This window comes from Hibiscus syriacus, unplaced genomic scaffold (genome assembly GCF_006381635.1).
Source record: "Hibiscus syriacus cultivar Baekdansim isolate YM2019G1 unplaced genomic scaffold, ASM638163v2 tig00110183_pilon, whole genome shotgun sequence".
NCBI classification, from domain to species: domain Eukaryota; kingdom Viridiplantae; phylum Streptophyta; class Magnoliopsida; order Malvales; family Malvaceae; genus Hibiscus; species Hibiscus syriacus.
The window spans coordinates 759,101-810,000 of NW_024062614.1; the positions used below are offsets into that span (position 1 = coordinate 759,101).

The 50,900-nt window shown below is 35.6% G+C and overlaps 1 protein-coding gene and 1 long non-coding RNA gene across 2 annotated transcripts in view; both read left to right on the plus strand.

The window, feature by feature from the left end:
• The first annotated feature begins 1,014 nt into the window (after positions 1-1,014).
• LOC120217102 (protein virilizer homolog) lies at positions 1,015-26,220 on the plus strand. Its single transcript, XM_039214308.1, has 28 exons — positions 1,015-1,334; positions 1,549-1,637; positions 2,799-2,922; positions 3,409-4,068; positions 4,201-4,569; positions 4,666-4,770; positions 4,874-5,056; positions 5,789-5,930; positions 6,018-6,199; positions 6,316-6,401; positions 6,496-6,544; positions 6,693-6,759; positions 6,857-7,338; positions 7,415-7,514; positions 19,319-19,452; positions 19,985-20,052; positions 20,143-20,359; positions 20,729-20,944; positions 21,102-21,257; positions 21,348-21,401; positions 21,488-21,705; positions 21,824-21,893; positions 22,012-22,340; positions 22,949-23,135; positions 23,210-24,523; positions 24,641-25,438; positions 25,532-25,603; positions 25,981-26,220. The coding sequence occupies exons 1-28, from the start codon at positions 1,260-1,262 to the stop codon at positions 25,999-26,001; spliced, it is 6,567 nt and encodes a 2,188-aa protein (XP_039070239.1). The 5' UTR covers positions 1,015-1,259; the 3' UTR covers positions 26,002-26,220.
• Positions 26,221-40,626: 14,406 nt separating this feature from the next.
• Positions 40,627-50,900, plus strand: part of LOC120217077 — a 35,130-nt gene continuing 24,856 nt past the window's right edge. Inside the window, exon 1 of the long non-coding RNA XR_005525121.1 lies at positions 40,627-40,731. This is a non-coding gene — a long non-coding RNA (uncharacterized LOC120217077). The remainder of the gene's footprint in view (positions 40,732-50,900) is intronic.

A 50,900-nucleotide genomic window follows, 5' to 3' on the forward strand; every position in this document is an offset into this window, starting at 1 on the left:
AGTAGTTTATTCTTGAAACTTAAATTCGCAACACTGTGAAGTTAGTATTTGTCTTTGTTTTTTGGTTGAAGTAATGCAATTCATTCAAGTTTCAATTTCCAGAAGAAGAGTAGTTTTTGAAACTTAAATTCGCAATGCGAAAATGAAAATCGCAACGCGAAAATGAAAATCGCAACGCGAAACTAAATTTGCGTTGCAATTTTCATTTTCGTGTTGCGAATTTAAGTTTCAAAAACTATTCTTCTGCAAATTGAAACTTGAATGAATTGCATTTCTTCAACAAAAAGACAAAACAAAGACAAATACTAACTTCACAAGGTTAAAGACTAAACAGTTTAGCAGTATTGGCAGCAACCGAATGAATTTACTAAGCAATCTAAGTGAAATGGTTAATCTATATATTGAAATTACCAGTAAATTTATCATCAATATAAGAAAAATCTAATAATAATACAAAAATTTCAAAATAAAAATAAGAGATTAAAAAAACTAACCCTCGGTGATAGATTTTCCATTTCTGATCATGAATGGTTGTGAGGGTTACTATGAGAGATGGAGATAGACGGATTTCGTTGGAGATGGGGACGGATTATGTCGGTGATGGGGACGGATGTTGCCGTAGAGAGTGAGAGATGGAGATGAGACTGAGTTGTGATTTAGGGTTTTAGGTTATGATTTGCGATAATACTCTTTACATTTGTGTTGAGAAATTAATATTGCGAAATTAATATTGCGAAAATAAACGCGCTTTGACTTCTGTGTTGCGAATTTGACTTCTGTGTTACGATTTACAAATTCGCGTTGCGAATTTGGAAATTGAGTTGCGAAATTGGAGTTCGCGTTGCGAATTTGTTGGTCATTTTCGCAAATCCAAAAAAATTGATTAAAATCGTATATTATAAGGTATTTTCGGTCACTGAAGTTATTTTCTCTTTATATTATCATCTAACCGTGTCTACAAATAATTCAATAAATTTAAAGTTAAAAGGACCAAATTAGAAACAAAGTTAAAATTTTGAAGTTTCGAGTAAAACCTTTTCTTACTCCTCCTTCCCTCTCATATTCAAGGTCTGGTTCGGCCACGAAACAAAAACTGAACCCCCTTTCAACTAGAACCCAACACTCTTTAACCGGCGGCGGGGTTTTAGAAATCAAATCCCAAACCCTAATCAATCCCAAATCCAGAAATTTTTCTTCAAGTTTTCATGTCCCCTCATTAATCGACCCGAAGATCGATAAACTAAGACCCCCAAGCCAAAATGGGTCGACCCGAGCCTTGCGTTCTGTTTTCTCAGACTTTCGTCCACACTCACTTGGACGAATACGTCGACGAGGTAAGTCTTTTTCTCAGTGTGGGTTCTTTCTCTACTTTTGGGCTTTGTATGGATCGGGTTAGCGAGGAATAATTAAATAGTAAATTATTTGTGGTGATTCAGGATTTTATCGGAAGTGTTTTGGTTTATTGATTGAGGGGTATTGTATTTTCTTGGAAAAATGATTTATGGGTTTCGGTTTGTGTTTTGATTTTATTGTCTCGTTTTTTCTCAGGTGTTGTTTGCTGAACCAGTTGTTATAACTGCGTGTGAGTTCCTAGAACAGAATGCGTCCTCGGCTTCTCAAGCTGTATCGCTTGTTGGGTATGTTGAGCTAGTGAGCTTTCTACAGTTTCTGGGGTTATTTTTCTCTTGAGAATTTATTTGCATGATAATAGTGGTGCTATCATTTTGTTCTACGCACATAACTTATGGGCCATTAGAAGCTGGGAAGTATGGATAAAATTGGCTTACCCGTCCATGAAATATAATATGTTGTTTTGTTGGTATGATGTAGTTAAGTCGTTGAGATTTGAATTTGGCACCAGTGTTACGTTTAGTTGTAGGGAAATCACAGGAAGATAATAGGACTAGTAAGGAGAGTTTAATTAGGAGGGGCTTGTTCCTCCTTAGTCCTTAGGTGTGAACCAAAATAAATTTAAGGAAAAGAACTGTTGAATGATAAATTGATTGATTTGTTGTAATATGTTTAGATGACGCTTCACTTTCTTCTATTCATTTATTGATTACCGGTTCTTCATTTTTCTGCTTTTGTCCAATTTTTCTCTAGAGTGACAATGTTTTTCTCTCTCCCTTTCTTCATTTCCTGGCAATCTCTTCTTTAACCTTACCATCCTATCAAAAGCGCCTTAAAAATCAAATCCCAATTCTGCCAAAATCCCCGCTAAGGAAAGGCAAGAATAAAGCTGGCATACCTTTCATCCACCTTTCGTGCTTCTCTTATGAAATTGAAAGTTATGATCATCTACCTTTATCATACCTAAAAGCAACCTCTCTCTTATACACTTGGGAGTTAGGATCAAACTCGACTAATTCACCTCAAGCAATCATGGGTTCTTCAATAAGTGAGGAAGTTGAGTTCTCTTTTTCCTGCTTTATCATGTTCTAGATTGAGTGCTTTCAAACCCATGCATCATACCAGAGACAATTTCATCGAGTCAAGCTAGGAGTGTGGAGGTTGAATCTGTTAAATGATAATTCAAAATCTGCAACGTTGTTGATTATAAACAATAATGGGTGCATCACAGCTATGTTATTTTGTATATAGTTTCATTAGTATGAGGTGTTGTTGTATTAATGCAAATTTCATCATGTGTTCCAATGTTCGGGTTAGTGGCAAGGTATTAGAAAAGATATACATTATTTTAAGCTATGCAATTTCATAATTTTGTCTATGAGGCTTCTAAATTATTGGAATATTGAGGTTTGGGGTTTTGGAAATCTTTATCTATGCAATTTGTACAGGGCCACTTCACCCCCTTCATTTGCTTTGGAGGTGTTTGTTCAGAGTGAGGGAGAGACAAGATTTAGGCGCCTCTGTCAGCCTTTTTTATATTCCCATTCTTCATCAAATGTGCTCGAAGTTGAGGTGATTCTACAATTTCGTGCCTTTGGGATTTGAATTCTAAATTTCACTTTTTTTGGTTTATGTTGTGTCACTTTTGTTGTGGTTTATATAAGCCTACTTTTGTATCTATATGTATGCTTTTATGCACGTCTATAGGTTTATTGGTGCATGATAAAATGTTTAATAAAGAACGAATTATTAATTTTTTCTGGCATTTTCTAGCATCAACAATTTGATTTATACAAAATGCATTTAAACAGTTTGTTGAGTGCAAAGAACATTCTAGCAACTTTAGTATAAAATAGCGATCCTTGTAATATTCCTTGCATATGGTTAATCCTGGATATTTTCAGTTCCATTAATTGTCTCATCTCCTATTTGTAATAATATCTCATTTATTTAAAAATATTTCATGCTTCCTAGCTGTCCATTGCGGTGTGCCTCTATATTGTGGAAGCTATATGCAAACATCCAATTTGTTTAAAATTGTACTGTGATTTTCTGCAGGCAGTTGTAACCAATCATCTGGTTGTAAGAGGTAGCTACCGGAGTTTAAGCTTGGTCATATATGGAAATACAGCAGAGGATTTGGGGCAGTTCAACATTGAATTTGATGATAACTCTCTAACCAATCTTGTTAGCTCTGCTGACGGAAAGCTTGAAGACCTACCTCTTCCATTACGCTCATTTAATCGGACATTTGAGGAATCTTTATCCTCATTAAATGTTCTATCTTTACCAGCAGTCACACCGGACTTATCAGTAGAGGTTAAGCAATTACTACAGCTAATGTTGAAAATTTTGGACTTGCCAAACCTTGGTTATGCGGTGCATAAAATTCTTCGTGCTGTTGCATCAGCCGCTGCCTTACTTATAACCTTTGACTTAGATTCTAATGCAATTGATCAAAAGCATCTTACATCAGGAAGAAAAAAAGATTTTAAGGAATTGGACCATGGTACAAGTGAGGCCAGAAAGGAGCTACTTGATCTCTTTGGGGCTCTTCAATGTAAATCCATGAATGAATCCTCTGAATCATCGACAGAATGTATCTTTATAGAGCCTGATGCTGATTTTGCTTCTTCCAAACAGTTGGTGGAAATGTTATCACCATTCTTCCATTTCAATAAAAGCTCCTCTAGTTTTGGGCATCCCCAACTCTCAGAGGTAATTGGATAGACGCTGTTTTACTTGTTATTTATATTATTTATACGCATTCCTTTTTGAACCAAAGATATAAACTTACTCGGTACAAAATGAAAGCTCATCCATTTTTTATATGCTTATCTTGATTGACAGAGTGAAAATGTCATCTTGGGGTTGAACGTGGCTCTTTTCTTGTGCTCTAGTAAGGAGAGCTGCTTTCACTTTGTCAACTGTGGGGGAATGGATCAGCTTGCATATCTTTTTGATCACCAGACGCAGAAATCTACTGCCATTACATTGTTGCTACTTGGAGTTATTGAGCAAGCTACTCGACATTCCGTCGGATGTGAAGGATTTCTTGGGTGGTGGCCTCGTGAGGATGATAATATCCCTTCTGGCATTAGTGATGGTTACAGTCACTTGTTAAAGTTGTTACTACAAGAACCACGACATGATGTTGCGTCTCTAGCAACTTGTATCCTTCATCGACTTAGGTTCTATGAAGTTATTTCAAGATATGAGGTATGCCATCTGAAGTTGGTTGTGCATTTTTTCTTGTGCAGTTTTATATCTGAGACAATATTAATATTCCTTGCTTGTAATTTTATTCTTTACCAGTGTGAAATCTTATCGATACTTGGTGGCCTTTCTGCTACTGCTAAAGGGACAAGTGTTCCATCAAATAAGCTCAGAGGTGTTGGATCACTACTTAAAAAACTTCTGGTCAGTTGTCAATTCAACTGGATTAATTTACCTGTTGTTTTTTAAATATGCTGTGGTTACTCTAAATGTACTCCTGTCATGTTTGTTCACAACGTTAATGCAGCATTTGGTAATTTCACATGGCCCAGTTGAAGATCCATCTCCAGTGGCCCATGCAACCAGACATTTTATTCTTGGTCAAGCTGACGGATTAGTATCATATAAAGTAACCAGTGGGTTGATTGCTTCATCAAATTGTTGCTTTTTCGATTGGGAAATTGACTTGCATTTGCTTGCTCTTCTTAAGGCACGCTACTCTTTTAGCTCTTATTAATTTTTTTAATGTTCCATACTTTAACTTGTTGCTTTTGCAATTTGATTTCATCTTATCGCAGATATCTGTTTTGATAATTTTTTGTCTATCTTTTAAAAGTTTTTTGATTAAAGGGTTAAATACAACTTTCACACAATCTGTGTAGTTGCATAATTATTTTATTTCTTTAGGATAGACTTGGTACAAAAGATGAAGTGGGTACTAAAGGTTAGATAGTGGACGATTGTATCTCATCTTATGCTGGTTTTTGCAAGATGAAAAGTAGAATTTGATAATCTATTATTGTATACCATGTATTGTGCTGATATGATTACAGTTAAATAATGGAGAGAGAACACTAAAACTCAAGTAAATTGATAAATCACTATATTGGTAACCTCTAACTACAAGGACACTGTCCCTTGGAGCAACAAAAACATCTTTGTTGATGAAGGACCAGTGACATTACCTATTAGTCAAGGAAGAGGGTAAATTTTGTCTATTATTTGGTATTGGATCCCTCTTGGTATTCTAAATCTCTTTTCTTCTTCTCATTTCTAGTTATTGCGATGATGTATGAAGTGCCTATAATTGTTAGTTTTAGAGGGTTAATGCAACCCTTCAAGTAATTTATTATTTTCTGTATTCGTTTTGGATGAGGTGGGGGCATGTGAGGAAATAATTGTGGTTCTATTATTAATCTTGAAATTGTCTCATTTGAAGCAGGATAGAGGATTTCTTCCTTTATCAGCTGCACTGCTGTCAACAACTATTTTGCATTCTGAAGATGAAGATGTTCTCGACATTTCTTTAGAGATTGTGTCATCCATGGGATCCTTAATTCTCTCTCTTTTGTTTTGTCACTCAGGTTGAGTTAGTTACTCTGCATGCAAAATGGCTTTGTGTTATTAAGGAAATGATGGTTGTGAATGATGCTATGTTACTTCTGTTTCAGGGTTGGTTTTCCTCCTACATCAGCCTGATCTTACTGCTACACTAATTCATGCTCTGAAGGGTGTTGATACTATGAATAAGGAAGATTGTGTTCCTCTTCGGTATGCATCTGTTTTAATATCTAAAGGATTTACATGCAGTCCGCAAGAAGTTGGAATTATTGTTGAGACACATTTGAGGGTGGTTAGTTCCTTTTCTTGGTTGATAAGAATTGTTGATAATCTTTTACCCTTTTTCATTTATATTTTCACTACCAACTTGTGACTATGCATGTCTTATTTTTTAATATTTTATTGTAGGTTAATGCCATAGATCGTTTGCTTTCTGCAAGTCCGCAGTCTGAGGAATTTTTATGGGTATTGTGGGAGCTGTGTGGTCTCGCTAGGTGAATTACTTGATCCATTTCTTTAACCTTGGGCTTGAACTACACCATGGGTGGTTCTGATTGAAATTTTTTCTTTTTAATATATATTTGGCAGGTCCAATTGTGGACGTGAAGCTTTATTGGCCCTGAGTTTCTTTCCTGAGGTACTGAAAAGTAATCTCTATGCTAATATTCTACGTTGTACAGAGACTTGGTTTCTGCTTGATACCTATGTTTTACTATTAACAGATCAAGGTAGACTAACCTTCATTTATTCATTTTAATGCGATTATGTTTCCCCTTCTTTGTCAGCTGTTTTCAGTTCTGATTGAAGCTTTGCATTCAGTCAAGGAATCAGAACCTGCCATCAAGAATAGTGGTACTATTTATTTTGTGGTTAGGTTAAACTAGTTGAAAGTTTTCTTGTTGACTTGAATAATGCATCGCCTTATATTTGCAACATACTGGATATGCAGGCGCTTCACCTCTTAATCTTGCGATTTTACACTCAGCTGCTGAGATTGTTGAGGTCATTGTTACTGATTCAACTGCAACATCTATGTCCTTTTGGATTGGACATGCCATGGAACTTCATAAAGCTTTACATTCTTCTTCCCCTGGGTCCAATAGGAAAGATGCTCCTACTCGGCTGTTGGAGTGGATTGATGCTGGTTTAGTTTACCACAAAAATGGAGCTATTGGTCTTCTAAGATATGCTGCCGTGTTGGCTTCTGGAGGAGACGCTCACCTTACCTCAACCAACATTCTAGTCTCTGATTTAACAGATGTTGTTGATAATATTGTTGGAGAATCATCTAATGCTTCCGACATTAATGTCATGGAGAATCTTGGAAGCATTATCTCTGTGAAGTCCTTTGATGGTGTTAACCTCCGCGACTCTTCTATAGCCCAGCTGACAACTGCATTTCGAATTTTGGCATTCATTTCAGAGAATCCAGTATGCAAGGTTTAACTTTGATTTCTATTTTAAAACTCAATTGATTCGACTCATTATTTGTAGATCTTCATTGTAGACTGTTGCTGCTGCCTTGTATGATGAAGGTGTCATTACGATTATTTATGTGGTTCTTGTCAATTGTAGCTACATGCTTGAGAGGTCGTCAAACAGTTATGGTAAGTTGTTGCTAGTCTGATTTAATTATATTGCACCTATGGGTGAGCAATTTTTGGTTACAACAGAGTTACTCAAATTAACTGAAGCAGTCTGGTTAAAACAGTTCTATTGTTTAGTTAAGTTCTGAATTAGGCTCAGTTAATTTTGGTAACTGGGTCAGTTTTGGTGTTTTAGTTTTTATTCGGTTAATTTTTTTTTGATAAGAAACAAGGCCTTGTTAAAACCCCCTTCATAACTGCCGCTGTACAAAAGTACCTTGGCGGACATTGAAAGGAGTAAAATAGTGTCTAAAATATTATTCCAAAAAGAAATTACAGCTCATACAACAGCAGGCTATTACAAACATCACCCACCAACTTAACCTCAACCCTCCCAACAAACACATCATCCAAACAAAAATTACTAAACAATTACCCTAACCCAGCTTAGCCAGACCGTCAGCCTCCCAATTCACAACCCTTTTTACAAACCTTATCATAACACTATGCTCCAATCCAATACTGACAATTTCCTTAACTAGCTGTGAAAACACGGTAGGACACACTTTCAGAGTATTAATCCATTTCACTGCAATTGCAGAATCAGTCTCTATAATTAACCGACCCTTATCACACCACTTTGATTCCACAAACAAAGCTAAACCAGCTTGAATAGCCTTCAACTCAGCTAACATAGGCGGACTTGGACCAGTAGATGCCGAAAATGAACCCAATAGCTTGCTCTCTTCATTTCTAAGGATTTTACCAATTCCACTGCTTTTCCAATCACTTCTCACTGCCCCATCCACATTAATTTTGAAGAAACACGGGGTTAGGGGACTCCACGAGACCGATGAGAGATTTATCTTCATGGACAGATTACTTGAATCAACCAACTTCGGGTCACCAACATGGCAATCCAAGAGAATTGGAAAATTAGGAAATTTCGTCCAAAACCACGCAGCCACTCTATATCTAGAAATAAAAAACAAATGTTTAAGATCAAGACTTCCATTCTCGAAAACCACTTGATTTCGACACTTCCATACTGACCACAAGACAACTCGCAGAATAAAATTCCAAATAATAGACTTTGGAGTTAGGCTTCCCCAAGAAGATAAAGAAGACATTAGGATACTCTGGAAGGACCGTGGATAAGTTCCACAACCTTAAGGAACTCACCCATTAGCCCCACGCAATAGAACAAGAAAAAAATAGGCGAGAAACCGTCTCTTGATGCAAACCACAAAGAGGGCATAAAATGTTCTCTATCCCACTAACACCATGCTTGATTAGTTCATATTTAATAGCCATTTTTTTATGCAAAACCTGTCACAAACGCCTCCACTCTTGGGGTAGCATAACCGATCCAAACCAACTTCGACCAAATCGGATCCCCAACAGGCCCTCTTGATAGTAATTTAACGCATGATTTTACCGAATAAACGCCCTCCCCATTTCCTGTCCATAAACATTGATCATTCGCATCATTCCGAATACTAGCATTACTTAATAACGACAAAAGCTCTACCCACTGCTCTAATTCCCAGTCCAATAAATTCCTTCGTAACTGAATATCCCAGCACCAACCCCCTTTATTAAAAAAACCAAACTCGAAGGTTTTTCCTTCTTTATTAACAGAAAGTGAAAACAACCTCGGAAACTTCAATCTAAGTGGGACATTGCAAATCCACTTTTCAAACCAAAACAAAAAAATATTCCCCTTTCTGACTCATAATTGAAAATGATTCCGAAAACAGTGACCAAAAGCATCATTCGCCCATCAATTATTAACAACTCCCCTCCAAATCCAAGATGACTTATAGGGTACCACATTATCCATCAACATTGATCTATTATCCAAATTATAGTTGCAGCACACCAAATTCTTCCACCAAGACTCCTTTTCCGTAACAAACTTCCATGCCCACTTCCCCAGGAGAGCCAACCCAGACCCCCTTGAACTTTAGGTTTACACACAGTCTGCTAATTCACCCAATGGATATGATTTTTCTGAGATGACCCCCCATAAGAAGTTTGCCAGAATAGAATTCAGTTTCCTCATAACCTTATTCGGAATTCTAAACAATGGCATAAAATAAATTGGCAAAGCGATTAAAATCGACTTCACCAACACAACCCTCCCTTCAAGAGAAAGAGTATTTTATTAATATACTGAGGTGCTCTTTTCCTCCCTCAATTAGTTGCCATCCTGAGTCAACTATGAGGGAGGTTCCTAACGAGACCTCCTATTCTTATCAAAAAAAAAAAAGAGGAAGAGTATTTGCTTTCCAACCTGTCAATTTCTGGCAACATCTCTGGATTATTGGTTCCCACAAAATAACCAAATTCTTCGTCGAACCAAGGAGAAGTCCAAGATACTCCGTTGGAAAGATTCCATCCGAACATCTAATCGAATCTACCCACTTTGATACATGATTCATCAACATTAATACCGAAAATTCTGCTCTTAGACAAATTTAGTTGAATCCCCGAACACAATTAAAAAATAGTCAATACTCTTTTCACATTCTTCAGCTGCCTTTCCGAAGCACCACAAAAAATTAATAGATCATCGACAAATTGCAAATGAGACAACGGGAATGCCCTTTTCGGACTGCCGATCTGAAACCCACTGAAAAGGCCCATCTTAACCACCTTAGATAACATCAAACTTAACATCTCACCCACTAAATTAAACAACAGAGGTGATAACGAACACCCTTGGCTTTTTTAGTCGGAGAGCTGTTAACCAAGATCGAAATTGAAGCTGAAGATAAACATTGTAAAATCCAAGAAAGCCACCGCTGCCCAAACCTCATATATTCCATAACCTTCAACAAGATTAACCAATCTATTGAATCGTAAGCTCTTCTGAAATTCACTTTAAAAGCAACACCTTCCAACCCTTTTTTCCTCCAAAAAACAATCCTCTCATTTGCTATAAAGGAGCAGTCAAGAATCTTTCTACCTGGTACAAATGCAAATTGAGCAGGACCTATAAGAGCATTGATACAAGTTCTCAATCTTCTTGAACGAACCTTCGACAAAATTTTGTAAAGACCACCAACGAGACTAATAGGCCGATAATCTTCCAAACACTCCGGATTCAATTTCTTGGGGATCAATGATATAAATGAATGATTCATTCCTTTCTCCCACCTCTTCTTTGAATAAAAACCGGAGAAAAATATTAGGATCTCATCTTTCAAAATTAGCCAAAATCTCTTAAAAAACCATATTTAGTCCATCTGGTCCAGGCGTCTTGTTGCTATTCGAGGATGCAATCCCAAATTTCCTCTTTAGCAAAATTCCTTTCCACCATAGAACTTTGCGCTTTCGATAATCTGGCAAACTCAATTTCCACTTTATCACTCCCACAGTTGGCTTCCTATTATAGGCCTCCTTGAAAAAATTGAAAACACTAGACTTAATCTTATCTGGGTCAGAGACCCATTCGCCATTAACTTTAAGGACCTTCAGGGCGTTTACCCTCCCCTATTCGATGCACACTGATGAAAATATCTGGAATTTCGATCCCCATCTTAAATCCACTTCTCACGTGACTTTTGGAACCAAATTAATTCCTCTTTTTTTATAGAAATCCCACAATTCCTTCTTTGCCTTCACAATAGCATCCCACGATATTGAATTTAACCCATGTTGTATATCTGCCTCCATGTTAAAAATAGACTTCTCTAGCTCTAAAATCCTTCCCGGCATCAAGAGATGTCTATTATTAGTCCAACTTCTAATTACTCTCTTCGATTCATTCAACATGTTTGCAATTCCTCTTCTCCTCTTATCTTTTTTCATCTCTTCCAATGCTGATTTCGTCATTTCCTAAAAACCCTATTCTTCCATCAGATAGTTAAAAAGCCTGAACGGTTTCAGACCCCAATTAACCGCAGTCCTTTCTAGTAGTATCTCATTATGACCTGATAACGATTTTGGGAGAAGAATCTAAACAACATCTGGTTAAATGCTCAAGAATCTGGAATTCACTAAAAACCGGTTGAGGGGGAATCCTTATTGTTGATCCACGTAAAATTCCCTCCAGATAAGGGAAGATCTGTTAACTTAGCCTGAAAAACAAAATCTCCTAACAATCTCATTGAATGTATGTTTTATGATTTCCCTTGCTTCTCCCTCGAGGACAAATATGAGTTAAAGTCTCCCCTACACATAAAGAACATTCCATCTGTTCTAAGAAAATTAGAAGTTCCTCAAAAAAGCTCTCCTTTTCTGATTCAACTGCAAGACCGTACACATTAACAAAACATCATTCCTCTTCATTATCCTTAATTTTGCCCTTCACTGTTATGAATCTTCTGAACAAAAAAAAAACTGTTGCTCCATCTCGAACCAATTTCCATCCCAAAGACTAACAACCTTCTGTTGCTCCTTCTGAAGGGGATGAGACCAAGCCATTTTAATTTTCTTCCACCCAACTTCCTTAATAATGCCTGATTCATAGATCCCAATTTTGTCTCCTGCAAAAACAAAACAACTGGCTTCCTCCTTAAAATCAAACTCCTCATTGCTCTTATCTTCTCTTTTCTCCCCAGGCCCCTGATATTCCAGGATACACATGAAAAACTTGACATTAAAATGGTTCATACACCTCCTGAGAAGATGGGAACTCAATTCTCAACTTCCACAACCTTGTTTTTTCCCAAATCTTCAAATTTCCTTGCAAACGCTTTTTTCCCACCCCAAAATGATATACCCATCAATTTACCTCCCAGGTGGCATTTAATTCCTCATCAACTTCTTGAATCTGCACCGAGTTGTCACCTGCCTCCGATCTGCATCTATCTTTTTTTCCCCTGACCTGCGGTAGACTCTTTTGAACAACCTCTTCTTGACCCTTCCATCCACTTCACTTCTTACCGAAGTATTAACCAATTTAACATATTATATTTTTATAAGTTATAACTCTTCCAAGATAATGCTTAACATGCAAATAGTCATCTATAGCCTATAAATAAGCTCTCCATGTTGTAAGCTTATGATGTCATGCCCACCAGATAAATTCCAACGAAAATTGTCTAGGAAAAGTAAAATAATGTAGGAATTTAAGCTCAAAACTTTGGATTAATTTTAGTTAATTTTGTTAACCAACCAAATTAATTGATGCAATTCTTGTTGTGTTAGCGATTAATTCATAAAACTCAGTCAATAAAATGTATAACTTCAGTTAATATGGCTTTTGAAATTTTCGCATGAATTAATTGATTGCTCACCTTAATTGCAGCTTATAAACGGAAACTGATGTTTATGATTTTTATAGTTAAAAGTTAATATGAACACACTAGGATTGTATTATAGGTTCAATCAACATTATCTAATAATAAGGGCCGAGTTGGGTAAAAACTCTTTGATAATGCTTTACTATTTCGGAAGATTTTTGGGCTTACTACATGTGTCAAACCTCTCTCTCTTTCTCGCTTTCAAGTACACCTGAAGCTTTAAAAGATCTTGATAGGATCAAAGTTGATTGGGCTATGTCACAGCATGCTTTTGTCCGTATGTTATCATTATCTATGTCATGTATTATGAATTGCTTGTTTTTTTTTTTTTTTTTGATAGAAAGGCCCCATTAAAATCCTCCTTCAATCCCTCCATGTTATGAGAGTAACATGAAGGAACAACGAAGGAGGAAAAGAGAGCCAAGAAAACTTTTATTCATAATAACCAGATTACAAGCTTGAACAAACTCCTACACTTCAACGGAAGAACATAAACTTAACACAGACATTCAACAAACAGGGAGGAACAATCCTGTTAAACAACCACACTATAACCAAAATCACCCTCCCATCTTTAGCAAGTTTATCAGCTTCCCAGTTTGCCGCCCTTGAAGTATGCCTAAACATAATATCCTTTCCAATCAAAGTGAAATTATATCCTTCACAAGGATAGATGCAAAATGAGGGGTTAAACCCGATTCTGAATCCACTTCCGAGGTTAGACGATCTGATTCCAAGATAACTCTTTGATTTGCGACAAAATCCAACTCCTCCATAAGCCAATCCCTCTTTTAATAGCCAACAGTTCAGCCAAAATAGGAGGACCACCCCCTACGCTTCAGAAAACCACTGAAGCAATTGACCCTACTATCTCGAAACAGACCACCAATACCTCCTTTTCCCACCCCGAAACCATCGCTCCATCAACATTTAACTTTAGGAACCCCTCCGGTGGAGGAACCCAGCAAGCAGGTTGAGAGCAAACGTTCTTGATCTACCATCGAGTCAGCAATTTTCAAGTCACTACTAGAGAATCTAGAGAATACCCGCATCCTTGAAATGAGCACTGAACCAGGAAGCCACTCTGAATCTAACAATGAAAGATAATCTGACCAAATCCAGCTTGCCTTCTGAAAGATAATCTCATTTCTACACTTCCATACTGACCATCACTGCCCTAAATGAATCTCCAAATCAAAGAGTTAGTCATTAAATCGTCCCACAAAATTAGAAATTCCATTGTACACACTTGGAGTCACCAATGACACATCCCACATTTCAAGAAGGAGGACCACAGACCCCACACAACCCTACAATGCAGAAACAATTGAGAAACTGATACACCTCCCTACACACAGAACACAACGTTGGTCAACAATCTCTGCAACACCTCTTAACTAACTCCTCTTTAACCGGTACTCTATGTTGTACTAGCTGCCATAGAAATCAATTGCATCCACTGTTCTACTTCCCAATCAGCCAAATTCCTTCTCATTTGGATGTCCCACACCCAACCCGAAGCATTCTGTTCCCTAAACTCTTTCACTTACCCGATTTATTAATTGAGAGAACATAAAGTCTAGGAAACAATGATTTGAGGGGAACATCACCCAACCATACATCATTCCAAAACTGCACATCTTCCCCTTTCCCCCCTTCCGCAATCGCATATTCCTTTTAAGACATTCTCCAAAATCATCACTATTGAAAAAGTTTTTCACCACACTTTCAAATCCAAATCCAGATGCACGAGCTGGCACCGAATTCTCCAAAATAATAGATTTGGGATCCAAATTGTAGGCGGCACAAACTTTCTTCCACCAAGAATTCTTTCAGAAGTAAACTCCAAACCCATTTTCCTAATAAAGCTCGGTTCAAAAGTGCTAGATTAGGGACCCTAGCCCCCCATAAATCTTGGTTTAGAGATCGACTTCCAATTGACCCAATGGATTTTCTTCTTATCAATCGTATCCCCCCAGAAATGAAGCCATAATAGAGTTAAGTTTGAGTATCACCGTAGCTGGGATTCTGAACATAGACATAAAATAGACCGGAAGAGAGCATAGTACCGATTTGACCAAAACCACTCTTCCCGCTACCGATAGAGAATTAGCTATCCAACCAGTCAATTTAGCGTTAAATCTCGCCACTATCGGATCCCACATAGCAGTCGAATTCCTCTTGTACCCCAGAGGCAGACCTAAATATTCAGATGGAAGATATCCAACCGAGCAGCCAATAACTTCAGCCCAATTAGTTAGCTCCCCTTCTTCAACATGATTCCAAAAATCCTGCTTTTACCTAGATTTAACTTCAGCCCCACCAGAAGTTCATAAATCAGTAACACTCTTCTAATATTCCTCAACTCACGAATGGAACCTTTGCTGAAAATTATAAGATCATCCGCAAATTGAAGGTGTGACAACTTGAATGCTCGGTCCTGCAGTCCTAACTCGAACCCCGAAAACAATCCCATATCTACTGCTTTAGATAACAGTAAATGCAACAATTCCGTAGCCAAATTGAAAAGCATAGGTGAAAGTGAACAGCCCTGTCTTAAACCTCTGGCTATATGAAATTTCTCCGTTGGCGATCCATTTAACAAGACCGAAATCTCAGCAGTTGAAATGCACTGGAACATCCACGACCTCCACTTTTCTCCAAACCCCATTTTACTCATAATCTGAATCAAAATTTTCCAATCTACCGAATCATAAGCTCTCATAAATCCACCTTGAAAACTACTCCCTTCAGCCCTCTTCCTCCAAAAATCAATACTCTCATTTGCAATGAAAGAGCAATCCAAGATATTCCTCCCCGGAATAAAAGCGAATTGGGACTGACTTATAATATCGTTGAGATACAAACTCAATCTTCTAGCTAAGACCTTAGAGATGACTTTATAAAGCCCTCCCACTAGGCTAATTGGCCTAACTCTTCCAATCCCTCCGGATTTGCCTTCTTTGGAATAAGAGAAATGAAGGAGAAGTTAACCTCCGGCTCCCAAACCTTTCCCACGTAGAAATCCCTAAAAAACCTCATCATATCATCCTTCAAATTAGGCCAGAACTTCTTAAAAAATCCTAGGTTTAGACCATCCGGACCCGGAGCTTTGTTGATATCTGAATGAGAAATAGCTTCCCAAACTTCCTCTTCAGAAAAAGGCTTCTCCAAGGCTAAACGCTGACCTTCGGACAACTTGAGAAAATCCAGATTTAATTCCTCTGCCTCCAGGGTGTTTGTTTGATTACAACCCCTTGAAAAACTCCACCACTGAAGCTTTTACTGACCTTGGGTCTTCAACAATTTCACCATCAACTTTGATAGCTTTTATGTAGTTTATCCTCCCTCTAATTGCTGCACTCTGATGGAAAAACCTTGTGTTCTTATCTCCCTCCAATCTCCATTTCAATCTAGACTTTTGCATCCAAATTGATTCTTCCTTTTTTTGTAACTCCCATAATTCTCTCTTTGCTTCAACAATAGAATTCATTGACACCAAAGAAGACCCTTGTTGCAATTTTAATTCCATATCCTGTATCTCAGTCTCCAAGGTTCTGATTCTGCTTGGTAATTGGAGAAAACCCTTACCAGCCCAATTTATTGCAACATCCTTCACCCGGCTAAGAGTTTTGGAAATGGGTCTCGAGTTTTCCTGTGTACCCCGATTGAACAGTTCTTTTGTCAACAGTTCACTAAACCCTTCCTCCTCCAACATATAATTAAACAATCTAAACGGCTTGGCCCCAATTGCACTCCCTATTCTCCAGCAGAATGATATTGTGATCAGAAATGGACCTAGGCTGCAGATTTGATTGATCATTGGGAATTGCGAGAAAAAACTATGATCAACTAAAAACCGATCCAATCTCTCAAAGGTGGGAACTTCCCTGTTATTACACCACGTGAACTGACCTCCCACTAAGGGTAAATCGATTAGATTGCCTTAGATACAAAATCTCGAAAAATATTCATCAACGTCAAATTCACATCACCACCCCTTTTCTCTTCCTTCGTCAAAAAGGCATTAAAATCCCCACCTAAACAAACTGGGCAGTCCACCTGTTCCAGAAAGGAGAGTAATTCCCTGAAAAATGGCTCTTTATCAGCCTCCACACTTGGACCATAAACATTTATGAAAAACAATGGTTTGTCATACCATCCAACCAACCCTTTAACGCCACAAATCTAGTTCGGATGACCGTATCCTTCACCACAAATACCTTCTGATTCCACATTGTTATTAGGCCACCAGCAGAACCTACAGCAGGCACAACTGCCCACCCATTAAGGATTTTGCCTCCCATTTTCCTACCTAACATAGTGCTAACAATTCCAATTTGGATTCTTGCAAAAATAAGATAGTTGGTTTTTTCTCCTCTACAAATCTCCTAATGGCACGTGCTTTAACCTTCCTACCCAGACCCCTAACATTCCAACACTAATGGACCATTCTACCATCAAAAGCATTTTATGACCATACCCCTAAACCAACTACCACCCTCAATTATCTCTATCCTTCACCAAAGGGACAACTTTGGTCAGGAATTCCTTTTCTCCGCCTTTAAACTTTACCCCCAATAAATTGGCTACTGTCCAGCACTCCATTGCTTCTGTCCTCCTCTGATTCTTTTCTCCTGCTCCAATACCATCATCCATACCATCACAACTTTTGGCAGCCCTCCTCCTAGCATAAACTTTATTCTGATATCCTCTCTCGACATTATTACCCGATACACTCCCCCCCAAAGGTCTTCGCATTGATAGCGGCACAACCCCATTCTGCATACCATATCCAACTGTGTATCTGAAATTGAAGGCTCAGACTTCTTACCATTCTTCTTTGGTGATGAACTAAACTGTCAGGCCCAAATACTTCCCTCCTTCCCATGTTGTAAATAAGCCCATCCTCTTGAACAACTTTATCTTTCCCCGAGGAGTCTCCTTGCAAGCTGGCCACCTTTTTACCCCATCAGAAAAAGTCCCTGACACAGTCTGCTTGCTGCAACCTTCTCCTAGTACTGTCCCCTCGATACAAAGGTCAACCTTTGAACTTTCCTCGGCTTCAGCGCAATTTTTCAAACTCCCCTCGTTCATTGGTCCACCTCCCTTTGAAGAATCTCGGACCCACTCTTCAACCCTGCTTCTAGAGTCTGACATCTGCTGAGAATTAACCTGCCCTTGCAGACCACCTCGATTCTCCCCTTTGCTCCCCTCGGACGAATCCCTCTCCCAAGGAATCACTGTTCCTCCTTGAGAACCATCTTCATCGACCTTTCATCATCTTCCCCTTCCTCAAGCTCAGGGAAGAAATCATCACTGCTTTCTACCTTAATCTTGATAGTAAAGGACCTTCCAAGTGTATTAAAATGACATATGGAGGGATGTCAAACGGACTTTCAACTCTTAATAACATCTGAGCCACCCTGCAGTCGACTCTTTGAGCTGTCTGTTCTTGAATCTTCACTAATTTGCCCCATCTCGATGCCAAACTAGTAAAAAAGAAACTGACCAGCAGTTTAATGGAACGCCCGTCATGGATACTGAGCAGTAAGGTAATGGAACACCCTTCTCTTCGATCACCGGCTCCAACCTTTCAAACCAAAAGGACAAAACTTCCCATTTATCTTCTATAGCTGCTTCCTTCTCCTCCACCGACCGGAAAACTACCAAACATGCATTTCTCGCATAACCCCATCTAACTACCTTAACATTGATTCCCTCTGTTCTCAATGCCCTTTGCACAAACTCAACCTCAAATATCCTTTAACGATGCCTGTTAATGAAGTCCTCAGCCATGCTCTTTCCTCCAAAGGAATGAAGAAATCCATGTCGTTCTTCTCCTCTCTCCTGTCCCCAAGGTTTCTGGATTGCTGACCCTCATCTTTTTTCACACCTACTACCGTATCCTTATATGTTCTGCCATCCTGGAACCTGTTCATCATCTCCTTCTTCCTGGCCTCAACCACTCGGCTAGCTGCATGTGGCCTTTTCGTAACCTCGACACCTGCACCTCCAGCCTCCACTACTCTATTGCGATTCACGTTCCTCGGACCACTACTCCTCCTATATTTCGCAAAAGATACTAATATCCTCCTCCCATCAACAAGGGCGTTGTTCATCTTCTCCTTCGCAGCAATCAAATCCTCCTTACTCGCAAAATGCACAAAAGCAAACGTCTTGTTCTTGTAGTTGGGTCTGCTATTAACAAACGGTATAAAAACTTTAATCACCTTACCAAAACGGCTAAAACGATCCCACAATACCCTCCTATGCACTCGCCTACTAAGATTATCAACGAAAGCAACCCACGATCCTCCTACAGCTCCTAAAGCAGACATTTTGGATAATATCTCTAACTTAATTGTTCAGATCATCCAAAGTAGGCTGAAACTGTTTAGCTCATCAAAGGGAAACTGAAACCTTTGGACTCCTTAGACTATGAATTGCTTGTTGACCTTGTTAAAATTATGTTGTTTATATTTCTGCCATGTCTCTGTACTGTGTGGTTCGAGACTAAAAGATTTTTTTATCATCCTTGATTTATGACATCATTTTATATTTCTTTAACAGTTTATCTTGTTGATGAGGGCACCGAATGCAATTCTACATCTGATTTATTACTGGAACGCAACCGTGAACAGAGTTTAGTTGATCTTTTGATTCCTTCGCTTGTATTGCTGATCACACTTTTGCAGAGATTACAGGTTTGTTGCTTATTAGTTATACTGTGTCCTTATGAATCAACTTTTTGATTTGATAAGGAAGCTAAATTTCTTCCTACAAAAATCATCATGAGGCATTTTGTGGGTTTATGGGGAGATTGAAGATGTTTTGTACCGACATTGTTTAGTTTGAATAGTTTCTAGTGAAGGAGGATAGAGTTGATGCTTTCAGCCAGTTTTGCAAAAGATTGCTATATTTATGTTGTTTTAGCGTTAACTCTTCCTTCTAATTGAGAAAAGACTTGGGGCATTAGTTGTGAAGTTCATGAAATACCAATGCTCCTAAGATCTGACTCTTTGCACCCAGTTAATGGTTTACTTATATTTGCGCATTGTAAACTTGTCAATTTGTATCACCTTCCAAATTTGAGAATTAAGTTGTCTTATCCTCTACATATAGGAAACAAAGGAACATTTAATGGTTTACTGCATTTTTCGTGCTCCGTTAACCTTTTTATCAGTTTACACCATCTTCCAAATTTGAGAATTGAGTTGTCTTATCCTCTACATATAGGAAGCTAAAGAACAACACAAGAATACAAAACTGATGAATGCATTGTTACGATTGCATCGAGAAGTAAGGTAATTAATATTTCACTGTCCCCAATATGAACATTTTTCATACCATGCTCATTTCTGGAGATAGGCACTAAGCATATTGCTGTCTTGCAGTCCAAAGCTTGCAGCTTGTGCAGCTGATTTGTCCTCTCCCTATCCTGCTTCTGCACTTGGTTTTGAAGCGGTCTGCCATCTTGCTGTGTCAGCTCTTGCTTATTGGCCTGTATATGGTTGGAGTCCTGGCCTCTTCAATACAATTCTTGCCAGTGTTCAAACTACTTCGTCACTGGCCTTGGGTCCGAAAGAGATCTGCAGTTTACTTTGTCTTTTGGTATTTCAGTTTTCCTTTTCTTTAATGCTAGTAGCAACCTGGTATCCTTATTCATATCAAGAAATATTTACGTAGTTAATGTTTTCTTGTTGCATATATCTTACCTACAATGGTAATTATTAAGGAACTTGTTTTGTTTCATCAGGATTGCTTGTTTTCCTTTACCTTTTGTTTTTCTATATGACAATCTGGAAAACAATGAATCCCAAATTCACATCCTGTACTTACACTGTTTGCTTCTTTTTCCAATAGCATTTATTTTATTTGAAATGGAAGACCCTTCTCTCAACTTAGGACATGTTATTGCTCAAATGGGGATTTCCTTTAATTGCAGCATTAACCAGTTTCTTTTGCCTTTTATATTGCAAGAATGATTTATTTCCTGAAGAAAGTGTCTGGTGTTGGAAGAATGGGATGCCGTTGTTGAGTGCCCTTAGGTCATTGGCTATAGGGACTCTATTGGGACCTCATAAGGAGAGACAGGTTGATTGGTATCTAGAGTGTGGTCACCTTGAGAAGTTGTTCAACCAATTGACACCACAGCTTGACAAAATTGCCCAGATTATCCAACATTACGCCATAACTGTGTGTGCTCTTTCATCTACATGCTACTTTAGTTTTCTTATCATCTGAAATCTCTGGGTTTGCAGGAATGTAGAAAGGGTGGCGGCAGGCTAGCTATATTATTTTGATAAACTTGCTTTGTATCATCTCCTTCTATTAATATATTACTTTTAAGCAGGCATTGGTAGTCATACAAGACATGCTTCGAGTTTTTATAATTCGCATTGCTTGCCAAAAGGCTGAACAGGCTTCTAAACTTCTGCGGCCTATATTATCATGGATACATGATCACACTTCTGACTTATCTTCTTTATCAGACATGGATGCTTTTAAGGTGATAACTGTTAATATTTTTGCCCAAATTTTCAATTTTGTGGTTGTTTAGACTGGTATGCTAAATGGTTTCCATTTTTCCCCTCTCCAGGTTTATAGATTCCTTGATTTTCTCTCCGGCTTACTGGAACATCCGTATGCCAAGGTTTTACAGTCTATGGATTCCTTACCCCCTGCCCCTCTTCCCCTACATTTTGCAGTTTATTTTACTCATGCTGCTTTCTGCATCAGGTGCTGTTGCTTGGTGAGGGTTTTCCTCAAATACTAACAAGAGTTCTGGAGAGTTGTTTTGATGTTACTGATTCAGATCAGAGGCAGGTTTCAGATTGTAGAGATTCTACTAAATATGGGTTTGCTTTGATTAGTTTGTGCATCCCTGTTTTTCAGTCTATCTCACTACTATTAGTTCTCAAACATTTCCACAGTATGATGAGAGACATGATATGTGAGTTGGTTACTTGCTTTGACATTCTCTCCCTCTCTCCTTGATGATTGATTTGGAATGCAATTGCACATGATGTTTACTGCTTAATGATGTTTTCACTTACGTTCATTGTTGTGTACTAGGCACAAATTTGGAAGTTTGAGCTCCAAAGATTGTTCGGTATTTATTAATCTACTATTGAAGTTTTGCAAGGTAACTGGAAGACATAAAAATATTTAGATAGACTTATCATTTTCTTATGGAGAACAAGAAACGGGATAGGTTCACAATATAGCTAATCTTGTAATTGAAATGCCATTTTGTTTCTCAGGTCCTACCAGTCGGAAGAGAATTAGTGTCTTGCCTTACAGCTTTTAAAGACATGGGTTCTTGCTCTGAAGGGCGCAGTGCATTGCTGTCTGCTTTGCTATATAGCAGCAGTTCTACTCACGAGGAACTTGAATCAGAGAGAGGAAATGAAAAGAATGTAAATTTTCATTTTCTTAATGAATCTGAATGGAGAAAGTCTCCCCCCTTGCTATGTTGCTGGATAAAGTTATTAAGATCGATTGATTCAAAAGATTATTTATCACCTTATACACTTGAAGCTGCTGATGCGTTGTCTTTAGGTACTTTGGGCTTTAGCATGAGTGGGAATAGGTGAGATGCGCACATCTATCACCAATCTCTTTCATAATATTGCTGCACTTCTATTCTTCCAGTAGATTAGAAGATACTGCTTAATATTTTTTGTTGGCAGGACTTATCTTCTCATTGTTATAGACCATAATAACATAATCTTATGCTCAAGTATGTTTTTGAGGAAGATGGTATGTATTTGTTTTCAAGAATAGTGGTTTCCTTTTATTTTCATAGAAAATAGAGAACTCTTGCAAAAAATCTTTTTGCGATTAAAAGAGACGAGTTTTAGAAAGTTCAGCTCCAGTTATGACAGAAAATTGAGAATGATTCAAACATGTTTCACTATTTTCTATAGAGAAAGCAAAACACTGTATTCTTTCTCATCAAATGCTTGTAGTGGGATTGGAAAAAAGGAACAAGGCATTTTTGGAACCAAAACAAGGAAAGCTGAAATCATTTCGAAGCCCAAATGCAACCTAGCTTTCTCTTGTTATATGCACAAAGGCTTTGTAATATGTTAATCTTGATTCATGCTTGGTTCCTGTAATGTCTCCACATTAGTTTCTTTGCTCATCTGTGCATTGGAAGACTATTTGTGGCTAACTTATGGTGTGCTCTTGTAATAGTTTGAACATGAATGCTGTTGTAGCATTGAAATTCCTTTTTGGGCTTCCTGATGATATGGCCGAGGTAGGTGGCTTTCCTGAAGACAACATAAAATATATCCAGGAATTTTCTTCTCTGTTAAGCTCAAGAATTGCTAATGATGATGAATATCAAACTTCATCCGATATGCATATCACCATGTGTCAGGTATAACTAAGTGTAATTGCATCCTTGTTTCCCTGATTTGTTTATCCAACTTTTAACTTATCATTGATGTACAGGTTTTGGAATCTGTGAAATCATTGTTGTTATTGTTCCAAAATTCAACTGCTACTGTTAAAGTGGATGGTACCAGCCTCTATGAAAGTATTTCTTTTCCTCAAAACAATGTTCAAGTCCTTTTAGGAATTCATCACTTTGGACTAGGACTCAACGAAAAGGCTGATGACAGCCTTTACTTGGGAGGATTTGAAGATAAGTTTTCATGGGAATTGCCTGAAACATTACCTGGAAGATTGTTGCAGACAGCTCTTCCTACAAGAAGGAAACTGCAACCAGCTGACAGCTCAAATAGGAGTGGGAGAGGAGACAACTCAGTGGCTGAGATAACAAATCCAGCTGCTTTTCAACGGGGACTGGGTCCAACTACAGCCTCTTCTGGTCCTACTCGAAGGGATAGCTTTCGACAGAGGAAACCTAATACTAGCAGGCCTCCATCTATGCATGTGGATGATTATGTTGCGAGAGAAAGGAGCGTTGATGGTGTTGCTAATTCTAATGTAATAGCTGTTCAGCGAGTAGGATCTTCTGGAGGGAGACCACCTTCTATTCATGTGGATGAATTTATGGCTAGACAGAGGGAGCGTCAAAATCCTGTTGCATCAGGGGCAGAGACCGCAGCACAATCTAAGAATTCAGCTCCTATAAATGGCCCAGATAATGAAAAAGTAAACAAGTCTAAGCAGCTGAAATCTGATCTGGATGACGATCTTCAAGGAATTGATATAGTGTTTGATGGTGAGGAATCTGAAACTGATGATAAATTACCCTTTCCCCAGCCAGATGATAATCTGCAGCAGCCTGCTCCTGTAATCTTTAAGCAAAGTTCACCACAGTCTGTTGTTGAAGAGACTGAAAGTGATGTTAATGGAAATAGTCAATTTTCTCACTTGGGTGCACCTTTAGCATCTAATGCCGATGAGAATGCCCAGAGTGAGTTTTCTTCAAGGATGTCAGTTTCACGCGCTGAAATGTTTTTAACTCGAGAACCTAGTGTTTCTTCAGATAAGAAATATTTTGAGCAATCTGATGAGTCGAAGAATGCTGGTTCATTTAAGAACTCTAGCGGGTTTGATTCTGCAGCTGGGGCAAATAGTTCAGGCTTCTCTGCCCCAGTTTATAGTAATGCACCTGCAATATCAGTGCAGTTGCCTGCAGATTCAAGGATATCTCCACAAAATTTCTATCCGAAGAGCAATGCACAGTATGGTAGTAATATTTCTGTGGCTTCTGGATCTCGAGGATTATATGAGCAGAAAGTTCTGCCAAATCTACCACCTTTACCTCAAATTCCGCCTCCACCAACAATTTTGCCAGTAAGTTCTCTAACTAGTAGTGATCCTTTATAAGTTTCCAGCCTGACATTTTCTGTTCACCTCTTTCAGTTGATTGTAGCCCGCACATTTTAAATTTTCAAACTTTCTTTCTTGCAGGTTCAATCCGATTATTTGTCTTCAGTTAGTGTCACTCCTCTGATGCAATCTTCTCTTCCCATGTCAGATTCTAAGTTTATGAGAACCTCTATGCCTTCACCCAGTGGAACTACTAGGCCTCCACCACTTCCTTCAACACCTCCTCCATTTGCATCTAGCCCATATAATTTAGCTTCCTTAAATACTTCCCAACCAGCACTCTACAACCAGTCTGGAATGGGGAAAACTGAACTTCCTCAGGGCTCTGTTGGACCTAGCATTGATGCTCGACTTCCTACTTCAGCTGCTGGCTTGGCTTCTTATCCATCTCCACCATTGATGCAATCATTAGGTTTTAATAGGCCTCCTTCAATCCCTGTTACACCTTATGTAAACTCTCCTGGAATGCAGCAGGGTGAGAACCACCCTCCTAGCATCTTGCAGAACCCCTCAATACCCCAGTCATCTATTCAGTCAATGCATTCTCTTGCTCAATTGCAGAAGCTTCAACGTCCGTTGCAGCCAACTCAACATCTCCGGCCATCCATGCATTCACCACAGCAGTTGGAGCAAGGAGTGTCTTCACAAACCCCTGTTCAGATGCAAATGCAGTCATTACAGATGCTGCAACAAGCTCATGTTACTCCTGTTAATCCTTATTATCAACCTCCACAGCCTGAGTTTTCAGCAGCACAACACCAGCTGCAAGTTGAGCTTGCGCAACAACAAGCTCCACCGCAAGCTGGTGGTATTTCAAATCAGCAGCAAGATTCTGGATTGTCCTTACATGAGTACTTCCAGTCTCCTGAAGCCATTGAGGTACATATCGTGCAAGTATAACCCCATGAAGAGGGAATGCATCTTCTTGATATTTCTCTATAATAATTTTATCTTTGCTCTTCCCGAATGCAGTCTTTGTTAAGGGATCGAGAAAAACTTTGCCAGCTATTGGAGCAGCACCCAAAGTTAATGCAGATGCTTCAGGTTTGTCTCTAATCAGATTTCATAGTTGAGTAACACTGATGGACACGCAGGAAGCCAAGTTTCTATTTCTTAACTTGCTCTATCCAGGGCCTTTCCTCTTGTTAATATCATGTAGCCTGCAGACATGTCAAAGCTACATTGATGCTCATATACATTACTTCAGATGCGAGTGTTGGATACATCCGACATGAGTTCTCTCAAACTTTTCCATGTATTTCGAGGGTTCTTGGATGTTCATATTGCTATTCTCATATCTGCATATCTTAGGGACGAGTACCTCTAGAAGAAACGAAGTCGGAATAACATAGCTATGACATGCCTAAATATTACTTGGCCATAATATTCTAAACGATGCTGCTTCTCATGTTCTGTTACAGGAAAAATTAGGTCAGCTGTAACATGACATGTGGCTGTAAGGATGCTTCTTTCTGATGCAACATGATTTGGATTTGTAATCATTGATCCGAGTTTACCAATTACAAATCTCAAGCATCAGCTCCTGGTCGCTGTTCTTCAAATGCATTTGTCTGTTTAAGCCTGTTATTTTGTCAGTTGGACCATATGTACATTCTTTTCCGTTTATGATCACAATTTGCATATTTTTTTAATTGTTTTACAACTTTTATTGATGAGTTAGGGAAAAATTTCCATGCCTAGTTAGGTCCTTGTATGACTAGCCGACATGACGGTTTAACTGTGTATATATGCTTTATTGTCTGTTGTACTACATAAATAGACTTGTGTTCTGCTTTCACTTGAAAAACTGGATATTTGTTCAATATGAAAATAAAAAAATGTTATATTTTTAAAATTTATTTAAAAGTCTCGATTGAAAGAACATAAAATTTAGCTTAATGATAAAATTTGTTTAGTATCATGGGAAAATATTTAAACCCCTTGAGGTTTGACAAATTCTACCATGATTTGGAACCTTTGAAGTTTGATAAGTGTGCTGGTACCTACGGTTATTTACTAAATGAATTATAAAAAACAAGATGAATTTATCGAATATTGAGAATTATGTAATATTATAGGTTGTAATTGGAATTTTCACTAAATATGTGAGAATATGGTATCATTTTCGGTTGGAACCGAAAGTTTTATGTTGTCTATATTAAAGTATATAAATCAGATAAATTTTTAGGTTTGAACATAAAAATATATCATTGGTGTATTTTATACAGTTGAGAAATTAATGTAATATTATAGGCTGTAATCAGGATTCTTATTATATATCTAATTTTTTAGAATCAACATGGTAACATTTTGAGTTGGAAATTGATAACTTATCTGTTCCAAGTTCTCATTTTTTTTCATCCAATTGTATATTTTTTTTACCGAAAATCTCATCCAATGACTCAAATTCAGCAGTGTTTTGTAGTCTTATTTTCATTTTTATTTTATACTTGCTCATGTTAAATCAGACAATATTAAAAGATGTGTCAATGTTTCTATCAAATTTATTTTCCAAAAGTATATTTTTAAAAATTGGAAAATGGCTTTAATATTGTTTTTAATTTCCCCCCAAGTAGTCTATTCCATTGATTATTTCCTATATTAGGTTGTTTACTACAGTAATTTTAGAAGACACATAGTATTTAATGTGATTTGGAGAAGACTTCAAGATTGTTGCATGTCTTCACCATTATTTTTTTGCTCTACAAAGCTAAAGACACATAACAATCCATGCGTCTTCCACCGTAAAAACTGAAGCCGCATGGTAATCATAACATCTTTTCATTAACACCGTAACAATTACCCTAATTCAAGAAATAATATGGTGGATGTCTTAATGGGAAAATCATTTTTCCCACTATCCTATATGGACGAAGAATCCTTTTAAATCTTGAAATAAATGAAAATAAGTAAGACAATATAATTGCATTGTTGATATAATGCAATAGTAATTATCTAAAAGTAGAAACTAATTATATGTCTTAAATCAACGTTTACTTGCCTGCTTACGTTCAAGTGCCTATTAGTATACATTGGGTATGAATTGGGTGAGTCGACATCTAAAATATGGCTAAAAAAGAACATGATTGGTTCTATCATATAACAATTATTAATCTAAAATGTTATATATATTAGTAACATTTTCTGTTACAATATAAAATGTTATTTAAATTTTTAAGTTGGTTCTAACTTAATATTTTACAAGTATCAGACTTTTTATATGAGTTTCGATACCTATAATTTCCAACTAAAAATATTACCTTTTTACCTATTTTGTTATGATATATGGTTAAAATATTATCCTTTTTACATATTTTGTTATGATATATGTAACGTTTTCAACCTAAAATGTAATCACTATATATAACATTTTAGGTTTGCTTCATAAGTATAGAAACTTATTCTCTGAGGTTTAATACTTATCATTTTCAACCTAAAGTGTTATCAATATATATAATATTTGAGGTTTACTTGATAAGCATCGAAACATTTTTTAAAAAATACTATTAAGACGCTACACTTTAGACTCACCCGTATGAATTTGATAGTATAATATGGAATCAAAATGCAATAAGTATCCAACCCCAACATTAGAATATTGTTTTAAAAATATACAACTGTTCTAGAAAAGATCTTCTAAAGAAAATAATATTTCCTTTTACTATTAAGGTCACTCAATAGCATTGTTTTGAAAATCGGACCGGACCGGTCGGTTCAACCGAGAACCGTTGTCTAGTCGGGTTCAATCTACACCGGTTGAACCGCTACTGGTGAACCGGTCAGAACCGCTGAACCGTTCGAACCGGACCGGCTGAAAACCGGAAAAAACCGAAAATTTTGTTTTTGTTTTAAAAAAAATTAAACCAAATGACGTCGTTTGTTAAACGAGCCAAGTCGAACTCGAGTATTGCTGAGCTCGACTCGAACTTGAAAACTTTAAAAGTAAGCTCAACTCGACTCAAACTCACGAACTAAAAATTATCAAGTTCAACTCAAACTCGAAATATAATATTGAAACTTGAACTCAAAAAGGCTTGAACTCAAAAAAAATTTAGAAGCTCGATTGAAGCCTAAAATTCGAGCTTGATTGAAGTGAAAGAATAGTTCACTCAATGCTCACCAAAATGCTCCATGATTTTGAATGTCAAATTACCTCTATTATTTATAGAAGTTAGTTGTGATGCTCTTCTATGTTTCTTAGCCATGTAGGATTATTTTGTTCTCATATTTTTACTCCTTGGACTTTTGGATGCTCTTCTATGTTTCTTAGCAATGTGAGATTGTTTTTTAAAAAAATTAAACCAAACAAATATCATTTTGTTATGATTTTTTAGCCCCAAATTTATTTTTTAATTATAGTTATATAATTATATTTATTATTTAATATGTTTTACCTTAAATATTATGTTGTAGTTAATTTGAATCATTTTATTTCACTTTATTTTATGGTTTTTAATTTATATATGTTATGACTTGCTTTAAATATGACTTGTGATATAAAAATTTATTTTTTATTAAATATTTTTGGTATTTTTATTTAATTTTTTAAATAATTATGACGTCGTCCGGTTCTTCCGACCGATCGAACCGGTTCGACCGATTAAACCAGTAAACCGGTAGCATGGCCGGTTCGCTAACCGGTCCGATTCTGAAAATCATGCTCAATAGTTTCATCCCTTGAATCTTTAAGGATGTGATTGTGAGGTTTTTTTTTTTTGCATAAACTTTTAAGTATCTTGAACTGTCAGCAATGATATCATAAATCCTCAGAAATATGTTAACTGCAGTAGCATGGAAAAGCAGGCTCTTGGTGCAATGGACGATCAAAGCAGGAAGCTTGTGTTCATTCCAAAGTAGTATATATACTGCAGAATGGAAAAGGTGAGAACCTGTTGACGAAAGGCACGGAGAATGAGTATGTAACACCCCAACCCGTATCCGATCAGGATACGAGTCCGAAGTGTCACATTGACTTTTCAAAAATTTATTCGTATAAAATAGTGAGTAATTTAAAAACTTTTATAACATTTAAATTATTCAAAACATTTACAAAATTATTCAGAGCTTATACAATATATTCTTTTGATTACATGCCAACTAGAACTTTATATACAAAAATACATATTATTCACCTCTCTTCTGATCTGACATTCGGTAAGAAGAACTGACCTGTCTTGTTCCTCTTTACTTTTCTTTTCGCTTTCCAAACCTACGTGTGAAACAATCACACGCTAAGTCGATGACTTAGTGAGGCATATAAAACATATAATATTTCATATAACATAAAGCATACATAAACATATACCATCATTATCATAATCTCTATCATTATCATTAAGAAACACACATAACATCATATGGTTCATGTAACACATTTCAAACCACTTACCTTTGATAACCATTTATAAACCCATCGTATACATATCAAATTCAGTATGCTTGTTTAATCACTTTATTAGCCCATGTACACTAGTGAGAACTTAAGGTATGTGAGTACATTGAGGTTGTGCACACATATGCTATCACCACAGCTCGATCAATATCCCGAAGGACCAGTCCATAGATTCCGAAGAACCTAGGTAATCAGTCCATATGTCCGAAGAACATAGGTAAACAGTCCATATGTCCCGAAGAACATAGGTAAATAGTCCATAGTCCCGAAGAAGATAGGTAAACAGTCCATATGTCCCGAAGAACATAGGTAAACAGTCCATATGTCCCGAAGAACATAGGTAAACCCTCGACCCTTGGCATGCCAACTATACCCTAGTTCTCATATCACATAACATGGGCATTATCATTTAACAGTTCACATTACTTGTCATTTCTCTTCTGTCACATACCACATGTATGTGTAACAATGTATTCCATATCATATCACATGTATCACGTATTGCCTATTCATATGTCATTTCATATAACATATATCATATGTGCATGTAATCACATAGATCGTATCATATAGCTTCATTCATATCACATATTCATATAAGCTCATAGCTTCTTTCACATATACGTGTAATCACTTAGTCTATTTTCATGTAATTCTTTTCACTTCTCATATGATTTTATATTCATATCTCACATAGCTCATATCACCTTGCATTGTTTCATATAAACATAGATGTCATATCTTGTTCGCATATATTTTCCATATAACTCATATATCTCATATTTCTTTCACATAGCTCACTATCATATTTTCATATCATATATCTTATAATAGATTCTTATATCATCATTTGTTTCCTTTCTACCTATTCATAATCACATTAACATGTAATGCAAGCAATATGTATTAATACATACATGTAATCACATAACTTATACCACATGATTCATGTAGTCATTTAGATCATTGTCTTTTAACACATATCTCATAATCACACAAATCATCACATAGATTACCAATCAAATCACATTTTAGGAGTTACTTCTTACCATAGTAACTCCATCACTAGCTCATCGCAAGCCAATGTTTATTCAATAATATAAGTACAAATTAAATTACACTCACCTTAGCCTTGCTTTGATTCGATTATAATCCTTTGATTATTCCAGAACTTGTTTAGGCTCAATATCTACATAAATATATCATTTCAAAACAACTATCAGAAGCCTAAACTTTAAACTTGATGTTAATAACTTAAACTGGTTTAATGAATCAAATTCCATTTTATTATTTAGGGGGGAATCGATACCCCCAGGGAAATCTGTTCCCGGGGAATCGATACCCCCAGGGGAATCTGTACCCCCTGGACATTCTGGAAATTTTCGTCCAAGAGGGGGAATCGATTCCTTTCATAGGGTATCGGTTCCCTCTACCCAGAAATTGTATTTTAACCCCGAAAATCATCAATTCTTCACTTAATTCTTCTATTTTAAACCCCTATCATGTCATTAAACTCAACTACCATTACTTAAACCAACTTATATCCATGAAAATCATCTATAACTTCAAAATCCTATCCTTCATATGTAATTCAAGAATCATACTCAAATTTCAATATGTTCTAAATAAAATTCTAACACTTCTATCTTCTTATTCTCATAGATGACAAGTCAAATTCAACTTAAAATTCAACTTATCAACTTTATTCCATGATTTCATATAAAAACTCATTTTCTTAAGTCTCTTATAACTTCTTCATCTTTTGATTTTAAGATAACTTAAGCTTTCCTTAAGCTTAGTTATCATCTAAGGATCAAAACTCATGCTTAAAATCAACAAACAATCAAGAAATTAGAGAACTCACCTTTGCTTTGAGTTGTCACGTGGAGAAGAGAAGAAGATGAAGAAGAGAATTGCTTTGAAGCTTATCTCTTCAATCATTCTCCACATGGGTATTATAATACCCATTAATTATTATTTAATTATTTTTCTTGTTCAATTACTCATTTGCCCTTTGACTCCTTAAATATTTACTAATAACTTTCAGGAAATATTTCCACATAAATCATTAAACTATTCAACTATTCTACTTTAATCACCATATTCTGAAATTTTTACAATTTAGTCATTAATCCGTAGTTTGGGATGTTACAGAGTAGGCAGCTTTAAACATATATAAATCAATGAGAATATACAAACTAAAGACACTCAAATAACTGAGTCAACAACCGGTCAAGCAAATTAAACTTCCCACACTACTGCTGCTCTACTGGTGGATAAAAAATCTTCGCAAACAATAAAACAGTGTTAGTGAAATTACCAAGAATACTTTCAAAAAATTTCACAAGGGAGGCACATGATCCAGCAAAGGTAGTGTCTAGGAGATCTAGATGGTTGCAATTCTTTCAAAGCTGAATCATTAAATGATGAAGCTTCCCTTTCATACCATGCCCTGCAGTATTTCAGAGGTAAACTATCATACAAATCACGAACGAATATAATGCAGAATGCTTATAATTAAGATTTCGAATATAATGCATAGTAAAATAATAATCAAATAAGCGATTATTATTATTGAATCAAACAAAACAAAATAAATGTATAATTAAAAGCAGCGAACAAAATAGTTTACTTGTATATAGACATGGAATCACATGAGTAGAGTCGAATAAATAGAAGTAATTTTTTTTTAGACCTATATAAACAATTTCCTTAAGATAGATTAGTCATCTCCTCGGTATTTTGAGTAACGTTGGACGTCGGTATCTCAAGATACAACAACAATTAATAACAATAGTATGCACAACAACAATGATTAGTCGAACATAATCTTTCTTTTCTCTATCCCCAGAAAGAATGATTTTGGAAGGAATTTGTTAAGTATTTTTTTCTATACCAAAGTTGTGTCTAAATTGTGTCTCAACTAGCTTTATATAGTGGGGAAAAATGAATTGAATTGAAAGGTTAAGACCATATAATAAAGAGACCTTAGTTTTAAAAAGCGCTAGGCATATTGAGGCGCAAAAGATCTCTAGAGCCCAGAATCAAGGCGAAGGCGCTTGCCTTTCATAGGAGAGAGACACTTTTTATGCTATTATATATATATATATATAAAAATTAATTTTAGAGTTTATTCACACCCATTATCCACTAGTTCATTCCTAAAACACTTAATCTTCACTCCAATTATTATAAAAAAAAATTAATTTTTATATTCAATAAAATTTATTAAAAACATTATTTAATTTAATGTTTTACTATTTTTTGAAACTATCATTATAATTAATAAAAGAAAATAAAAAATGCTAGCTCGGCACTACACCTAACAATGGCTATGTCTAGGATAAATGCAGTGTATTTGTTTTGAAAGTTAAAACTGCCATAATAATTAATAAAAGAAAATAAAGAGTGCTAAGTTGCTAGCAGGGCACCACTCCTAACAACAGTTATGTCTAGAACATATAGTGTATTTTATTTTTGAAAATTGAAATAGTTATTATGACTAATTAAAGAAAATAAAGAGTGTTAACTCGACACTACTCCTAACAACCGTTCAGATGCCTAGGACTTAAAATAAATGCAGTGTATGATATAAAAACATAAAAAAGAAGAAGAAGATAAAGCATCAGAAATTGAAAAGTTAAAAAAGTGAGAACAAAACATGGTGGCTGTTCTTTTCCTTGCACCAAAACAGAGAGAAAACTATGATCAGAATATTTTGATCAAAAGTAATGTAAGTAGTGTGCTTTTGGTGGAAGAGGCAAGAGAGCAACCGAGCAATCTTATCCTTAAGGCAGTAGAAGCGCGCGCCTTGTGCCTGGGCAAAAAAGCCCTTAAATTGCTTGTCTGGGAGGGCTTCCCGTATTATGCTGTGCCTATCTCTCCAAAGCATGGTTTTCAATCGGACCGGTTAACGAACCGGTCATGCTACCGGTTCACTGGTTCAACCGGTCGAACCGGTCCAACCTGTCGGAAGAACCGGACGACGTCATAATTATTTAAAAAATTAAATAAAAATACTAAAAATATTTAATAAAAAATAATTTTTTATATCACAAGTTATATTCAAAGCAAGTCATAACATATATAAGTTAAAAACCATAAAATCAAGTGAAACAAAATGATTCAAATTAACTACAACATAATATTTAAGGTAAAACATATTAAATAATAAATATAATTATATAACTATAATTAAAAAATAAATTTAGGGTTAAAAAAATCATAACAAAATTATATAACTATAATTATATAGCTATTATTTCACTTCAATCAAGCTCGAATTTTAGGCTTCAATTGAGCTTCTAATTTTTTTTTTGAGTTCAAGTATTTTTGAGTTCAAGTTTCAATACTATATTTCGAGTTTGAGTTGAACTTGATAATTTTTAGCTTGTGAGTTTGAGTTGAGTTGAGCTCACTTTTAAAGTTTTCAAGTTCAAGTCGAGTTCAGCAATACTCGAGTTCGATTTGGCTCGTTTAACAAACGACGTTATTTGGTTTAATTTTTTTAAAAAAAAAAACAAAAATCCCGGTTTTTTCCCCAGTTTTTCCCGGTTTTTTCCGGTTTTCAGCCGGTCAGGTTCGAACGGTGCAGCGGTTCTAGCCGGTTCACTAATAACGGTTCAATCGGTTTAGATTGAACCGGACTAAGCAACGGTTCCCGGTTGAACCGGCCGGTCCAGTCCGGTTTTCAAAACAGAGCTCCAAAGGTGTTTTGCTTGGTGCCCTTGCACATGGCGCCTTAGGTACACTTAGGCGCCTTAGGTACGCTTAGGCACGTTTTTTAAAACTAATGAAGTGACTTAACCTTTAACGAAGAGAATTGTTGAAAAGCTAATAGATATGATTAAATATATGCAATTTAAAAAAAAATAAATCTATTCACCAAGTGACATGACTTATTATGAATAACAACAATATAATTCAATTAATCAATTATTTTTTCAACAACCACCTCTCGACCGAAAAGAATCAATTGAGATGATAAGACAAAAATAACCAATGTTATCCCCATCCTTCCAAAATCCTCCAATATAATTGGTTCTTTCGGCTAGCAAATCATGTACGATCCAACATACTACCAAAGTTTCCTATAATTTTGTAAATCTAAAGTCTCCCAGGTGTCCTAGTTGCAGTTGCAATCACATAACAACATTATCAGGAATTGAATCAGAACACTCGTCAAAAGTTGCTAATCTCTTAACTCAATTAAAGCATACGGTAAGGAGAAGAAGAGGAAAAGGGGAACAACATTGAGTATATGCCTCAACATGTATTCCTCACTCCGCTAATATCACGTGGCCTCGTTTCTACTTCCTCCCCTCCTATGGAAGTTTCTATAGGAGTTGTCGAGAGGGTCTTCATTTATAGTTTTGAAATGAAGCGACTTCTAGGTGATACTTTGACGCACTCTTCTCAGTTAGATCACTTCTTCTACGAGTGTTTAGAATTTGCAGGCATCAACATTGTTGGCCTTGTTTTTACGAAATACATTTTCTTATCTTAACTCAACCTAGCCTTGCACAACTTTCATTAATCCGGAGATCCAAACATGAGAACAAAGAAAACTGGCCCGTGTCACTCTCAAACATTGCCTTTTATAGTTTGTCACAGTGTCACCAGTCTCGAGAAAAAGGCTAATGAACTTGCTAAGCTTATTAGTTGAGAAGTATTGGATGCTGCTACCATGGATTGTCATCACTATAATGTTACCATAAAACCAAAGGTAGCATAGAAAGGGCTCAACAGAGAAACAACGAGGGAGTTTTCTAAGGAATACAAAGAGTCACACCTTGGAAATCAACGTATAGCCTATGATGACACAAAAAGCTCCCGCGGTAATCCTTCGGATGACCTCTCATTCAGGTAACTTTGGTAATCAGTGTCTAATCTCTAATGGCAACCCCATCAATGGCCTTCAGGATTACTCCCTATTCAGGTCTCTAATACACGCATATATCAGAGTTCTTCTTCCTATACTTAAGTAATGAAATCTTCCAAGAGTATTTTCTAATTATATTTCTCCAGGAACCTTAATATATTCTGCTATGTAGCCATAACATTTAGATCTTTTAGCCCAACTTCAAGTATTCCTTAGGAAACATAGAGATATACCTTCACTCCTCCTGCAATGCCACATAGGTTGAAATGCCTCTACTATATTATAATTGAAATGATTTCTCTAGATCTCTTCATTGTTCGTTCAGAAGAGTCAATATGCCTCTGTTATAAATAAGTAACGTCACTACAACGAAATGTTCAAGATACCTCTGCACTCTCTAGTCTCTACAGTCTTTTTATAAGGGCGTAGAGTTGCCTCCATCATAAACTTACGACTTATGGAATCTATCTAAGGGGTCTAATTGCATCCATTCTAGAAATATGAGTCCTTCCATTGTGTTTTAACGAGCGTCGAGGTGTATTTTCTCTCGTTTTCTACATATTATAAAGGAGGGCTATTTTTATTCTCCGTTGATCATTCTCCACTGCCAAATCTTAGGGGTTGCTTGGATGGAGACAACTAGGAAAGGAGACCAGTGGTCCTAGAAGGTGATTCGGCGAGGATGGTTTTATTAGGTGCTGGCATGGTGGTGGTCCTTGGCTTAGAGGGCTCAGGTGTACACACAAACGATCTGGCCAGAGACTAATGCTCTCTACTGACTGGACATTGATACAGTTGCAGCGGGGATTGATCTTCCTAGAGGTGACGGTTGAAGCTAGAAAGTCTCTAGGTTTAGCCAACCCTTAACTATAGTTTGAGTCTGTTGGTCTTAGGGTTTAGCTAGGGCCTCAGTTTGGGCTTGGATCATGTGTTTGGGTATTGGGCTAGTTGTAGGTTTAAGCATTTGAGGCAGTTGGCTGGTGGGTTATTTAGGTATTGTGTATGGGCTCGTGGGTTATTTTAGACCGGATCATCAATTTTTGGCTTTGTTTTGGGTCACAGACTGAGTTGATAGATGGATAAGGGTGTTGGGTTACCTGTTGGGCCAGCCTGATTTTAGATTTAACTGGACCGGTTTACGAACTTGATGATTGGGTTTATAAATAAATGTATTACTTTGATTTCAAAAATGAAAATGATTAATGTGCTGTAGTATAATTTAAACTCTTGAGATATTTTTAACCCTTTCTTATTCGAAAATTGGATGCAATAAAATGGGTATAAGGCTTCAGAAAGTGAGACAAAATTAGAGTATTGCACGTGACAGATGCTAATTGTCATCACATCCAAAAAAATCCAAAACAAATTGTTTTAGGGTTTGTTTGACTTAAATTGGGGTTCTCATTTTTAATCGAAAAATAGTGGTTTGAGTAGTCACCACCAACCTTTGTTTAAGGTGTGATTGGATCACCCAAAAAATTGTCATTTTAATAAAAAAATAATTTTTACAAAACAACATTTTGTAGTCTGCTTAACTAGAAAATAAGTTCGGGAGTCGTTTACGTGTCACGACGCCCTAAAATTGATACCTAATTGATTATGTTGTTGTCTTTGTAATAAAATTTACAAATTTAAATTTAATTTAACAAGATATCCCTTTTATAAATGACCATAAAACTTCCAATTTATCAATTCTTGAATTTAAGAAGTAAAAATATGATATTTATCCATTTCCCATAGAGAAGAAAAGGCATCTTATGAGTTAAAGCAGCCAACTCTCTTTCCGATTGAAAGTAAAAATATCACAATTCTATTCAAAAAATTCTTTATTAATCCATTTTTCAAGATCATGCATGAATAAAAAAAAAAAAACACTAAACACATAAAATTAATTAGTTATAAATTATCAATCCTTTTAGAAAGAATAAAGAATGTTCAATTATTTATAAATATCGAGACCAAACTTTTTATAAGTGTAAACATCATCGTCTTGATAAATCTAAATAGATAAATATTTCCTTTTTTCCCTCCCATCTAAATTTTAGATAGAATAATTTTTTTAAGTTTCACTTGTAGGAATACCTTTTCGTTTTAAAATTATCGGAGAGACACTCTTATACTTTAAGACAATCATCTCACGATAATGTTAAAATGCAAGGGTATTACCCTTAATCCAATTATTTGATGTGGTAAAGTAATGTTTAGGAGGATATCATACTTTTTGAGTTAAGAGGTACAAGCAATTAAATCCATGTGTCAACAATCAAATAAATTCATATGCTTTTATACACATTAAATTAATAAATATAATTTAAAAGACATGAGCATATTATATACGAATTGTTATTACTTAATATGAAAGATACTTATATAGTACATACATACATGTAACTATACATTATAAATATATTCATAAGGTGCAAAACATATACTTAAATGCCGATATATATATATAATATACATCATATATATAAGATATAGAAAGCATACATATATATACAATACGTATTCATATATATATATATATATATATGTAACTTAATGTACATAAACAAAACTAAGTAAACATAAAGTAGGTGATATGCGCAACGTACATATATTTACATTTTATAGCCAAATAAATTAATGAATGTACTTACCATAAATATATGCATTATTTACATTTTAACGTGCAAAACAATAATTACTTGGCATACACATATGTGTACATAAACATATAAAACTAAAAAAACACATGCATAAAGTATCAAATATTATGTAAATTAATATTTATTAATTTATGGAAAAACTAATAATCTCGATAAAATAATATATTTTTAGCATAATATAAAAAGTAACCTCCAATGTTTATTAAAATTGTCATTTTGACCCTTATTCTTTTTTCAGAGCATTTTAGCTCCCAACGTCTCTCTTTGGGACAAACTACACTCTATAGATGAAAATCATTAATTAATAAAATGATTAACGTTCCAAAATAAGAGCATTTTTAACCTAAAATAAAATGTTGATGGTTAAAATTTCCTAGAAAAAATAAATAAGGGACAAAGTAATTATAGTGTCAAATTTTAGGGGCCTTTTTGTCCTAAAATAAAATGTTCGGGGTCAAAATTCTCCAAAAAAATAGAATAAGAACAAAATGACAATTTTAATAAACGTTAGGACTAATTTTGATATTATGTCTATTTTTCGGATCTCACGAATATTATTTTACAAAGGTTTTAATGTAGTCTTACAATGTAGTTATTACAACCACGTATAAAAAATTAAAGTAAAACCAACATGTACATCATGCACGTGAAATGATAATATTAAAATATTTAGTCTTGCAATATAGTTATAACAACCAAATATAAAATAATTGAAGTAAATCAACATGTGGATCGTACATGTCAAATGATAATATTAAATATTTACAGTAAAATTTTGATAAATAAGTATTTAATAAATTAATTAGGTCGATTAAATAATAATTTTTTTATTCCAACTTAGGATAATGAGATAAAATATAATCTCCTTAAATACATAAGATAACAATATTTTTTTTAAAAAATTTAAGGACCAAGTGAAAATATAAAATAATAATTCATTAAATATATAGTTAAAATATAAAATAACAATATATAAAACTAAAGTACTTTTTAGACCACTCTCATTTTTTTTTTCAAATTTATTTTTTGCTAAAATATGCATATATAGTTAATTGCTTCTTCGTTACATATGAATGAAATACAATTTTTTCTTTTAACTTTTAGAATGACAAAAACGAAATCTTGTATATTATGCTGGTGTTGTATTAAATGATTCTTCAAGGTATACACAACTAGAAAAACCTCTTTTGGAACACTACCGTCATTTGTATCTTGCTCGTCATTACTCGTTGAATATTTTCTTCATCTGTAGGTGACTCCGTCAGAGATTCACTTTCACTTGGATAATTCCAAATTTGCTCAACACCCATGGTATTTCTATAGTATAAATCATAAATTATTTCTTTTAATTTATGAATGCCTTCAACGTCATCAATTTCTTCCTAGAGACATATCCTCCTCATATCGAATTTTGCAATGTCGAAAACAATCTGCAATAGTTGTTGGTTTCATAAATATTAACTATTTTACACCTTTCAAATGAGAAGTCACGATTAACGCTCCAAAATAGGAGTCTTTTAAACTTAAAATAAAACGGTAAGGGTTAAAATGTTCAAGACAGAAAGAATATGAGATAAAGTGATTATATTGTCGAATGTTAGGGGCCTTTTTGTTCGCAACAAAAACGTTGGGGCTAAAATATTCCAAAAAATAGAATAAGGGGTAAAATGACTATTTTAATAAACGATGGGGTTAATTTTGACATTATGCCAACTATTTTCGATCTCAAGAATATTATTTTATAAATATTTGAGTGTAGTGTTACAATGTAGTTATTACCAGCACATATAAAATAATTGAAGTAAAACCAACATGTGGGTGATACACGTGAAATGCTAATATTGAAATATTTAGTCTTGCAATATAGTAATGCTCAACACTTTTTGTCATCTTCTGGGCAGCAAACTGGTATATATGTAGGACACTTTGTAAAATGCACACAACCAAAGCAATAGCGTTATCTATTTCAAAAATATCAAAGACGATGGCTGCTCCACGCACGGTGGGTCCTGCAATAGCTACAGATGTGTATCTTTCCAATGGAACCGATGGAAATTTAAGCGTATATGATAGAAAAGATTGGTATGGACATGGGATCCAGCCGCTAAATGTTCCACCGCTGCAGGTAAGATATTTTAAGCACTTGGCCGATCCTGAGTTCGGTTCGTCGGAAGCCATAGTTGTGTTTCTTATCACAGAAAACATTAAGTGGGTTGTTGCCTGGAGGAATATGGCTAATGAAGACAATAAGGTATACATACAGCAATTCAATTTGGATCTTATTCTTTGGACACTAACAAACAATTTCACATAAATCTAATTTCTTTCAACTGCAGGTCTATACTGATATTACTACTCGCAGAACTATTAATTGGGACTATTACAAAGAACAACTGGAAAACTCTGTCCACCATGCAGAAGCGACTAATCTAGGATACAAGTCAATTGTTGACATTGATCCCTACAGTAGTAAGCCAAACTTGAATGCAAAATTCAAGGAAGATACTGAACTTCCTCCAAGCAGTAAGGTGGGTCTTTCAATATCCACAGAGGTGTATTTTAACAATCAAACCAAACCAAAATGTCAGCACGTATGATAAAATAGATTGGTACGGATATGGAAAGCAGCCGGTACATGTTCCGTCGTCGGAGATACAACATTTTCAGCACTTGGCCGATCCCAATGTCACATCCTCGGAAGGCGCAGCTGTGTTTCTTATTACAGAAAACATTAAGTGGGTTGTTGCTTGGAGGAATATGTGTGATGAGGACAATAATGTATGCATCTATTCAATTATTTACACGGACCAAACTCCTCATTTAAGTTTCCATGGATCCTATCTCCTCTTTTTCTCTTGGTATTAATTTGATATTAACAAACAAATGAAACAATTCGAACAACTAAAAAACTCTGTCAACTGCAGGTCTATAGTGCTATTACTACTCGCAGAATTATTAATTGGGACTATTACAAAGAACTACTGAAAAGCTCTGACAACCATGCAAAAGCCACTAATCTAGGATACAAGTCAACTGTTGAAATTGATCTGAACAGTGCTAAACCAATGTTGAATGCAAAACTTAAGGAACTTACTTCAGCTTGATCTACAATCTAGAGTACCAAGCACTGCTAATATCCTTTTTAGCGTTAAACCAATGTTTTTAATTCAAGTCATGTATGATGTTTTAATTATATAGAGAATAAAAGGACTTTTTAGTGCCATTTTTTTCTTGATTAGTAAAATAGAAAAATATCCAAATTGTAATGAAAATTTATAACCACAATTGTAAACTAAAATACCTAATAATAATATTTTTCTATACCCATTAACACAAGAAACTAGTCACTTAAGATCACCATGGACCATATAAGGAAAAAAAAAGTAAAAAAACCTAACCAAATAAACTTAAATAAAACGTAGTTACAAATAAATATGACCACATAGGCAAATGAACCACAAAAATGGTTAAAATGACCTTTGTAATTTCTTGGATATTAATACAATTCACCTTTAGTTTTTCGAATGTATTCTTCCTCTTTTTTATGTTGATGCATGATTTGGGTGTGTGGGTATTACGTTTGGCTGGTGGTTGTAGAAGATAGTAGTAAGGAAAAGCCGAAAACAAAAAAAGCTCTCATGCATGATGAGTTTAATTTTTTCAAATATTCTCGGTTGTTTTCGTTTTGTGGGATTTAATCCATGTTTTCATTTATGAAATCTATGCTTAAGCCTTTTTACTTCCTGTGTTTTACTTGTCTAAGCCTTGTGTCTTATATATTTTTGATTTATTCCCTTTTATGTATGTTTACTTTAATCTGGAATTTGTTTATTGGAACTTATGATTTTGCTACTGTTGCATCTCAGTCCTGGCATTTAGTTTCATTTTTTAATATATGTTGCATGTTTGTTGTTTGCTCATCTTGGTCACCATATTATTTCGATTGCTTATCTAGTACTTTAGAATGTCTGTGAATGGTTTTACTTTTTCTATGGGGTTCGTCACGGATGTCAAAGATCATAAATATCTGACTACTTTACTTGAGATGCCTTAGGATTTCGATACTGACATAGCTTATGAGGCACTCACAGGATCGATAGGAGTTTAGTACAATGCACGCACTACTAAAACATGACACATTCATGATCCCGCGCTTTGCTATATCCATCGGTTATTAGTATACAATTATTCCGGACGTAAAGATAGTACGTTCGCACTAAGTAAGGTTGAATTGTTCTTTTTATGGTGTATACAAACTGGTACTAAGGTAAATTTGAGATTTTGGTTCGCTCGCGTCTTTGAGCGGGTTGTGCGCTCCGATAGCCCCCTTATTCTCAGGCCTTATATTACTCACCTTGCATCCGGTTTGTTTTCATTAACGTTTGACACTGCCCAATTTACTTATACTTTTTCAATGGATGCTTTGGATACTAGGTGTTTTGACACAATGGGCCTCCTTGCCGGCACCATCGACATTCTTCACATAGTTCAGCGTGACACTATCATGCCTCGTAATCAGTGAGTTTTTCTCCGTAGGACTACTCCACAGCCACCACTGTCCAAACATCCGTACAGTGAGATCCATGAAGATCATGGGCGCCACGATTCCATTGAGGCTAACTTAGCTGAGATCCTTTCAAATCTTCGATCGAGTTCGTCTCGCCGTGGCCGCAGTCGCGGTCACCATTAAATGGGGGAGTAATTTTGTTCCCTCTCTTGTACTTCTATATTCATATTGGGACAATATGGTCTAAGTGAGGGGGTAGAATTTGTTATCAAATTTTTCGCTTGCTTATTTAATTGTTTGGAATTGAGTAGTTCTGATATTGATGTGTTGGAATCTTTAGTTGCTATTCTTGAAATTCACTTTATACTCTTGCTTCCTTTTGGATTGTGACCATGTTTTGATTGAACTTAATTTGCATGATGGTGATTGGTATAGCTAATGATTTTCTGCTAAGTGTTGATATTTCATGCATTTGTTGATGGAGATGAACTTGACTCAGTACATATAAGCATTTTCTTGTGAGATTCGAGTGTAACGAACAAAAATTTTCTTTCTTGCTCATTGTTAACTGGAGTGCACCGGACTAGTTATGATATTCTAGAACTTGTAATCATAATGCATATCGAGACTACATGTTTGGCGTAATGTTTTAATGTAATAGGGGCACTTAGGATTAAGCCCACTTTTCCCAAAAAGCTTACCCATTTATATATATTCACTAGTGAACCATATTTTGAGCCTTTATCCTTTTTCTTTGTTTTTACCACATAATTAAACCCAAACCTTTATTTTTATCCATCTTTTCTACCCTTATCAAGACAAGTAGATTAGTTGTTTACATTGATATATGTTCTTTATTTTTATTATTTCATTATTTTTGTCATTTTTATATTTGAAAAAAATGGTTTGAACAGTAGTACACTGCATAAAACATCAATAAAAAAAGAAGCAAAACGAAAAAAGGGTGAAAAAGGAAAAAATATTGAAAAAAAGATATTTATGTTTATGTTTTTATATGTTAATATTTTTACTTTTATTTTAGGAATATTTTGTAAATCTCTTGTCTTGGTACTTAAATCAATATCATGGAATTTTCCCTACGTTAACCTAAGGCGCATTACACCTTGATTTAAAGACCCTTTAATTATTACATTATGTTCACTTTTAGTAGTGGAGACTTGATTAGATTCCAAGCCTTTGGTAGTATCTTGATTAGTTTTGCTTTGAGCGATTTCATTATACCCTAAACACTTTGAGCAAAAAATGTGTGAATCTTTGTGAGGTATTGAGTTATGTTTATTGATGTTGGCAAATAATTGGGATGTCTTTCTTGCTAAAATTCTTGGTAGTTGTGTCTTTTCTTGATTGTACCTTGAATTCGACAACTGACACGGACTTAGTTCGATTGGAAGTTTGAGCAATAAATTTAAATCAAAGATGGCAACTTGTGACTTTGGCATGTTAATTGAGGAATGCTTGACGACAAGCATTGAATAAGTGAGGGGGAATTTGATAGGTTCTTTATTTAATTATTATTTTTCCTTTAAATTTCTCCTTAGTTGTTAGTTTTTGTGGTTGTATTGTTTGTTTTGATTCATTTTTTATACAGGACACTAGATTCTAAAAATTACACTAAAATGACATAATTCTGTAGTTTTTTTATTTTCAGAATCAAGTCTGGATTAGTGGGAATGACTACGAGCATGACGCATCTGATGAGGCAATGAGTCAACACCTTCTAGAAGGTCTAGTCAGCGCTTCTAGAAATACGAATTGATCAGCCACACATTTCTGAAAGTCGAATTCAAATTAAACTTATGTTTTAGGATTTTAGTTTAAATGTTTTTAAGAATTATCTATAAGAATTATCTCTTATTTTTAGGAATTATATTTTTCCTTGTTTTTAGGATTTTTGAAGGCTATAAATACCCTCTAAGGGTAAGCCTAAAAACCAGTATTTTTAAAACCGGACCGGACCTTAAACCGGTAAAGGTACTGTTTCACTAGTTCAACATGGTTGAACTGGATTATATAAAATAATATATATTTTTAAAATTTTACATAATATTCAAAGTAATATTAATATATACATCACTACAGAAAAACATCTAAAGAGAATAGAAGAGCAAAAATAGGAGAACAAAACAATCCCACATGGCTAAGAAACTTAGAAGAGCATCCCAAAAGTCTAAAGAGTAAAAATAGGAGAACAAAACAATCCCACATGGCTAAGAAACATAGAAGAGCATCCCAACCGACTTCTGTAAATAATAGAGGTAATTTGGCATTCAAAATCATGGAGCCTTTTGGTGAGCACAGAGCGAACTATTCTTTCGCTTCAATTGAGCTTGAGTTTTAGGCTTCAATCGAGTTTCTAAATTTTTTTTGAGTTCGAGCCTTTTCGAGTTCAATTTTTAATATTATATTTCGAGTTTGAGTTGAGCTTGATAATTTTTAGCTTGCGAGTTTTTGAGTCGAGTTGAGCTTACTTTTAAAGTTTTCGAGTTTGAGTTGAGCTGAACAATAGTCGAGTTCGACTCGGCTCGTTTAACAAACGACGTCGTTTGGTTTAATTTTGTTTAAAGAAAAAAAACAGAAACTACGGTTCACATCGGTTTTGCTGGTTTTCAGTTGGTTCACACCGGTTTTATCGGTTCTTAGCCAGTTCATTACAAAACTGGTTTTGGAAGTTAATCGGACCAGACAGGCCACTGGTTCACGGTTCAACCGGCCGGTCCGGTCCGATTTTGATAACCATGCCTAAAAACACATTCAGAAATCATTCTTCTTCTTTCTCTGGTTTTTGTAAAAGTTTTTCTCTTATTCTCCAAAGTTTTCTTTGTTTTTATTTTTATTTTTAAATATTCTAAGTATGATTGTCATACTTAGATAATTTCTCTATAGCCAAGAGCTGAAGAGATGACTCAATCTCTGTTGTGAGGATTGAAAAACAATAAAATAACTTCGAGTTATTTTCTCAATTTTCTGGAGGAATAAGATTTGTTAACGACCTATCTTTTTAAAATCAAAACGCTTTTTAATCAAAAAAGTCGACTTGGTTCAGAAGTTGTTTTGATTTATAGTTGGAAGGAAGAATCGGCTGGTAGCAAGTTCGACTTTCTGTGAACACACTTATCGGTGGTCTACTAAGGGAAATTGAGATCAGGCTCAATTCTCATTAAGGTAACATAGTCCGAGTCGGGTTTTTCTAGATCTATAAAACAGTTTGGTGCTGACGACGATAGTCGTAGTTAGTCTCAGTAAGGGTTTGATATCCAAAAATAGATTTTGGGTTCTCGGTTCACAAATGATAAAAACAATTTATATGGGTTGGACCCTGTAGATTGTAACCGACGAATAACTGAAGCAAAAATTTATTTTGAGGATCAATTGGAAATTGAAGCAAAAGCTGAAGCTCGAGACTAATTTAACTGTAAGTTTATCTTTATATCAATCACTTTCAATTTATTTAATTAATTATTTTCATTTATTTAATTCTTATTTTTTTATTTTAAAAATAACTTTTAAATTTCCCCTATTTAATCTCATCTAAAACTCTACCTTATCTCATCATTATCTAAATCAGAAAGCTCACTTCATCAGAAACACCAGAGTCCCTGTGGACCGACCCTGCTTCCCTACTCTACTCTTTCTCTCTTTGTTTATTTATTTTTAAGAAGTTGAAATTATTTTGACAGTAAAACAATGCCGGTCACCATTGATGGGGTTGCTCCTACCGTTAGAGATTAGACATTGATAAGCAACGTTACGTGAATGAGAGGTCATCCGAAGGACTGCTGCGGGAGCTTTTTGTGTCATCATAGGCTAGACATTGATTTCCAATGTGTGACTCTTTGTATACCTTAGAAAGCTCCCTCATTGTTTCTCTGTTGAGCCATTTCTATGCTACCTTTGGTTTTATGGTAACATTATAAGGATGACAATGCATGATAGCAACATCCACTACTTCTCGAGACTAGTGACAATGTGACAAACTATAAAAGGAAATGTTTGAGAGTGACACGGGCCAGTTTTTTTTTGTTCTCATGTTTGGATCTCTGAATTAATGGAAGTTGTAAAAGGTCTAGGTTGAGGTAAGATAAGAAAATGTATTTTGTAAAAACAAGGCCAAGAAAGTCGTTGCCGATAAATTCTAAACACTATTAGAAGAAGTGATCTAACTATGAATAGTGCCTCAAAGTATCCCTAGAAGTCGCTTCATTTCAAAATTATAAATGAAGACCCTCTCGACGACTCCTATAGAAGCTTCCATTGGAGGAGAGGAAGTAGAAACATGGCCACGTGATATTAGCAGAGTGAGGAATACAGGTTGAGGCATATCTTGCAATTAAATATGACCACATCGGCAAATGAATCACAAAAGGGGTTCAAAAAGACCTTTGTAATTTCTTGAATATTAATACAATTCACCTTTAGTTTTTCGAATGTATTCTTCCTCTTTTTTATGTTGATGCATGATTTGGGTGTGTGGGTATTACGTTTGGGTGGTGGTTGTAGAAGATAGTGGTAAGGAAAAGCCGAAAACAAAAAAAAGCTCTCATGCATGATGAGTTTAATTTTTTCAAATATTCTCGGTTGTTTTCGTTTTGTGCGATTTAATCCATGTTTTCATTTATGAAATCTATGCTTAAGCCTTTTTACTTCCTGTGTTTTACTTGTCTAAGCCTTGTGTCTTATATATTTTTGATTTATTCCCTTTTATGTATGTTTACTTTAATCTGGAATTTGTTTATTGGACCTTACGATTTTGCTACTGTTGCATCTTAGTCCTGGCATTTAGTTTCACTTTTTTAATATATGTTGCATGTCTGTTGTTTGCTCATCTTGGTCACCATATTATAATATATATATATATATATATATTTAGTCCTGGCAAGAACCAAGCTACATAAGTGGTTAAATGAATAGTTGTTGTTCCTAGAGATTCCGGATTCGAGCACCAAAGTCTATAGAGGTTTGAATATTTATTGTTAAATAGTTTAAATTCTTTAGAACAAATATTGCCCTTGTAATCACCTCAATTTAATCTATGTATATATATATATATATATTATATGATGTGTATAGTCTCGTGTTTTCTAAATGAAATACGTTATCTTATATATATTTATGTGTTAAACAAGTTTTGTACCTTGTATGTATATTATATATGCGTATGCAGTGTATATTTCCTTCAACTTATTATTTTACATAGTAAACTGCTATTTTATAAATCATTAAATGTCTTATATATAAAAAAGGTACTATTTTTAAATATATTAGTTTGCATATAAATTTAGTAGCATAACATTTTTTATTCAATATGAATGTTATTTTCATCAGCATAATTCGATTTAAATTTTATAATTTGATCAAGGGTAACGTCCCTTTTATTCTATATTATAGCTAAAGATTGCCTCATTGCTCGAGGTTCGACCTTATGTTATAAATTAAAAGTGATACTCTATTCAGTATCACATAATTTGTAAAATTTGTACTATCGAGAGAAAAAAGAAATATTCTTATATTTAAACTGCAGGGAGAAAAAAGGTTTGGTAATCTTTTAACTAATTTCGCTCGAGTTTGTATATTGCATGTACATTCATTATGTTTATTTCTCTGGAGTAATTTTTGTTGAAAATTCAATATTAGCCTATATGTTCACACTTAAATTAATTTGATGTCATTGCTTACATCAATTTAGTTTTGATGTCATTGCTTACATCAATTTAGTTAGGTGAAAATTAAGTATTTTTCTCATGTTTTAATTTCAATGGTTTAGATTATTTAGTGTTTATTTTAATGAGTGGTTTAGATTGTTTCTTGTAACCTATAAATACCCTACTTGTATTTGAGTTTTATCATCCAACAATCAAAGCTTAATTATAAGCATTTGAAAGCTTTCTTAAGAGTTCTTCCCTTTTGCAATTTTGTGAGATTATTCTAAAGAGAGTTTTTTTTATCAATTAGAGTTTTTACTCTATTTTGATTCAACAATTGGTATCCGAGCCACGTTTTTTAAGATCTCTTGAAATTCTGAGTATGCTCTGTGGCTGCAGTTTTTAACTGATCTTCCACATCAGAAAATATTTCTTGAGTTATTGTCGAGGTTATTACAAACCTTGTGAAGCTTCTTTGTGTTTAGAGTAATTTAGTACTCTGCACGTTTGTTACTCAAGCTTGTTCGGTGTAGTCAAAGCCTTGCCGTTAAGATGGGTGATCTTCAAGTAGTTGGAGGAATCAAGAAGCTCAACAACAAAAACTACAACACGTGGGCAACATGTATGGAGTCATACTTACAAGGTCAAGACCTTTGGGAGGTTGTCGGTGGTGGTGAAGTTACACAACCGGCGACAGAAGATGCCAATGGAATCTTGCGAAAGTGGAAAATTAAAGCAGGCAAAGCAATGTTTGCTTTAAAGACCACAATTGAAGAAGAAATGTTGGAGCACATCCGGGATGCTAAAACACCAAAGGAAGCATGGGACACTTTTGTTACACTCTTTTCGAAGAGGAACGATACAAAATTGCAACTTCTCGAGAATGAACTTCTATCAATGGCGCAACGCGACATGGCGGTTGCCCAATACTTTCACAAGGTGAAGTCGATATGCCGTGAAATTTCAGAATTAGATCCGACAGCTGCTATTGGGGAAGCCAGGATAAAAAGAATAATTGTCCATGGTTTGAGACCCGAATATCGAGGGTTTGTTGCCGCTGTACAGGGATGGCCGACACAACCATCGCTTGTTGAGTTCGAAAATTTGCTTGCAGGTCAAGAAGCCATGGCCAAGCAAATGGGAGGAGTCTCGTTGAAGGGTGAAGAGGAAGCGCTCTACACCAGCAAAAGCAGAGGCACTTTTCAGCGGTATACTGGCAATGGATCTAAAAAGGATGGTGACAAGGTGAAAAATTACCAAGGAAAGGGAGGCCCTCATTCAGGGGGAGCTTCCAAGAATCGCGGTAATAGTAGAAAGTTCGATGGCAAGTGTTACAATTGTGGGAAGATGGGCCACATGGCAAAAGACTGTTGGACCAAGAAAAAGCCTGTTGAAAGTAATACTGCTACTTCTTGTTCGAAGGAGAATAGTGAAGATGGTTGGGATGCTGAAGCGTTATTTGCTACGGAGGAAGAAGAATTAGCTCTCACGGTAACAACACCAGAACGGATTGACTACAAGAATGATTGGATCGTAGATTCTGGCTGCTCAAATCATATGACGGGTGACAAACAGAAGTTGCAAAACCTGTCTGAGTACAATGGAGGTCGTGTGGTGGTGACAGCTGACAACTCAAGGTTACCGATAACTCACATCGGTAAGACAATAGTTACTCCTCGATATAATACTAACCAGGTGCAACTCCAAGATGTTTACCATGTCCCAGGAATGAAGAAAAATTTGCTATCTGTGGCTCAACTAACATCATCAGGCCATTATGTCTTATTTGGTCCCCAAGACGTGAAGGTTTATCGTGACGTCAAAATCACAGAAACACCAACAATGGAGGGACGACGTTTGGAATCAATTTACGTGATGTCAGCAGAGTCTGCATATGTGGACAGGACAAGGAAAAATGAGACATCAGATCTATGGCACATGCGGTTAGGTCACGTTAGCTATTCCAAGCTAAGTGTGATGGTGAAAAAGTCGATGCTTAAGGGGCTTCCTCAACTAGACGTGAGAACAGACACGGTCTGTGCGGGATGCCAGTATGGTAAAGCACACCAATTACCATATGACGAGTCGAAGTTTAAAGCAAAAGAACCTTTGGAGTTGGTTCACTCTGATGTGTTCGGACCGGTTAAGCAACAGTCAATTAGCGGTATGCGGTACATGGTAACATTCATTGATGACTTCTCCAGGTATGTGTGGGTTTTCTTTATGAAAGAAAAATCTGATACTTTCTCAAAG

Bases quoted from the DNA above. Each gene is read 5' to 3' on its own strand.
- LOC120217102 (XM_039214308.1), top strand. From the start codon at position 1,260: ATGGGTCGACCCGAGCCTTGCGTTCTGTTTTCTCAGACTTTCGTCCAC. The intron at 4,570-4,665 runs GTATGCCATCTG...ATTCTTTACCAG, and splicing joins AAGTTATTTCAAGATATGAG to TGTGAAATCTTATCGATACT. The intron at 23,136-23,209 runs GTATAACTAAGT...ATTGATGTACAG, and splicing joins TGCATATCACCATGTGTCAG to GTTTTGGAATCTGTGAAATC.